Source organism: Larus michahellis, chromosome 7 (genome assembly GCF_964199755.1).
Source record: "Larus michahellis chromosome 7, bLarMic1.1, whole genome shotgun sequence".
Taxonomy (NCBI): Eukaryota; Metazoa; Chordata; class Aves; order Charadriiformes; family Laridae; genus Larus; species Larus michahellis.
Window position 1 is genome coordinate 9,572,967 of NC_133902.1, and position 71,830 is coordinate 9,644,796.

A 71,830-nucleotide genomic window follows, 5' to 3' on the forward strand; every position below is an offset into this window, starting at 1 on the left:
AAGGGAGCCCACCACCCCACAGGACAGCCGGGGCACGACGTGCTCTCTCACATCTCATCCCTGAAACAGTCCCCAAAGAGCCGAGGCAGCTCCGGGCACCTGAACCAGCTCACAGGTAGTCCTGGGCCATGAAGGATGCCCTTCAGGACCTGCTCGGTGCTCGGATTCAGAAGGCACAGAGACATCTCCGGTTCCAGCAGCGGGGTGAACTCCTGAAGGTAGGCATCCCCGCCTCCAGCACCACATTAATCTCGGTGCCCAGCTCGTTGCATTTGCCACGACACTACAGATTTGGGATATGGCTCAGAGGTGTGCGCTCTGCACGGTTAGACATTTCTTCTTTTGCAGCTGCGTGTGTTTCTAGGTGATGGGACAGCAGTGGTGAAATAAAAAGTGACAGTCCACGTCCAGTGCTGTTAAAACACTGTCATTTCAATTTTTAAACAGACGGAGTTGGCACAAATTGAATGCAGCTCTTCAGATGCACTAAATGGCGTTAGCACGATCGGTGGAACTGACCTCTGAGCCCAAGACGTAGCACTGTCGTTTAAAACACAAGGGATGACCCAACGTTTCCTACCACTGCCGCTGCCAGTCAGCCCCCGATCTGGGTCCTGCTGGAAAGGGGCTGTGCATCTGCACTGCCACTGGAACCACTGCTATGCGTACGGGTCCTGTGCCCAGGGAACGACCTTGGGCTCCTCCACCCGCCTCCTCAAGACCACCAGCCAGCCGGCAGTGAATCTGCGTGAAGAACCTGACCCGTCCCCATCCCGACACGGGCTCACTCACTGATGTTTGAGACTCTACAGCAACAGGGACCAAGAGAAAATTGTCTTGGTATCCTGCAGCATACGACTGCACGGCTCACACCTTCGTCACGGAGCCCTGCAGCAACTTGCCGGGTCACCAGGACGCTCACAACCTGCTTTGTCTCTCTTTCAATTTGCCAAGACAATTAGATGTTATACCGCTAGTGGCACAGAAAGACATCTCACCACTACTTTCTTTTGCTGGTAATGTGGCTGGCCTTCTCATCTGCTGCTCTGTGACATCCTGTTCTAAAGGCTGGACTGAAATTCAAAACAACAGCAACAGCGTTTGATGTTTTCAGAGGTAGGAAGAGTGCCATTTGGACAGCCAAGGAACATTAAAGCTTGTGGAATTATCATTAAAACCTGAAAAACCTGCCTTGGCATGAAAATACCAAGCAGACCTTCTCACCGCTCTGATGATAAAGGTTTATATTTCATTACACCAATGAACTCTTGATGATTTTGCAGAGCCACTTCCCCATCCCCAGCAATTTAATGGGTGTGAGAATTTGCGCCCTTTTGCGTACAATCTGGAAAGTTTCTAATTTGCTAATCAAGGGATGAGGATAGAGTGATCATCTTGCTGGTATTTATTACCAGCATTATAAAAGTAATTATATGAAAGATGTCCCGATATTGATGCCATACAAAAACTTAAGACTGGATAGAAACTAATTACTAACAACAGTTCCGTCCTGTATCTTTGGCAATAACTGCAACGTGAGTGCCATACAACAGCCGTTCGCCTTCCCACTAGATCACAGCACTCGCATCATCCACGACGGAGGTGCTACATGGGCAGAACATGAAGATTAAAGCCCAGGCAGCTGTGGAGGTGTACATGTGATGCTGCTGGCCTCGGTCGCTGCTGCAGGGACTGAGAGACACGTCCCGCAGAACCTTAGGCTGCCGGGGAACAGGAGGCTGCTGCTCAGCCAACAGCGGCGGTTCAGTTCCAGTGTCCAAGAGGGGGGACACCCAGCAAAACAGGGCGAGAGCCGAGAGCAGACGCTGAACACTCCGATGGCACCGCTCCTCCCTACCACACTAAGTCATCCTCCCTCAAGAGGGAGAAACATATCGCTCTCAGAAGAGGAAAGACTCGCTCAGCGAAGAGTAGAGGTAAGACAAATGCAGACGTTACGGGAAGCGCCTGCTTCCTTCCGCTCAGACTGAAATTCAGAAACGATAACAGCTAAACCCTCGGGAGAGGATGAAAGGGCTTCGCTCCTGGGCATGTGACGCGACTCCCTTTTGTGGGACCAGACGCGAGGAAAGAGAGTGGAGAAGAGAAGCAAAGCTGGAGCTGAAAGACTCTTTTTTTTTTTTTTTCTTTTTTTTTTTTTTGAGAAAGAACAAAATGAAAATGATCCTGAAAGAACAACTGTTCCTTTCAAAGCCATTAGTTTGGGAAGCTGGCTGTAAAAGGGTACATTTTTGAAATGTGGCTGTGGTTACCAAGCAACAGCTGAGCCCCGGCTCCGCTGCCAGCAGCGCCTCCGTATTTGGGAGGGGAGGGCAGAGGGTGAACCCCGCAGCCGTACCCCCCGATACCACAGCCGTACCCCCCTGCCACAGCTGTACCCCTCATACCGCAGCCATACCCCCGGTACCACAGCTGTACCCGCTTGCCACAGCTATACCCCCCTGTACCGCAGCCGTACCCCCCCTAGCACAGCCTTCCCCCCACCACCACAGCTTTATCCCCCGTACCACAGCCTTTCCCCCCCGCCACAGCTGTACCCCCCGTGCCGGACATGGGGTGTGTGCGGCCAAGCATCCTCCACAGCCCAGCCCCGGCTCCAGAAACAAACAGGAGCTGTGGAAGTAGTGAGGATGGAAAACCGAGTGATGCATTTCACTTGGCAGAGTCTGATGGAGGAACAGGGAGAAGAGGAAAATCTGAAATAAACCCAGAAACTGCAGCAGAAGAGCTCTGGTTTTATGTGGGTGTAACTATGAGCGTCATTTGATGTATATTACTAAAACTCAGGGAAACAGCAAACAAAACTCTAAATTAAAGTCAACAATTCTCACGTGCATTGGACGCACTGAAGTGTAACTCCAGACAAGGATATCATTACACTTAGCTAATCCACGAGCTGTTTTGTTACCTCCATTACTGTTCTAAATGAAAATTAGGCACAACATGTGCTTAATTCAGGCTATGAGCTGAGCTGGCAAAAATCTAAGCTCATATCCAAGCTGTACAAAGAGCTGAGGGGTTTTATTTCCATCCATTGGGTGAAGAGAACTGGCCCCGAAACTCCAAACACCTCCCTGGCAGCGTCCCCAGAGGCCCCGAGCTGCCTGGAGCAGAGGTCTGGGCTCAAACATCTCGCCTTGAAACATTAGCAGAAAGACAGTGTCGTACGAGACAGCTGAGGACGCCAATACCAAAATGTCCACCTACATCCGCTCTGCTCCTCACATAAAAAATCAGGAGTGGGGACATAAACCAGTTGTCCACACAATCCAGCATCCTGGCGCTGATGCTGACTACTCGCACAGACTTTGGGAGTGCACAGGAAAATTGTTTTGTGCATAACTGAGAAAAGAAACGTTTCGCTGTACTTCTGTGCTTCATTCTGTTAACTATCACTAATGGGGCTGTTACTATTTCCTTACATAAATGTATTCCACCTTCTTTGTGTGCCACCAGGCAACTGTGAAAACAGGTTTTCAAGTCCTGAAACTCACTTTGAGCATTTCTGAACACCTGTTTGTTCCGATCATAGAACCACAGAATCATTCAGGTTGGAAAAGACCCTTGGGATCATCGAGTCCAACCATCAACCCCACTCTACAAAGTTCTCCCCTATACCACGTCCCCTAACACCACATCTAAACGACTCTTAAACACATTCAGGGATGGTGACTCCACCACCTCCCTGGGCAGCCTATTCCAGGGTCTGACCACTCTTTCTGTGAGGAATTTTTTCCTAATGTCTGGTCTAAACCTACCCTGCTGCACCTTGAACCCATTCCCTCTTGTTCCGTCGCTAATTACCTGTGAGAAGAGACCAGCACCAATCTCTCGACAATGTCCTTTCAAGTAGTTGTAGAGAGTGATGAGGTCTCCCCTCAGCCCTCCAGGCCCTTCACCAGCTTCGTTGCCCTCCTCTGCACTTGCTCCAGCACCTCGATATTTCTCTCGTATTGAGGTGCCCAAAACTGGACACAATACTCAAGGTGTGGCCTCACCAGTGCTGAGTACAAGGGCACAATCACCTCCCTCCTTCTGCTGGTCACAATGTGACAAGATAAATTAACTTAGCACCTCCAGTTCATTATTTCTCTACCATTCCTCTTCCTACATTTCTCTGTGACGTTGCCCTTGTCCTCCCTTCGTGATCCCTGACTCTTTGGATTCCCCTCTGACCATTTGCCACCTTAGTTGCTTGTGATGCACTTAAAACTGGAGGGAGGGGGCAGCTTTTGCCACAGAACACCTAATTGGCCAACTCGATAGTGCCGCCAGACAATAACCTCATTCATGGGCACGGAAGAAAGCAGACTAATTGCCATGACTCAACTATTTCTCCTTTCAAAGCTGGGAAAGGTGGCGAGCGTTAACTGCAAGGCCAGCTCGCGGAGAGCACTGTACAGTACCCTGACTCTCATTTAAACTCTGAATCAGCGTGATCTTCGTTATGCTGGGTGTTCAGGGTTCACTAATTGTGGCTGTGGGTCCCTGATAATGACCGACTGAGCCAGCACGGGACAAACCCCCTGATCTAATGCTCCAACAACCTCACTTCTCTCTACAGAATGCAAGAGGCCACGAAGCTTCTCAAGGCGCTGGTGCTGCTATTTCATGAACTGGGCAGATATTGAAAACATTCAAATGTTTATGGCTCAGGTGACCTTCTATCTACTCAGGTTTATTATGGCCCACTAAAAATAAAGAACAAGACATTACTCACACTTGTCAAAAGACCAAGCCTTCAAGCAAAAAACAAAAGCAGACTTATTTGATGGAAGACTTTAGCTGGTGCTGCTCTGCGATTACGACAGTGTAAGGTCTTATCCACGTTACTCCTTCACACCATCTGGCCGAGCAGCTCCAGTAAAGCACCCCTTGAAATCCAGCTGTGGGTCTGACTGGGAGCGGGGAGGAACGTCTCAGGAGCCTGGGGTGGTGCAGGACACCCTCATTCCTGAGACAGCAGTGCTGCAAGGTGCTGGGGAAAGGGCAGGTACATTGCCCTTTCTTCTCTTCAACAAACAGCTGCGTTTAAAAGATAATACCAGTCAAGAACATCAAAAGGCACCACTCGGAAAAATACCAGTACTTTAAGCTAAATGTGTTTTCTGAGGCTGAAAAACACTCGAATAGGAAGGACAAAGATAGTAAGCTGATTTGGGCAAGGACTGTCCATCTCCTTGGAGCTCAGCACAAAGGGATACCACAGTTAGACACACAATACCAGGAAGGAATATACCTTCAGGTTACATCTGAAGGCACTTGAATAGCAGGAAGCTCCGCTTATGTGGGCGATTGCAAACACGCTCTTTTCTGCTACTCCGTGCACCTTCCCAAACCTCGGTGTTTGCGCCCGCAGATGGGACGCTCTGAGCGCAGCGGCGCGGTCGGGACCCGGCGCAGGGCAGCGGGGTCCTGCCGGACTCCAGCCCCGTGGAGAGACGCTGCAGAACAAAGCAGGGGCTGCAGCTTGTCTGCACTCCCAGCTCCCCCCACACGTGGCCCCCCCGGCAGGTTAAAGCACTTCTGCCAAGGCAAAGGGAGGTGGACACCACGAACAGACAGAAACGCGTGGGCACAACAGAGAGGGCTACAGGAGTCGTGACCAGAAGCACTAAACAGATCTGGAGGCCAAAAAAGAATGACGACTATTTAGTCCGGCTTCCTGCAGAATATAGACCATTAAACGCCCAGCAACGTGCATCACAGCTGTGTCCTGCGGTCGTGCTGTACCAGAGATCAGCTCTTATGATTAAGGTTGTTACCTCCCAAATCATAATCAAATCACCTCAAAGATTACGGGCATATAAAACCGGTTCTGCACATATGGCAATATGCTTCAATACATTACCGGCCAGAAGTGCTACGGTGTTCTTTGGGGCTGAATCTTTGAGTGATGCTTTTAGCAAATTTACCTTTAGCAGCAACTAGAACTTGGTTACTCAGTACTTAGAAACAATTCCTTTGCATCACCATCATCTCTTAACGATCGGGTCAAATGATACCCCCCATTTAGTTGCTTTTGCATGATGTTGGAAGCACAAAGACCAACAGAGATCAGAAAAATCTTTTTTTATTTTTTTTTTTACTGCAAAACTAACAATAAATTCTACCCCAGAACTCACGTTCGCATGCCTTATCTACTCTGCTCAATGCCTGCAGCTGATTCCCTGGAATCCCACCCTGTCCACTCACCACACCTGGCTGTCCTGCTCCTCCTCAACAGTACAGGAAAGCCACGTCATCTGATTTTGGTCCCACCAGTTGCATTTCTTTTCCCAGGGATGCAAACCACACCACCAATACTTTCTCGTGCGGCAGTATGTGCAATCGCCATCTGTGTAGCTGGCACTTCTTCAAAAAATACTTAAATATCTGTGGAACTTATAAGAGCGTAAATGAAACATGACAAAAAACCCTAACACAGCATAACGTACGCCTGAAGCAAGGGAACATGAGCGCGTTCCCAGTGTTTGACACGGGAAAACCCCGCAGGAGTGCTCCACGCTCCCCTCTCCCACCCGTGTGCCAGGGTCCCCCCCATGCCCACCCGGGGGCTGCCTCCCCGGCCCTGCTCCGTTGGCAGAGGAAGCGCAGCGGTGTCCCGCGCCCGCCGACGGTCACGGCAGCCAGGAGCTCACAGCTCAGTGACACACAGCGCAAAGAACCACCGCCGCTGCTTCTGTACTTCGGGGCTCCCTCTCGCCATTCCGTGTGACGCTGTGTTGAAGGGGAGAAGCAAAATCTTAACGAGCCTTAGGCCAGCAACATCCTGACCAAAACTCATCCGAGTCACCCGTTCCTTTTTCACAGCGTACTTCAGCCTTTAATGAACTGGAAGTTGAGCAACGGGAACAGCTTTAGTTACAGCAATCCTTGTTTATGCTGAAAGTTTACCTTCACCTTTCAAATCCCTCCTGAATTTGGAAATTAACTTGTCTTTTCTTTATTACATTTCTTGTATTTTTGAATGTTATTTCACCTCCACTTAGACACTAGGAACACGTTCAAGACCTTCTTCTATGTTATCCTTTTCGTTCATTTATCTTCTCTAAGGAGTTGTTTCTTCAAGCACTCGTTATTGGGAACTGCATCTGTCCTTACAGACCCCAAAAAAAGTGCCCAAGTGAAACCAGCTGCTCCCCAAACGAGGACCTGCCTCAGCAGCGATGAGCGTAGGGAAGAGGAAACTCCGGAGCTGGAGGCTCCAGAAGGCGATAGGCGGATCTATGCTGCGCCTTCCCCACCACTTGTAGCCATGCTCCGTCGTTACCTGAACCAGATGCAGAGCAGCGTCACTTGTTATAAAGCACCCAGGATTGCTACACAGATTAGCACCGTTTCCGCGCCTGCCTTTATTTTCACAGCTCAAGCAAACCTGAGAGATATCTTCAGAATGTAAGATTCTTCGCTGATCTGCACAATCTTCGATAAATGCTCTGTGCCTGGCATTTGACATATCGGGTGCTCCGAAATCATCGGGAGTTTTGCCAATAATTGTATTAGACCTGATAGTTTTCCCTACGTTATGCATAATAGGGCATTTATGTTATGAAACCAGTCGTTCTGAAAAAAGAATGACATTGTCAACCGCTGCACTAAACAGCCATTTTGCTCAGTCATTTCCTGAAATAACTGAAAATTGTAGGTAGGCATTACATGGAATGCCTAATCCCTGAGTATTTAGGATTGTTAAATAAAAAGGACAAGAAAACTATTTGCTATATTACAATCATTTATGAAACCACACAGTCTTTTAGATGTTTCTTCTTGAAACCACACTTGCAAAAACTGTCACTTTCCTGAACCGATCCTCACTTCTACAATTGAGCCTATTTTCTGAAGTGACTGAAAGTTTGAGTCATTTAGCACAAGAACTGCTCCCACAACGGGATTCAAAAAGTAATACCACTCATTTCAAAATTTCTGTGCTGTATTTTGTGCAACAACCAAGCAAAAAGAGAAAGAAAGTGCTTGGGATTTTACTGGGATGCAGAATGCCTCCAGCTGCCGCTCATTCCAGCAAATGACTGATTTTACAACATGACCATAATGCATACACGCTTTATTTTCCCCGTTTTGCCCCTTTTCTCTTACTGTTATTATATATAATTTTTCCACGTCTGCATCCCGCTCAGCTTTGTACCTAGTTTTCCTTCTCTTAGCTCATTCTTACACTACCTCGGCCATGTAAAACATCAGATCACCTTTGAATTTACCATCTGATCCAATTCCCTCTTAATTTAATAGGAGCTGCAACAGGCACTTACATGGGTCTTGTCAAGGTACAACTTCTCTGGAAACAACGGGATGACGCAGACGAGAAAAATAGCGCGAGTGAAACAAGAATAGCGTCCTGTAAGGCCTGAGTCTGAAAACACGTGAAACAAATCTCACACATCGTTGTTCTTCGTCACCACCCCCTCGTGCCTCTTCCCACACGGCGCATCGCCCGTTCGACCTCCCCGTCCGCGCGGCAGCTCCTCTCAGCGGCCCCTGCGAGGGAGAGGGAGCTGGTGGCACCACAGCCAACGCAGGAGGGTGCCGAAGGGCCGTTGTTCACCGTCACCCAAAAGCCTTTCGGCGCTCACCCTTTAGAGCAAAGACTTTGCTTTGCCGTACTGAAGGCTGTTAGCACTTCGAACACAGAGCAGATATTTCTCTTTAAGGCATTTAAACCACAACTGTGAACGCAACGTTAAACCAGGCATCCCCTCCCAGTCAGGCCGGATTAAATATAGCCGCTCACCCCGCAGCTTTGAGGCAGAACACGCGTCGCAAGATCAACCTCTGCTCCTGGCAAGGGACGCAAAAATTCCGCAGGGAAAACAATATTATTAACCAGGTGGGAAATTAGGGAGTGGAGGCATTATGGCCAGGATGTGAAAGGGTATTTAGGCTTCCATCGCTCTCCGAATTCTGTACAAGGCACCAGAAGTCTCCCTGTCAGGGCTTTCAGACCCCCCTTATCTTAAGATGACACGGTGAGAGCATGGCAAAGGCAGGAACGGAGCCCAGGTCCCTCGGTTTACTGGCCACTGACTTAGACAAGATGCCATGTTTCTTTTCCATCCAAGTTTGAGAGCAGAATTTGGCATAACCAACAGCAGAGACGGGCCCCCCTCAGTCAGCCACCTCATCAGAATTCAAATGCTCTTCCTGGTCCAGAGGGTTTCTACAGGTACTTTCTCCGGCCAGAGCTCTGCTCCCAGTCCTCTCTTACTCATAGCGAAGCCATGGGAAATAAAATCTTTGGCTAGATGCACGGGCAGGATAAGATGCTAAAACCAGTACTGCCTCTTAGGATTTGATTGAAATCCAGGTGTTGGTGAATGGGTATCCTGCATATTCTTGCATTAGAAAAACCAAAGCACCGTTGATGAGCAATTGCAAAAGACCTTCAGATTCCTACGACCACCCCTAGTTTTCACTCACAGTTCCCATACAGAGGTCAGGTATCTCAGCTGCCTTATCTACCAAAAAACGCGGCATTTTCACAGAAGCTTTCATTACGTTTAACCTTCTGATTTATTTATTTTTTTAACAGCATCATGTGTTTTGTCGTCCCCCTCCACGCTCCCAGGTTGAGCAGGCAGGGTCCTGCTCTGCTTTAGCAGAGGTGCAGACCGGGAGCGATTCCCAAAGCCTCTGTGGGAATCACTTCAGATTTCCCTCAGGGCACAGAAAAAGCAGAGTTTGGCCTCCTGTTTTCTCAACTGGAATGCTCAAATGATTCTTATTTTTTCCATGTAATACTAACAAAGCAGAGCTGACATAAGCACGGTGGAATGAAAGATAACCGCAATGCGCAGAAAAATGAAGTACCAGCAGACCAAAGGGTGGAGGAGACCTCGCAGACTCAATCTAGAGAGATTTTGGACAAGATGCAAAGCATACTTGCTAAAATGGACTCCCCAAAGCTACCACGGATTTAATCCCTATTTGTTACTCTTTGGCAAAACGAGAGCAAATTTAATGTCAGTTGCCAGATGGTACTACTAGAGATTTGTTAATTAGCTAATCACAGAAGAGTAACTCTTTTTTTAAAAAAAAAAAAAAGCAACTGTCCAATGTGACGCAGGTCTCGCCGGTGCTGGGTACGGTGACAGGAGAGCACTTTACCATGACATCTAACCTGGTGGCCTTGTAAACGTATACATCGATTTAATTCGCCCAGCTTAATTAAGGCTTTGCAAACCTTATGTGGACAACCTTGCTTCAATTTATGATCGCCTTGTTTTGTTTACTGAAGTTACATTATAATTCCCATTTTCACAGAGCTGAGATCTCATGGCTCCCCATGATTATTAACATCACCCAATCCAGAGGGTTTACCGACTTCTTAACTAGTCTCACTAGACAAGCGAAACTGAAATAATAAAGCAAGCTTTAACACAGTCATTCGCTTGCTTTAGCTACGTTAAACTAAGCCAACAAAGCTTTGTGTACAGAAGACCTCGGGAGGCCCGGCCACGCGGGAGCAGAGCCCTGCACACTGCCGGTGCCGGCTCTGAGGGGCTGGGGCAGCCACGGCACGCGCCCACCGCGGCTCTGCTGGAGCCACGCAGCCTCCACAGGGACACGGAGCCCCACTGCTCCTTCCCCGAAGGACTCCGCTGCCATCGTTTCAGGATGCGGTACACTCCCCTGCGATACAGCCCTACCCTTCCCTTATTGCCCTTGCCGATTCCCCCAGAACGGTGCTGGCTGGAGTCTGGAGCAGCGCCACGGCGCTGCCGTCTGTAACCCTCTCACTTGGGTCACCTCGTGGCAGCAGGGCTCTTGCCCATGGCTGCACCGAGTCTTGCAAGTCCCCGCGTGGCATTTCGTACACAAAACCCTGGAAACGAGCTGGCATTAACGAGGGCTTGGCGCAGCGGGGCTGAGGTTTTATAAAACCTGGCAGTTCGTCTGGGCTTTGCCCGAATTCAGAAATGAAGGCAGAGCAGCTGCCAGAGCCCCAAAGGATGGTGGCTGCCCCGAGATGCTGTGGCTGCCCCATCCCTGGAGGTGTCCAAGGCCAGGCTGGACGGGGCTTGGAGCAACCTGGGCTGGTGGGAGGTGTCCCTGCCCAGGGCAGGGGGTGGCACTGGATGGGCTCTGAGGTCCCTTCCAGCCCAAACCATTCTGTGCCTCATGGCCCCAGCACCAAACAACGCCGCGTCACGGGCGTCGCCCTGCTGATAACGCTGTAGTGCAAATTGGGAGTTTGGTACATTTTCAGCAACGTTTTTCTCACTGATAATGCTGAACTTCATTTCCTGCCACTGCTTCACCTGGGCAGATTCCTGTAATTCTATTGATTTAGGCCCCAACCCAGCATAACATTTAAAAATGTCATCGCATTAAACATTTGATCAATTTAATTTCAGTAAAATTAAATTAATTTCAGACTTTTGCAGCCTTAAAGCTGTACGCGCCCATAAAGGTTGGATGGGTTGCAATCTAACAGATGCACAACTTCTCAGGGTGAGACTACATCTCCAGACACTGGTATTTCAAAATCTAAATGTTACACTGACAAGCCTCAGGGTTCTCCGTTAATCCAAATTCACGAAATCAATTGCAGCCCTATCAATACATTAAGTCCCAGAAAATATTTGTTAAGAGCAAAAGCATTTTAGCTGTTCATTTTCACATCTTACCAGGTCTGAAAGATTGTCAGATTTATGTGAATGCTGTAACAGCTTGAAACCCTTCATGTTTCCTTCCTGGATTTCTGTATACGAACACTATTTGCAACTATTGCAAATTTGTTCGTAGAAGGATCTTTTGCCAGCAACTGCAATTTTTTCTCATAGAGAAAGACAGGCGTATCTTGTGGCTAGATGGATCTGCAGTTGTCATTATGACTTTATATTTTTAAATTCTACCAACCACAGAAGCCCCAGCGTGCACACTCACAGCCCTGCAGAGAGTAGCTGGGCACGACGAGGGACGCGCAGTGCTGGATGTCATGCAGCTTGCCCACGGCTGCCGGGCCCTTGGGGGCAGAGCGGGAAGAGACCCCCCATGTCCCAGCCGTCCCCCTGGTGCTGGTGCCCGCCTGGCCGGCGCCCCTTGGAAGCGCACAGAGACTGGAAGCAGCACAGGCAACGGGGCCGGGCACAAAGCGCAGCGGCGGCCGTCGGAAGAGGTGCTGCCGGGTGCTGGGTGCTGGCGCAGCGCCCACACAGGGAACCTGGGGTGTCGAGGATCTGGCCCTTGGAAGGCAATCAGCAGAAATGCAAAGTCCTTTTTGGTCTGCCATGACTGGAAATTATTTCCCACGTTCTGCAGCCAGGCACTGAAGATCCTGCATTTGTTTGCTTTTAAGACAAAACAGCCTTCAAAGAAGGAAAGAACAAGTAAACTGACAAACTGCAGGAGCCAGGAACAGCACAGTTTGCTTACGTAGGTCTAAGACAAGAAACACACCCGTAACTAACCCAATGCAAAACACAAAGGTGGTAAAATTCATCCCTCCATGCTGGCAAACTAAAGGTTGAACATTTCCAGCATCACTGTGCTATGTTTTGCAAAGTGGTGAACGAGTGAGATTAGTCTATGGCTCCCGCCTTCGTGTGCATTTCTAACCCAGGTCTGCTGCCCAACTCGAATATTCCAAAGTCAGCTAGCACGTGTGGAGATCTGAAATGACCCAGGGATCCAGGTCCCTCTGCTCTCAACTGCGGCGCCTGGAAAGGAGAGTGTCACTTGGGCAGCGCACGCCCGGCCTTGGCAGGCTCAGACCCCGCTCGCGGGGCTGTACGGAGAGGGATCCACACGCGCGGCGTCACTAACCCCCGCGGGGCCGGGCAGCACACAGAAGGGAAACAGGATCGGTCCCCACGTGGCATCCCAATTCCCTCCTTCCTCTCAGAGCCAAGAAAAGCCCCGAGTGCTGCATTCCCACAGCCAGGCGGGCGCTGGGTCTGACACGACCGACCCGCACTCTCAGCGCAGGGAGAACGGGGGTCCCATAACCGCACCCCGTTTTGGCTGCAAGAGACAAATCCCCACACGTCTGATTTCAATATGCAAAGACTGGGGGGTGCTTCAAAACCACACGCAGTTAGAAGTGTGCAGCCTGCTCCCATCTAAATGCAGATGGCTTTAAGAATAATTATAAATTGATCAATCTCCATGTGAACCAGTAGCAGAAAGGAGCCCGTACGTGCAGGGAAGACAGCAGAGCAGAGCAGCCAGTCCTGAGGACACCGAGCAAACTGCCTTTCAGCTCTCACATTTATAAATAATTTACTCCTATCCACCTGTGCCCAGAATAACAATTTGCTGCCTGAAATCTCCAAGCCGGTGCCGGGAGCTGCCGGGGACTCGCTTTCCCGGGACCCTCTGGACCTGTTGGGAAGGGGCCCGGGTCTCCAGAGGGATCTGCCCCTAGTGGGAAGAGGCACCGAGAAACAAACACAGGAGCATCCGTTCAGCTGATCGCATTAGTCTTCCCGCTGCTGCCGCCGCCGCTTCAAGATCTGCCTATGCAGCCATCCGTGCATTTAGACAAATATATAGAGAGAGACGGAGTGTATGGGCAGGTCTGGAAACGTCTGTAGCTGCGGAAGGCTGCAGAGCGGCAGACGTAAAGGAGCGGCTGTTTCCCGACCAGCGGGAGCGTTATGAAACACGAGTGTAGCGGCTGTGGCTGAGGATTTTGGCAGCGCAGCGCTGAGGCTGCTGCGATCCCGCCTGTTGGCGCAGGAGGCCATGGAGGGTTTCTCCGTCGCCAGCCCCTGCAGGGCGCAGGACCCCGGCCCCCCGGCCCGCTGAGCCGCAGGCACCCCGGCGAGGGACCGCGGCGGCCAGCAGGGAGCTGTGCGGGGCGGCGCGGGCGCGGGGTTAGTCGCTGGCACCAACATCTGGAGGGAGCGAGTGCCGCGCAGAGCACGGGGGGTGCTCGGGAGGATTAGGGCTCTGCGTGCCGGAGCGGGAGGCAGAGGAGGATTAGCGGGGAAGGGCAGAGGGAGCAGGATTTATCAGCTTTTCAGATATGCGTTACAGCTTTTTATAATATTTCACTGGATTGTCTAGGACTTTGCCTGGCTACAACAGCAGTTCCTCGACCATAAAAGAAAGGTGAGTTTTTTCCTCTTTTTCTTATACGGTTGCTTTATCTGCTTCTGCAAGCTGTTTGTCAGCTGGCCTTGACACAAGTAATAACCAGAGAACTTTTTGCAGAGGCTGAGGTATTAACATTCATTGCAGCCTGAACGGCTGCTTGATTTATTAAATTTATCCATGGCATCTAAGCGCACGAGGCTTAGCTGCATTATTTATAAAGATTGCAGTTTGCTCTCGAGATGCCCTTCTCTGAGCATCCACAAAACATTATACTTGAAAAGTAGGCACGGCTACCGCGAGTGTGTGTCTGTGTCACAGCCTGCTGAGGCAGCCTGGAATGCTCTGCTTCTCCAAACAGTTTCTGAAGCATCATCATGCTAAATAAATAGACTCTAACAATTTTTAGTAGGTGGGTGTTGAAGGAATTTGGATAGTGAGGGGTTTATGAAAAGCACTTTTTAAATACCTATGATTTAGTTGCAGATCTGCGTGTTATTTTAATTCCAGTAGATTTCCTTGCACCCAGGAAAAGATCTCATCTCTAGCTACTATGGGATGAGGCAAAAATCAATACATGGTACATTTTTTTACAACAATCTCTTGCAGAACTTCAGCCTATAGCCACAGAACCATATTGTTTTTTTTTTTTTGAAATTGCAGATAAAGTATCATTTGCTGGGTGCTTGAGTTCTTAACATCAAAGGGATGTACATTATGCATGAATGGTTTATTATTGATCTCAGTACTTTCTAGGTTCAAGACTAGTGTTTGCTGATAGGTCTCAGTTTATCAGTGAGTGCTGACAGCAGATTGTACGTTGTCTTTTGAGCACACGTCCCTCCGTACAGAATGTATACACATACATACATCGTGTGTATCTGTATACATATCAAACGTAGGTATCTATGTGTCTGCATCTTTTCCACACTGGCATGGAATCAGTCCTCCTGATTATTACTTTATCACTGAGCTAGGCAAAAAGTATTGGATTAATGGACGAAACACCCTATTGCCATGGTACGCTGTCTGTTACAAGCTGCCACTGGAACACTTCCCAAGTCAGCACTTGTCTCACAACAAGCCTTCCTGGGCCAGCCGCCTCCTGCAGGCTCTGCTGCATCCCTCACCACGGGCTACCGCGCTCCCCAGCAAAATTCCTGCCTACGCTTACACCTACCTGTGCTAGAAAATTGGGCTCCGAATATCTAGTGAAGGAGCCGCTGTGACCACATTTGCACAAGTTAGCGCCGACTCTCCAGCCTGCGCAGGCTGCAGCTCTGCTCTGTGACATTGCCTCTCACTCCCAGAGCTGAGTTATCTGTCAACTGCAAAACACCTCCCATATCGTACACAGTGGACGCCGCGTATATTTTTAACGTGCATTTTCAACTTGATTTGACTAGTTTACGGACTATAGAGTTTTCCTCCACCTTTCTGCTATCTTTGCGTAAAGATTTTTTTCAGCCTTATCACAGTTCATCATTATTTAACAGTTTTAACGCAATATCAACGTCAAAGATAACTCTGCAATCTGTACATCTTGTAGCAAGCGCACTTTCAACAGCGTGGGGAGGGAGGACAGGGGAGGGAGGAAATGGTAAACTTGCCCGAAAGCCTTCCCAAGCTGCAACGTTTGCCACTACAGCGTGTGGAGAAATTGTGGTGCTTCTGCCTCATTTCTAGTTTGTTGACAGACCTTACGTTGTGCTTAAAGTAACCCTCAAAGCAGCGCTGTGTCAGACAGAGTTGCTCACAAGCCAGGCGTGTGTGTAGTGTCAGCACAGATCCATCCTCCAGCAAGAAAAACTTTGTCAGTTGAAAGGAGCAGTGATTGCTTCTGGAAGCCCCAGGAGCAAGGCCAGATCCTTTGGGAGGGAAGCTGGATGACACATTGGAGCTTCAGGGGCCAGGACAGGCTGAAGGTCCGTTCACTTATGTCTCACTGGGCACCTCATTACTGAAACCCCCTAGATGAAAAGCTTCATTTTAGTGAGAAAGGGGTGGAAGAGTTAGTTTCTAGAAATATTTAAAAGCCAAATGATTCTCTAAATCAAAAAATTGGAGGTGGCCTGGAGAGAGATGAGGAAGAAACGCTTTTATTGTATTTAAATACAAGCCCTGAGCAAGTTCTGCAGCAGCAGAACTGAATGACGTGCTTTTCACACGGAGGGAGACGCAGGATGTGCCCGAGCAGAGGACGGGCACTAACACACCACCAGCCTCACCTGCCTGGGCTAGACATCCTCCTTGGAGCAAAGAGGAAAAGCAACTTGAGTTTTCCACTTGCCTTGCAGGAAGGGCAGAGATGAGAAAACAGGAGAGCAAAGAGGTGACGCGGGCTGCAGTGGCCGCGGAGCTGTGCGGCACGTGGCCGCGCCAGGCTTGAGCCGCGCCAGGGCTGTCCCCTGTCCTGCTCGCGCTGCAGGGACGGGGCTGCCCTGACAGCCTGGTGGGCTTTGGGTGGGATATAACCTGGTCAGCTGTTGGCGCAGCACGGGGGGAATGCCTGCCAGGGCCAGAGCTGGAGGGTGCTCCTGCCTCTCCATCGGATGGCAAACGCCCTGGGAAGGGCGAGTAATTGGGTTCCAGCTGGGTCCCGTCCGAGCACCGCACTGTAACTGCCAGGAAAGTCAACCATCAGCTTATATTCCATAGACCTTATCTCATGGAAAGGTGCGCATTTAAGTCGGTGAAGGAAGTGAATAGTATAGTAACTCCTCATCGAAAATTTCCTTTCTTTTTGGTGAAAGAATATCTTAGGAAAGGTGATAGAATGACAAAATCATCTCTTTTCCCGTCCTTTGCATGAATTCCTAAATTACATTGTTAAGTTAGTGAGACGAGTCCACATGACACTTTCTTAGGGAGCTAGAAAAAGTAACAATGGACCTGAGCCAAAATCCATCAGCATCAACCTATATCTTGATTTGAGTGGATTTTGGCTTAAGACAGTAGAGTACCAGATTTCCTCTAAGCTTTACTTTTAGCACGTGCTGCTTTCCACACAAATGCAATCCACGGTTCCTTTTTTTCCCCTCTTATCCCATGATTTGGAAATTGGGAAAGCGTGGAATGTCAAACTCCTGGCCACGTGTGACAACTCCGGCCATGTGTGAAAGTTCGGCTGCGAGAAGCACTCGCTGTTGGCCAGCTCGCGACCGACGCTAGCAGACACTCAGGGTTACTCAGGGCGCTTTTAGCTATCGGAATAAAGGGAACTGCAAATATTTGACAGGATCCCAACATTACATTTGTGGCTTCTCAAGAGTTTTCCTTCCTGCGTGCATACACGCAGTATGATGTTGGCCTTGATTTTCCAGACAGCCTCAAGAAAATGGCAGTGGACACCTAAAAGAAGGGCTGCGAGCCAGAACCCTTCAGCTATGTCCTAACTGGCTACATTTGTCCTCAAAGAAACTGTCGAAAGAAAGGAGAAATGTGGAAGAGGGATGGATTTTTCTAAAAATAGCGTTCATGAGTCCAATTCCCTTCAGTTTACAACAGAAAACATAGTCTTGCTTCCGAGCCAAGAACTCTGAATTTGCAAAATCCTGCTGGTCTTTAGAGGAGATCAGCTATCGATGAGCTGCAGCCGTCACTGTTGAATTGACCCAAGTTTCTGCATTGAGCAACCTATTAAGGGACAGCCCTCAAGTGAGCAACTCTTCACCTGCAAGTCCAGGGCTGTTCTTTAGTGTCTTGGCCTTTACCATCATTCATAGCATCACTGAAAGCATTCAGTCTTCCCTTAAAAATTCTGTAACTACTCCTTTAGCTGGGAGAGTAGAATTGCCAAAAACTTTACCATTTTTCTCCCGTTTCTCTTTACGAATATGTTAACGCAGCTGCCTAGCGTGACATCTTCTGTCACACTTTGCGAGGTCATTTTGAAAGCATGGTACTGACCCACTTTTCCTTATAGTGACTTTTTAATGTCAGTTACAAATCTGCTATTATGTATGTAATGAAAGAAAAAGAAGAATTAAAAGAAAACCAGCACTTTGACTTGGAAATGCCTCAGGTCTGGTGCTTAGTCCCGTCAGTGCCGCTCTGAGACACAACGTGCTGAGCTCGCAATCTGTGCCGTGGCATTTCTCACCTGAGAGCACTGCAAGGACACCGAGGAGGGGGTACATTTCCAGGGTGGTCTGAAATGAGCGGCAGACAGACAACTCCCTTCCTTGCCTCCTTCCGAAAGAGCTCCCTAGAGTCACGCCAGTGGTGCAGGTGTTCCCCTATCTGCTAACCACACCGGGTTTACGAAATATTGATAGAGCTCTACAAAGATACGATACCCTTGACCACTCGGAGCGGCTGCTCCGGCGTCTGCCGTGAGTTGGGCTGGGGGCTCACACCCCTCGGTGCCGGCCGCCGACGGGCACGGCCGCAGGAGCTGGGCACTGCCAGCCAGAGCAGCCTTCAGAGCACAGCACTAACGTCCCCTTGGGGACTGCCGCCTCTGCCACCCGGCTCCGCCAGGCAACGGCCAGACCCTGCGGGCCAGGCTCTGAGCAACGTGGCCTGCAGGAAAGTTGCTGGAAAGCAAAGCTGCTTCTCTGTGGGTGCCGGTAGGACCATGCCCTGTCTGAGCACCGCAGGTTCATCAAAACCCCTGGGAGGGCATCGCTGACAGCCGGCACTCAGCACCGCGCACTGAAGCCTGAGGGCACCTTGATTAACAAATGACCCACCCGCTCGACGCGCTCGAGAGGATTCCCCAGCACTGGGACCGTGTCTGAAACGTGGCAACCAGCCGGCAAAGCCACTGGTGGCCAAGGCATGCCAGATCTAGAGGGACCTTTCTTTTAAGACATTGGCTTTCCCAGAGACAGTGACAAGAATCGCAGCATTGCCCAGTTTAGGAAATAGACCGAAACAGATTCAGATTTTGAGATTCTGGGATTTCGGGTAAGATGCGTTTTTTTAGCTCTGCGTTCAGGCCTGCTGGTATGTATAGAGGTCTTACAGAAAACATACCTCAAACTATTTTTTCTAATGACGCTTCCAGACAAAAAAATTCAGGCACAAACAGCTAAAAATGCTGTTCAAACAACTAAACAGTTATCTGAGTTCTAAACAGGTAAAGATTCACCCGTCACTACTACAGTGACTAAATCCACGTTTTATAAAATAAGATCACTCAATGCTTTTCTGAACCCCATCAAATTCTTGCCCTCAGTAACCAGATAATTGGCCATTTTACAACACCACAGGCACCAGAGGCACCACCTGTTCCATGGTGCAAGGGACCCTTTCCTGGCTGAAGGCACAGCGCCCAGCAGATCACCACCGCTCACCACTCCAGAGCTGATCCTCGCCAATGCTAATTATTTCCCTTTTTTTTTTTTTGTTGCAGCATTAACCCTTTCACTGTTCTCGTCACCTAGAGGTCTTCTCCGCTGTTTAACAGTTCTCATTGCCCATCTCAAAGTCATTTCAATTACCATTTTATGATTTTACTGACTAATTCAGCTCTCAATTAATATGGTCCTAAAACCCCTTTGGCTGTGAGAACTGATAAATAGGAACAGAAGACTGTATTTTTCTTCCATTTAACTTCATTCATTTTAAGTGAAACGTGTATGAAAAAGACAAATGATACATTTTCTATTACCAGATACTAGTTCATATCCTCCTTACTCTTTCCTTTTTAATACCATCATCAAAAGTGATGCGCTTCAATTCTTTTAGGCATACTTTGATGATATTGCAATATGCAGTTTATGGAAAAATCAAATGACTTTTTTTTATGTCAGCAGCACTCTCCGCTATTTCCCCACTAAAAAGCAACATTTAATTTTTGAGTTGCACATTTGCAGCAGTTGCTGTGGGCGGAGAGTCTGCTTATTTATTTGGTTGGTTTTTACTACAATGCACTGTCATGGCAACTGTACTGAGGGCGAATGCATCTGGAGGTAATTTATATATGTCATATTGACTGCAGTAAAACTGGCTTGTACCATTTAAACTTTTTCAACCAGCGGGCAAAGGCAAAGTTAGCCTTTTGAGACCCAGAAGCAGCTTCTCCTTACTGAATAAATAAACAAACAAACAAACAAACTAGGCAGAGCAACAGGAGCTATGCCAAACGTTTCTTGGTGTTTGGGTGCAGAGCTTGCTGGATACTTAAATTAGGTCCGATACCTCGGGCAGTTGCCCTGGTTCTGCTGGTGCACAGCAGGTTGTTCATCCTGCTGATGGGGAGGCAGCGATTGTCCCCCGTTGGGGCGTTGTTTGGGCCGGCGTGGCCAGACCCGTCTCCCTGGCACCAGGAGCATCTCCGGGTGCTGCCCAGGCGAGCAGCAGGTGCTTTCGCCATGGGGATGGTGCAGCCTCCGCCTGCTCCCCTTCACAGCACTGCGATCGTGGAGAAACTCCACTGAAATCCGCTGAAAGACTCAAGCACGCAGTGGCATTAAAAGGGGCTAAATTGGGCCACTGATGGAGTTCAAGCACAACATGCCCGACCTCCGCTCCACAGTCCCTCTCCAGCCGAGCTGCCACCTCGGCATTGCTCGTTAGCAGCGGCCAAAGGCTGCCGGCTGCCGCGGCACTGCTGTCCCAACGCAAAGGGCTTGGACACACTTGAGAACTTTGGCCCAAAGCATTTCTTGATACTCTAACTCGATCACTTTGTGAGTAAACCAAGAGAGCTCTGAAACCCTGAATTACAGTTGGGCAAAAATGACTGCAAGCCTGATAAGTTTATCTAGCCTCATCGTCCGCTAGGGGCGCAAAAAAAAAAACAAACCCAAAAAAACCCAAACTTAAGCCTTTTGAATACCCGTGTGATTGCAGCCATTACCACCTCACTGATGAGGCTTCCCAGCAGCCTTTTATTAAGAAGGGCCATCCCTTTGCATTACAGATGGCACCTCCAACCCTGTGCTGTCTGCTCTACCACGGCGTTCAGCTGCCTCCTGCGTTGGCCAAGCCTTACCTCAAAATACTGTACGCCACACGTATACAGTACAAAATACTGTATGTAAGGAGCACGGTAAATTCCCAGTCAGAATCTCAAATGGCTAATACACACATGCATCTTTCTTTTAGATTAGACAGCCCTTTTTGGGAATAGCTCAAGTTTCCAGCAGCCCCACGTTAGGAACAACTAGTGAATCACATCATACCTATGCTGATAGACGGTATTTTTTCAGATAAATTAGCGCAGTAACAATCTGCAGTATCTAATTATGGCTAATTTCCTGTTCATCTGCCTAGGTACTCCTGACCCTTTTACTGTAATTCTTGAGCACTCACAATGTTGATCAGAGATTTTCAATAATTTAACTTTAAGGGTCAGCTCTTCAGCTGGTGTAAATCAATGCATTTTCTTTGGCTTTGGAGCTGATGAGAAGGGAGTTGCGGTAACTCACAGTGGAGAAAGTGGTCTTAATTGACTACAGCATGCTCCTGCCTCCTCGCCCTCCGCAGCCGCTCGCTGGATCTCCCTGGCTGCCAAGGGATCCACAGGTACTGTGGGAAGGGAGCAGTAAGTCCGCCTCAGGCTGAGCTCTTGGAGAAAGTGTAGAGATAAACACGTAAAATATTTTTTGATATTATTCAGCCTGATACAATTGAGACCAGCATGCACAAACTTTTAAAAAAAATAAAAAAAAAAATCAAAAGAGCGCATCTAAATCAGGCCCCCAAGACCACCCAATGTACGATTAGAAGACACAGATTCCTGCCTTGTGCCAACCCTGTTTAGCAACCGAGGCTGAAAGGTCACACAAAAGGAATTCAGGCTCAATTGACAAAAGATTCAGCTGAGCTTTAATATACTTCTGGCCTAGAAGCTTTTGAGCTTTGGTTTTGGTTGCTGCTTAAGACAGAAAGAAGTTGCACAACTAAATGAAAAAGGGAATGGGTAGAGGCTTAATTGGTAGCAGCTATTTAAGAAAGACACATAAATGAATATCCACAAAACTTTAAATCACACACTGAAACAACAAATGCAGTGAACGGATGTTTCTTTGCCGCGACTGTGGATTTCAAGAGAGTGCCCCAAATGCAAGTTAAGCAAAAGCCATAATATTTTCTTTTCTGGAAAACACTGCATCTTTTCTCAGCACTTGCCTGGCTCCACAGAGAAGTGATAGACTGGGAAAACAGGAACTTATAGGGAGATGCCAGCTCTTATTTGCTCCAGGAGGTTAAAGGTTCCCCAGAGCACAAAGGAGCTTTTCTTGCCCAGACAATCCCATCATGGTATACATCAGCGCCACTAAAGCCTGCAAAGCTCAGAAGCAGTCAAGACATATCTGGTGAAACTTGAAACGAATTTTTATTTTTTTTTTTTTCCAAACATTCACTAGTTTTTGTCCATGCATCCCCACGTCAATATTTGGCAATAGAAATCTACTAAAAAAATAGCAGGATCTCTGGTTTCTTTTAAAGTGACATGCATAGCAACTCACATAGCTCTGTGTGTAACTACAGAACCCCCAGGTATCCTTCCAGCTTAAAGCCTGGCTTTGTTGTGCTGCAAAGAGATTAATAATTATCTTATCTTTTGTGAGTTGATGCAACCTTTGGGGTTTTTTTTCCGCCCAACACCCCTACACTGCTGTTTCCTTCTGATCTGCATTTGTAGCTTAGCTACTGTTCTGCTGAAAGGAAGGAATTTGGTAACACCTTCCTAAGAAGATGCCGATACTGTGGCTGTTCCAGCCAGTGACAAAGAACGGAGGTGTTGGCTATTGACAAAAGAAAACGCAGAACTTTTTTTTCCAAACATCCCAAGAGAAATAACGTCATCATAAAGGCATTTCTTGTTCATTCCAAGTTAAAGTAAGGAAAAAAAACCCATAAGGCTGAAGATCTGAAGCTAGCTTCTGCTTAATCAATCCTTCTCATTGGATTATAGTTTTTATAGTGCATAATTATAAACAACAAATGGAGAAATGCTCAGCTGGGGAAAGAGAAAAAAAAAGGGTGGGTGGGGGTAAGTCACCCTGATGACAGGTAATTTCTATTTGGATGGGAACCAATCGTCCCCCCTTGGTATTTCAGGTTTCAGCATCGGCTGTTGGGCGGCTTGGCCGAGCAGGACGATGGCATCGCCCCGGGTGCGTGCGGAGCCCCGGGGCCAGCTGGGTGCCTGAGGACAGTGGCTGTGCCCCCCCAGGCTGCTCCCTCTGCTGTGGCCGTCCAAGGAGAAGGCTTGTCGTCAGGAGAAGGCACCGAAGTGATGGGCTGAACTTATGGGAGGAACCAGCGCCCGGCCAGGCGCAGATTCAGGGGCCCGTCGGGAGGCGTGAAGGGCCCAGTTTCAGTAAGGGCATGGCCAAAGCTTTCTTCAGGCTACAGAAGTTCCTCCGTCGGACCCAGTTTCTGCTCTTCTTCCTCACAGCAGCTTACCTGATGGCTGGCAGCCTCCTGCTGCTACAGCGGACCCGCTTGGTTATCCAGCAAGGTTCGCGTGGGACCTCTGCTAATCAGGCCCTGCCGGTGCCGGAGGGGATGGCTGGGGTCGGTATCGCAGACCCCCGGACGCTGCAAAACCCCCGCCCCAGTCCCAGGCTGCTGGTGGGCATGGACGCCATGCAGGAGCCAGCCCTGGACCAGCGGCACGGCCCGCGGTGGCTTGTGTCCCGCAACTCGGAGCTCAGGCAGCTGAGAAGAAGGTGGTTTCACAGGTTCATCAGCGACCAGGAGCCCATGCAAACAGCGGGATTTAAAGCGATGAAGCACACTGCTGAGCACCAAGGTAAGGGATGCACCCCGGCCCCGTTTTCTGGCACACACACACACCGCACCTCCTCCTAGGGCTGCACCAGGCAGAGAGGGGCGAGCACCACACAGCCTCCCTGCAGCAACACCTTCCTCCTGGCTCATCACCACTTTCAAACCATTTCTTGAGCATACGCACAGACCAAAGTATGATCCTGACGTCCCTGGTCATGCTGAGCTGCAACTTCCTCCAAAAATGCATTTTCATTGATTGAATGGAAGCCCAGACAGTGAAATATTCTTCCATAATGTAAATTCTTTTCAAGCAGGCAGAGATGAACACTGTTTAATTGATTTTCTTTCTCAGAACAGGAAACACTTTAAAAACGGGGTTTATTAAATTAATTATCCAAAACCACACAATACCTTAAGTCTAGAAATGCCTCCTTGCTACTAGCATATACTAAATTCTGCTATTGCAAACACTTTCGCTGTTCCTGACCTGCCCTCTGCGACCATCCCTGCAAACACACTGTTCTTAGGGGGACAAGATCCAGGCCACACAACCCTTTTTCCCTTCCTGAGTGACCAAGCAGCATCACAACGAAACGAGAACTCCTAGATGTCAGACAGACTCCTGGTGTTTGTCAAGTTTGCTGGAAATTTGCACCAGCCCAAAGGGAATGCAAGGGGAGTTCACAGCGCTGCAGCGTGTCAGCGGCCAGAGCACAAGGTATAAAACTGGAAGTTTTCCAGTCCAAATGAAAAGCTGTTCAGGTTTGACAGAAATCGAGTTCACGCCACTGTGAGCCTGATTCTGCTGCCCTAACCGCTGCTAATAAGTACATGCATGGATTGCTTTGGTTTGTTCAGCAGGAAAACTCTTAAGAAACCAGAGCAAGCAAGGAAACAAAACAGGAATCTGTAGGCGTTCATGTTTCCCGCAGGGCTTTATACCCTGAGGACCCCCAGAGCGCTGCACCATCCCAGGCAGGGTGGGGATGGGGGGGCTCAGGGCTGGGTGCCAGCGTGGGGTTGTCCCACCGCGGAGCTGCTGGCCGTGCAGCGAGGGCTGTAGCCCCGACAAGGCAGTCACCCCCAACAGCCAAGTGTCCCCAGGCAGCAGAGAAGCCCCTCGAGGAGCCCAACACGGAAAGCACGCGAGGTGACTGACCGTGCTCTCAAGGCTGCATCATCGAAGTATGACTTTGTGATCTTTGACCCATTGCCTTTTAGAAGAACTAGTTGTTCTTGGAGATGTTTCACTGATAATAATAATAATAAAAAAGGAACAGGATCTGGATGACTAGACACCACATTACTAAACCACTCTTTAGTTTGTTGAATAAATTTACCCAAACAAAGGGGCACCTTCTGCAAAAATCCCAGAAAACGAGCGACTCCTCGTGACTCCTCCCGAGTGAATTGTTAGAAGTGGGAACAAGAAGGTGCTGGTGATGGTGTATGGGAGATGAGTCACACAGCGTGAGTCAGGCAAAGTGTAACCACTGGAGCTACCTGCAGCACCAAGCTGGAGCTCCCAAGTGTGCTGCACAGGCGCTTCACAACATGCCCTCGCTAGCAGTTTCAGTGGCAGAGCAGAGAGGCTGCAAAGCGCAGACATCTCCCAGAGAACCCCACTGCATTTCGTGACGTGCCCTGAGCACGCAGCCCAGGTGCTCGGCGCCTGATGACAGCCCCTGGACTACCGTGGGACACGAGGTCGCACTGCTCCATCCTGCGCAGCAGTGACCAAGCCTGGCGCAGGGCAACAGAAGCTGTCCCCATCCTGGTCCCTATCCCTGGCGGGAAGGGCTGGAGGCAGACACTTCCAGCTCTCTATGGGAGGCAGACACACCTTCACCAAATACGTCTTTTGCTGACAGTGGTGGCCCCTGACTTTAATAAGTTCTTCATGGACAGTTGCAGAAATGAATCACACGAACGCTCCAGGCTACCACTTTTGTACCTGTACCTCATAAACCCAGTAGTTCGTATCACAAAGTATTACTTTTTTACTTTTGCAAGCGGCAGACATCCCGGTCTCAGCTGCCCCGCAGAGGCTGACGATTTCAGCAGGAGGGGCTCAGGCTGGGTGCTGCTTGGGCTGCTCTAGTCCCCTTTGCGCTTGGGGATTTTTTGATGAACGATGACTAGATAAAAAGCGAGAGAACAATGAACAAAAGAACAGATAAAAAGTAGAGAAATGTGATGAGTCTTTATGAGCTACTCTAATATTAGGCAGAGTATGAACCTGTTTTTAAAAACTTGAAACCAAATTAAAACCAAGAAGATAAGTTTTGGAAACGATCCATAAAGTTAGTTAAGGCTAGTGCCTTGCTCAAGTTCAGACTGTGGACTAAGGAAGTCCTAAGAAGGACTATTTATTGCTACCTCCCACTGAATTTTGTTGATTCAAATATGCATCATTTGAATATCTGAATATGAAGTGACGTTATTAATAATTACTAATAACAATATTGTCAACAAGCATTGGAATGCCTTTGGAAATTATCAATTAAAAATTTAACTACCTACATAGAGCATGTTATCTTCCCCCCTCCACTTCTCCTAGTAAACTTACAGGCTTGTTATTTCATTATGGATCCCTTCCCAGATGTCATGAACTCCTGCGTGGTTATCATGCCTGTTAAAGTTTCAGCGCTGCCCTGCGGTTCCTGCTCAGCAAAGCAGCGCATTGCCTTACCGCGGAGCCTGTATTCCTGCGTTCCTCACCAGTGCCATCCCAGTAACGCCCGGTGCTTCCTGACGCTGCACGGCCGCTCTGCCCCTGCCCTGGGATCGCAGGCCATCCTCAGTGGGCTTCTCAGGCAGACGCTTAACCTGAGACTAAACCAATGGCATCTGCTCCAGCAGATTGGGAACACCTCCCAGCTCGCTTGGCTTTGCTCTGTGTCCACCAGAAAGTGAGGAAATTCAAGTCTCCCTCCCGCCTCCCCCTCCACATCAAGCTCTCTCACCTGCTTACACTGCAGGTGGCTCAGGGCAGGGACCCCATGTTAACCCGCCAGGGAGACTAGCAAATACTATTAGTGAAACAAATAACAACAGGAACTTGTTAGGTAAAAAAAAAAAAATAAAAAAAATATTAAAAAGAAAAAATCAAAATTTTCTGTTATGGACACTTCCAGCAGATGGGGTGTTTCATAGTGTTTCCCCCAGCGTGGTTATGCCATCGCACAGGGTGCAGAGGTGACGGGGACTGGATCGCTGCCGTGCCCTTCGGCTCTAAGACGGCGGAGCGAATGGGATGTTGGTGCCAGGCGGGCGGCAGCCTGGGCGGGCTGTGGGGAGGAGGGCACACGCCGCCCCTGCCTCCCGACTCGCCCCATCTGCTGCTACTGCCTTGAACCAAAGTGCCCAAATCAAAAGTCCCCAGTAAAATGTAGAACATCGTCACTGCAGGTGTGTGACTCCCATCTTGTTAACAGCGTGCTGGGGGTGTATATTCACAGCTTGTGAATTTTCTAATTGCATATTTGCAAATTACCGATGTGCAAGTCTTTGAATCTGCTGTTGTGTTTGTAATGTTTAAATGTCGATTTATTATTCCTAGCTCCAAAATCTGTTAGAGTAGCCGGAACTTTCTTTTTCTTGGGGAATATTTTATTGTTAGTATAATCCTTTTTAGTTCTGTTTTTCACAATATATTCTTTTCCTATCCACAGCTCATGTTATTTAATTTCCCTGTGTTATCACCTCAATACGGCTACTACTAAAATCAAATTTCCTTTTTTCCTTCATATTTTAACGATAAAATGTAGTTCTGTACACACAATTGTTGTATAAACAGTGAAAATCTACATCATCCTTCCAATCATATATTAAAACATGGGCTAGATTTTTATAATATTTTGTTCGTGACAACAAAAAGAGAGGCCTAACATAGGATGCAGTCTAAGAGAAATATTTATCTTTCATATGCTAAGTAAAGCAAGATGTATTTTAAAAGATTAAATTTGCACTGGCGAAAAAGAGATAGTCCAATGCAATAGCTAGACAGTGCTGCCTAGTTAAGACTGAAGTTATCTTTCCATTATAGCTTTAATATAACTCTACGTACCCAAAGAAAATTGATTTTCTTAATATTTCTCTTGCAACATCTTATTCTCAACTAGAGATATTCAAGAAAGCTTGGGAGAAATCCAACAAGATTTCTCGAGGTTTTTACCGTTTTGAAGACTACTTTCTTCTTTAGAAATTCACCATGCTTTGTCACCGACGGCAAGGAGTTGAGCCGGTGGCAGCCGCCTGCGGGAAGCGGGGTGGTGGCAGCCTCTGGGTCTGCCAAGGCAGGCTGCTTAAATAACGCCCATAAGGGAAAACTCAGATTTCCCTTCGGTCCATTTCCATTCCAGCCTAGCCCTTCAAACAGCACCTACAAAGGTTCGGTGCCAGGGGACAGGTCTGCAAGAGCAGGCAGGGCCCCAGACAGGCTGGGACTTGCTTGAACACAGCCCTGCCCGCAACAGACGGCGCTGCATCGCCACTGGGTGGATCTTCCCCTCTCCCCCATCTCCATCCCCTACACGCCGCCTAACTCTGGTCTTGCACGCACACAGGCACCTACGTGGGATGCTTCAGCGATGATTCAAGGGAGAGGACGCTGAAGGGAGCTGTGTTTTATGACTTAAGAAAGATGACAGTATCTCACTGTCAGGAAGCTTGTGCTGAGAGGTGAGTGGCATTTTTGCACTGCAAGTTTTCTCTATTCTGACAATAAGTGGAACTGAACTTGAAATGGGAAAAGCACGCATATGTTAAATATATAGCATCTGTGAAAACTGTGATTATCTCATACCTTCAGGGATGGCGTAGCTCTGCTACCTTGCTTAAAGTAGACTATTTCACTGCTGCCTATCTGCTTTATTGTAGCATGGCTACTCACGATATATTTTCTGTTGTCCTGGTGAAAAAAAATACTGTTTCGTTAGATAATCTTTGTTAGATATTTGCCCTCTAGCCCAAGGCTTTGATCTAAAATATTAAAAAAATAAAAAAACAACTATGGACAAACTAGCCCTCCCAGAACCCGCAGAGAGCATGACGATGGGGCGAACGGCAGGGAGCTGGGTCGCTCCCAGCGCAGCCCGGGGAGCCGGCGGTGGTCAGGGAAAGGCAGGCACCGCTCCCGCACCGCTCGGCTGCCCTGGTCAGCAAAGGCGCGTGTGGGCCGGGGGCGATCATTAGTACCTGGGGCAGGACGCGTGTTTGCCTTTGCTGTCAGAGGCCTGAGGCAGCGCTTCGCCCTGCAAAGGGGACCCAAGCGTCTGTGCACCGCGACCGCAGGCTGCCGCCTCCATGCAAGTGCCAGCTCCCGCGCCAGGACCCAACAGTGGTTTCATGCAGCGTCAGAGGTGTTGGTGGCCAGCAGTGGCGTCTCCTGGGCCAGCGCGGTGGTGGGAAGCAGGCCACGGCTCGGGCACCGCGGGAGAGGCAGCGAGCCCTCGGCCTGCTGTCCAAGCGCAGCCTCGCCTCGCTGTGAGCTCTTGAGAATTGCCTGACTGCATCCAAAATGCCCAATTTTGGATGCTGGTTAACAGAACCTCCGGAAGGGGCTTGTCTTCTCTGTCACCCTAAACCATCTTAAACATTTCTGACCAAAACCTGAAGTGGTAGCTCTGGGTCAGGGTGGCGTCACCCCCAGGCCATCATGTCCGTGGTGCCGGGAGGACGAAGGCAAGCTGTGCTCCTGCGGGAACGGCACGAGCACATTGGCGCAGCCGCAGACGGGGCTGTCGCTCAGACACACGCATCAGGAGGCAAAGCGCACCTCGCCCTCCCGAGGACTGCCCCGAGCCCAGGCAGGCCACGCCAGGCAGACTGTGACCATTGCCGCTCCCTGCCATCGCCTGCGGTACAAGGTAGCCGCCCGCCTCGAAGAGGCCATGCTGGTCCCCGGGGCCGGCTGCGTCTCTGGAGCCAGGAAACAGAAGCAAACATTGCGCACGGGGACAGGCTCCCACTTTCGCTAGGGATAAACTCAGGGGGGTGCCGGTACCAACAGTGCCTGGTTTTGTTCCCCGCAGGGCTTACACCTACGCGGGCCTGGCGTACGGAGCAGAGTGCTACTGCGGGAACACGCTCCCGGCGACCACCTCGAAGCCCGAGGAGTGCAACAGCGAGTGCAAGGGGGAAAAGGGCTCCGTCTGCGGCGGGGTGAACCGTCTCTCCGTCTACAGGGTGGAGGAGCTGCGGGCAGGAGCGAGACGACGTAAGTGGGTGTGCGACTGAACAGAGGCGGCCGCTCACCCCGCGGGGGAGACGCCGCAGCCAGGCTGAGCGCAGGGACTGTCCCCGCTGCTCGTCTCGCTCCATTTGTCACCAGAGTCTGAAATAAGCAAAGGACAAAAGTGCCCGCGGGGCACAGTGTCCCTTTGCTGCTGGTCCGGTCCCTGGCTCCCTCCCTGAAATATAGCAGCGCTGCTCGCTGCCTCGGAGCGGCAAGGTGTGCCTGGTGCGCTGCCTCAGGGCCGCACATAGAACGTTAGCGTCACCGCGGAAGAAACAAAATACAGTGCAGAGCGACTGCAACAGCAGCAGAATTTCACCTGAGGAAAAACTACTCCCTTTCACATCCATTGCGGAGGGACAAACCCACATGTGTTTAAGAAACAGCCCTGAAAGTGGGTGCTCTAAAACAGAAGGGCAGAAAAGCACTCATATCAATGCCACCCTAAGCTCAGAAATGATCCTGAACAAATAGAAGAACAAGTAGAGGCCAGAGAGAGGGACACACCAACCCCTCTCCTAAGCAAGAGAAATGAGACCACAGAGTTTTGCTCTTACAGGTTCTTCTGTTTTAGCGGTGGTTGGGATTGTTGTTTCATCTTCGGATGACAACACTTACTCTACTGGTCATTCAATTAGCTACCACAGGAGATACAACAGGCAAACCTTTGGGCCAACACAAAGCGCATAAAATATCTAAACAGCTGAGCAGTGTTTAGGTTTGGCAAGCTCACAAGACCTTAAGGGATGTTATTTGCTGAGAAGCAGCACCAAGACCTTACGCTGTGCCAGTATTGATGGTACTTCATTTCTTCTTAAAGACAAGTCAAGGTTTGTACAATAATCACCCAGCTACATATAAATTATATATCAAAGGTACAGAGACCTAAATTGCTAGTGTCAGGCTGACAGGCACATTGGCAGGTTTCCCGGGACATGCATCACTGTTTGAATCTTCAGCATAAAATATATATACATATTTCACAGGAATGGGCGGCATCTATTTTTTTTTCCTTAGGTATTAATGAATTAGTCATCAAATTAGTCTAGCCTGGAGCTAGATTTGTATTTTGTTTGCCCTTAGTAATACCTGATATTTGACTGTTTGAAGAATCCCACAGACACAAGGTAGCTGAGGGGCCAACAGAAGTATTAATCACAATGAACAAGTATATTGGAAAGTAACTCAAACTGTAATGGCATCCGTGATTTACACTATGCAATACAGAGAACAGATCTTGCATAAGGCTTCTCCTTATGCAGAGCAGATCCAGTGGTGTCTCCATTTAAACCTTCCCAGACACGGGGCTTGCTGGCTGCCCTCTCTGCCCCTCGCCTCCCCCATCCCACCCCGCTCCCGGGGCACCACGAGCTGCGCAGCCCCTGCGCTGCGGGACTCCTGCCCCCGCATCACCTTAAACGCAACGAAGCTCAAAGTTTGCAGCTACTGCAGCCTGGGGATCGCTGGCACAGAGTGCCGTTCTCCTCGGGGCAGGACTCAGCCATCCTTCCTGGGGAAGCAGGCAGACGATGTAAATACAGCACATTTCCAGTGCGATCCGTGGGCTCCCTGCAAACCCCGTTCCCTCCCGAGTGCCGGTGTGGGCAGTTCAAGCTTTCTTCCTGACCCACTGAGACAACACTAAACATGCTCATAACCATTTTGTTTCAGGAATTAAATATTAGCATGAGATACAGTAGGAAGTCTTTCAAGAGCATCCTGAAAAGCCAAAAAACTTCTGTTCCTTTATTCTTTGGTGCCATGGTTGCAGTGATCTGGTCCCAGGCAGACTGCTCTTTCCCCCCAACTTGCATGGAGTTATTTTATTTTCACATCTCCTGGGTGATCCCAAAGATATAACACTGCTTCTAGTAACCAGTTTCAACAGTTACTAGAACAACATTTAAGCAGCTTCTCCTTAGATTGCTCTTGGCTCGTGCTGGAGAATCTGGGCCCTTCTGCCAGGAAATTCACGCAGAACCAAATTTTTCTTTCAAAACCGCGCTGCATCTCTCCTGTCATCCAGCCCATTTCCCACATCAGTTCCAGGGAGTATGGTTTAAGGTAGCCAGTGGGTGTGAACCAGGACTCAGAACACCTAAATTCATTCCCGAGCCTACCTTTTCCCTATGGAGTCACGCTAGGCAAATTCTGTCAATAGAGCAGTAGCACAGAGCGATGAAGTAAATGCATTTTCCGCCTTAGCAAAGCCCACAAAATCCTAAGAATTTCAGAAGTCTTGTACAACATGCAGGTTTGTTTCTTTTTGTAACCAGCCACACAATGTTATTTTCTTCATTACCATGAGCTCATCTGTGCAAACGCACTGCCTCACCCGGGGCAGAGAGTTTCCACCACAGCTTTGGGTTTTTGTTTGGCAAAGTCAGGGGACTTTTCTCTCTTAAGCAGGGGGGAAAATGGTATTGCTGCTTCTAACAAGTATTTGGGCCAAATCCTGACTTCAATCACAGTGATGCAAAAAATGGAGCAATTCTGCCAGGCTCTGTGACATTTATAGAGGAGCAGGTGAGATCAGAGGCTGATGCTCACGCCTTGAAGAGAGCTGCTCTCCCCGAACAGCTTACAAAAGCCTAGTTGGGATTTGGAAGGCTGCAGCAAACTCCCTGGCCCTGAAAAGAGAGAGCGAGGAGAGGAGAGGGAAAGCTCAGCCACTGAGCAGATATGTAGGAAGGTGGGTCCCCGTGGGGGTTTTCAGGATTCATTTAAATTCCTTTCTTTTCTGGTGCAGATCATGGGAAGCTTTGTAGATTTTTATCGGGGCTTTTAAGTCTTTCAGGGGAAGGCAGCCTTCAAAAGAAAACTGGGACTTGCAAACAATAGCAATGCCCTCCACTGGTGGAATTTAATTTAAACTCTTTGCTGCAGCCCTACTTTCAGTGGTTAGTACAAAGCTAAAGGCGTGCGCTCCTTTCAATACCACAGGATTTGCAACACATTTTTCTAGTGTATATCATGGTTTCTCTTATTTCTACAGCATTTGGAATATAAAATTTATTATATTACTTTTAGCTTCTGAACCTAATATTGTTCTTTGTGAAAGAGGCAGGATACTACGGACATTGTTTTCTCAAGAGAAACCTATTTCATATCCCTGCAGGGAGGAATGTTATCTATCGAGGATGTTTTAGAGCTCCAGAAAATTTAACAGACACCTTTCCAGCCTCTTTGATACAGCCCAATTTGACGGTGGAGATGTGCTCTGAATTTTGCTCCAAGAAAGTAAGAACAGATCTCATTTCACATCCTTTCTTTTTTTTTGTTATTTTAAATTTTAATCTACTAAAGGTATAGCAGAGATTAGCGCCTTAGAGCTTTGAATTTGTAAATGAGTTTCTAAAGGACAAAACTCATTAGAGTAAATGCCCAGTGATGCATCTGGTCCAACCGCTCTCTGGAGTGGGGAAGGCGGGAGGGAAAGCCATCAGGGATGCCACTAAACATGAGGCACAGAAAAGCTGTTCTAAGTGACGAGTATCGACCAGGAGAAAACCAAGAGCATTTCCGTGTCACATTCGAACCAAGCCCAGAGCCAGGTCTGACCTGGGGGAGGTCTCGGTGGCCGCAGCTCATGGGGAGAGACGCTGCCGGAGGGTGGACGCAGGCCGAGCAGCACCCAAGAGGTGGCTGCGGTGCCCTCCAGGGAGCTGGTCCCCCCTGGGCCCTCGGGGAGCAGAGCCATCCCCAGCGCCCTCCACTATGTGCAGCCCCCTCTGCTCCCTTCCAGGGTGGCCCTTTATGTCCCAGGGTCCCTGACAGTGCAGCAGCAGGCACTGCCATAGCGAACGAGAGGATTAAACACTGAAGTACCTACACGCAATTTTTACACCAGTGTGTAACTGTGTTGGCTGGGAACGTGATACTAAAAAAAAAAAAAAGCTGCCAGAGAAAGATTTTAGCAGATATGCACACTGAAAGCAAGTCGACTTTCCTGGTACTTTTATACAAATGTGTCTCTTTCCACATTAGAAGAATTTGTCCCGCTTTCACTATAACCTGTGTAATTTATATCTCATCTATTTTAATTTAAAATGGAATCATTGTAGAACTTCATGCCGATATATAAGACTACAAGAAAGCAAGGAATAAGGTCGGTTGTGTGCTTATTGGCTTTGGGACAGAAGGTGAAGGGACATGCTAACATCCGCTGTCCTTGTGCATACTCTGGGCCTGAAGCGTCACCTTCACTCATCCTCCACACCTATCACAGAGTAGGACCGTGGGTTGAAGAACCGAAGGAATCTGTCAATGATGGACTTGGGTATCCTCATGGGAGGGACCGTTTGGCCCGGGGCACCCTCTGTTTAGCGGCTGTTGCTGGGGTTGGTTCCCTTCCCTTCCTCCCCACTCTGATGGGGCTTAGTTTTTCATACAGAGGAGGGTTCACGGTGTGGTCAGATTTAGCCTGCAGCCACATTCAGCCTCATGCACTAAACTGAACATTCAATTACTTTGTCTTCAAGCATCACAAAATTGATTAAAACTATTAAGGCATGAACAACAAATCTCCTTAATTACTAGGTAGAGTGAGAAAGCTTTTCCCAGTCAACATATCGTCTATAGCAGCTCATCAGTGTTTTAAGAACGCATCATGGAATTAACTCTGTGCAGCGAATTGCAGTGAATCACCCATATACCCCCTGTACAGTAGCTTACAAACATGCATACAAACACGCTCTCACATCCTCTATGCATATAAATGTTCAGTAAAGCAGGACTTCACGAGCAATTCTTTACAAGCTCTGCCATTAATCTACTCCTATTTTTTTTTTTAGTAGATTGAAAGAAAAAAAATTTAACTGCCTCAGATGGGAAAGTTAGCATAGGAAGTTGGAAAAGAAAGCAATTTACCAGAGTAGAACCATGAAGTGTATTTTTAATCTATTCATAACTCTTAATTCTAATACAATCTAATAAAAAACAATTAGTGATTGAGCCATCGCATCATCTATGTTGCTATTGGAAAATGATTGCTTTCCTTACAGCACATAAGGCTACCCGTTGAGGCTTCATCTAACAAATTCTTACGTAAATAGTCCCATTGACATTAACTCTCACTGAACTGCAGCTTGCGGGATGGACGCCTGAGCCTGTGAACGCACGCTCTAAAGCTCCATGCAGAAAAATGCTAATTCACAGACCCGCAGATTTCTCCGGCGATACACCGGTGTTTGACTGAAGTGAAGCATCGCAGATGAGTAAGCTTGAGGACTAGTCCTGCACTTAAATTACACGATTGCTTAAAGCCATGACCACAGCTTGGGGCATAGGTAAATACACAGGTGAGCGAAGTGGATGGCTTGCAGCTTTGACAAAGTCACAGGAAGTCAAGATTGAAGGCGTTACTTCGCAATCGCGTTGCGCGCTGCATCAGGTAGACGCACAGTCCAAATAATCAGACGATTGATTACAGCACTTTGCACGGACACTGTGGATCCTGGTGCCATGCCCAGAACTAGTGCCGTGCTTCTTCCAGCGTCTGCACTGCCATCCCTGGAACTCTGGGAGCTCTCCCTTGGGAAGCCCCCTGCCTCCAACCCCTTGCTGCCCCCACAGCGGGGCGGCTGCGGAACAGCACCGCATCCACCAGCGCTTCTGCACACAGAGCATGGAGAAGAGTTTGCTCAGGTCTCTTCACAAAACTCCAGCCTTCCAGAAAAGTCAGTCCCTTGCAGGTGCCCCTTGGCATGAGGTACAAGGTACATTTTTATTCTAGGCTCTGTTTGAGGGCTGGGACACTTATTAATTTCTCAAACTGAGAAACAGTGCTCTATTGTAAAGGAAAAATTCCTGTTTGCAGGCAGAAACAGAACTATTTTGCCCTTGAATCAAATCTGTAAATAGTTTTTGACAATGTCATATCTCATTCGCTAAGCAAATGTTGGCTGTTTGGGCACAGATGGCACATGTGTTGTATTTGACTCCTTATCAGAGGATGAACACGTGGGGAAGTGCGAGAGATAAGCTGCTCAGCAGTCCCGTCACACACTCCCAGACTCCAAAAGACTTTTAAAAGGCAAGAAGTGTTGATATGGAATAGGTGGAATTGAATGCCCTGCACTCAAATAACCCCTGGGCTTTCCTTCAGCCATTCTGTGGCTGCGCCAAGCCCATCCCCACTCGCCAATGCCCCAGTGCCGCTGAGCGAGCCGTCCGGGGACTTTGGAAACCCGAGGGAAAACGACCCCTGACAAAGAGGAGAAAGACTGAAGTTTAGGGTTGGTTTCAGCAAAGTACTAAGTGTGCTATTCCTATTGAACACATAAGCAACAGCTAATTTCTTCAGCAATTAGTTAGCACACGTTTTGCTCAAATTTCTCTTAATTCTCATCAATGCTAGCCCAGCAACCCAGCCCCACTGCTTTGCCAGCACACAGCAACACTGCTTTGCAGCCTGTTGCCCGTTTTAGGTAAGGCTGGTACACCAAAACCTGAATTACTTTTCATCAAATCCATTGAACAGAAATGTCTTACAGCCAGAAGTTTTCCTTGGGAATTGTTTCCTTGGAATGAACACTACCTGTAACTTCCTTGTAGCGGCACACGTTACACTCCACTGAGGTATCATTTGCAGCGGTCAGTCTGGATTTCACGCAAGGTTTCCCCTATCTAGAAGCAAGGTAACGTAAACCAAGAGGCATCCACGCCTGAGGGTGGGCTTGGGCGCCCGCCGAGCTCACCCCGCGTGCCCTGGCAGGCAGAGCTCACTCCTGGCACCAGCTACGGCTGCGCTCGGGCACCGCACGTCCCCTCTGTCTCTTCTGGTGCAGCCCCAGGTGCCCCACCAGCGCAGGCCCTCTGAAGAGATGTACCAAAAATTACATCACATCATATTTCTAAGTAGTTTTTTTAAAAAAATACACGCAGTAGCTCTCAAACGCTATAGCAGCCCCCCGTGCACGTTCATTTTTTGCAAACTGTGAAGAAGTCAGACTAAGATGCATGCTTTTTTATGGCTTGACTTTTTTCTTTCTATTTTTGAACGTGATTGCAGCAGTTAGTGGGTCTAAATTTCCTTCTTCACTTGAATTCTTTAAGTTTAAGGGCAAGTCTCCTCCACACAAACTCTGGTAAAAATCAAGTGAATAAGTCAAACCTTGTAACAGCCGACTCTTCAGTTTGGGGGGAATATAAATGGAAGTTTAAAAGGTGACCCAATTCAAAATGCTCACTTTGGGGGTAAATAAGAACAACTTTTCCCACGCTGATGTTTTTTTTTTTTTGCAGGTGGAATTACATACTAGGTGCTGCAGGAATATTATAAAATTTTCAAGCTTTACAAGGCTTGGGTCTGAAAACCAATTTTTAAGAAATTGCCATACGAAAGACAGAGGTAGCATAAGAAGCATGAGCTTTACAATGATGTATCAAACACTGCTTTGATCTTGACAGTAGCCTTGTGAAGATTTATTTTTCTTTGTATAGCAGCAGCATTCCCCACAGGCTGTTGATGCCGTGGCATTTAGGCACTGATCTATTTTCTCTCTTTCGTAGGAGTTTCCCTTGGCAGTCATCCGAGGGCGGGAGTGCTACTGCGGCTTCCCCACCGGGCACTTCTCGCTGCACGACGGCGCAGACGGGCAGCTCTGCAGCGGGACGCACAATGCCAGCAGCGCCGCCCAGGGAAAATACTGCCTGGTCTATCAGACTCCGGTGCAAGGTACGAGCTTCAGCCTCCTCGGGCAGGGCCAGACCCACCACTGCTGGAACAGCCCCTGCGCCCCTTCTGCAGTGGGGAAGAGGGAGCCAGGCCGCAGCAGTCTTAGCCTCAACGGTTGGTATCACAATAAAGGCAGGAATTTAGGAAATGCCCATTATCTAAAACCCCCCTTGCAATCCCGATCATAACTACACATCTTTCCATTCTCTCATTAAGCAGCACAGCCTCCTCCCCTCCCCACCAGGAAAATACAATTATTTTGCAGATGTCAAGAACAAGGCAGAACCTGGGAAGGCAGACGCTGAGCCATGGTGCGCCCCATGCAGCCAGGGACGAGGACCCCGTACTCCGGTTCCAGGCCTGCTCCTTAAACGCACACCCAGCCCCCATGTTATGCAGCCACCAAGGCAGCTCTGCAGACCCTAATTTTTCTCTAGCCATCTCCCTCTAAAATATTCGTCTGCATACATGTTTCAAAGATGGAAAATAAAGCAGAGTAAGGCTCCAAGCCAGTAAACCATTTAGGTGGCACCAGCAACTTTATCCATGCAATGATTTGCACTGAGTTCAGTGAAACTTCTCACAAGCTTAAAATCAAACAAATTGAAGTGCTTTTCTGTATTGGTGCTGGGCTTTTTTTAACCCGACACCCCTTTTTCCTCCATCTCCCAGTTCAGAGGTAGACTGCAGACTCCAGCACATGGAAAGATCATGCAAGAAGAATGCTTGCTTTCATGAAACTGCTAGTACTTCCCCCGTCTGTGTAGATGAGTAGCAGCAGGAGACAGTCGCCTCTGGACTGTGCTGGCACCGTCCAGCCATGGCTTCATCTAGAGGCTGCTTTGAAGAATGAAGAGATTAATTTCTAATTTATTTCCTGGCTTCTTGTTGAATCATCACAGAGGGTCAAGATCGGTTCACATCCTATCCTTGCTTTCATTGTCACACTAAGAAGTAAGGTTAGGATTTATATCTTAATATATTTAAGAAATAAGGTTAGGATTTGGAAACCAGGTGTCCAGCCCCCATGGGAGATTAATGCAATACAGGCTTGTCACTGCCACAGGCCCTTCAGAGAGGAATTGCAGGCTAGAGGGAGGTTTAACTGAACGCCAGCTCCTTTCAGCAGGAGGGGTTTCTCCTGCCTTATAAAACTCGCAATTTCCAGGTATAATGGCACATATAGGGTTTCACTGAAAAGCCAACCTGCCAGGCAAATAGCCGCTCACAAACAGGCATCAAGGGGCTTTTATCACAACTTGCTGGCAAGTACAATGATTTGCCGCAGCTCTATCAAAAAAGCATTGCCTAACACAAAACCAGCAAAAACCTCTTCTGAGGATAATGCCTTTGGCCTCTTATGGCTGAATTAATTTTGGGAAATAGCTGACTCACAACTGGGCTCAAACTGATATCCTATATTCATAGGAGAGAGAAAAAGAAGCAATAAACCCTGTAATCAAGAGCTGTCACTGGAATTATTAAAAAGCCACAATGCTAACAATGAAGTGTCTTCTGTACTCGCAGACACCCGCTGTACGGACAGGAAATTCTTAACCACCAAATCCAAAGTGTTCGTTGCTTTGTCCAGCTTTCCTGGGGCTGGGAATACATGGGCTCGCCACCTGATAGAGCACGCCACGGGATACTACACGGGAAGCTATTACTTCGATGGAGCCCTCTACAACAAAGGTACCACATCCGGAGGGATGGGAGACGCAAAGCCCTTCTGAGGCACAAAGCTCTACTTACTCGCTCTAGCATCCTTCTGCTTGGAGCCAGCAGAGGCTGGCACTGTCAGCACGTATGGTAAAATTTAAACGCGTGCCTGGAACACACGGTGCAGGCAGCAGCAGGGGCTGCTCCAGCAGTGTCCGGAGCCCTTTCGCAGACAAGCTACTTTCACAGACGAGAGCCAGGCTCTCGATTTACAAAATTTGCATGTCACCTGCATCAGTGTTGCCGTGCATATGCACGCGTGCACCTCCCATCTAAGACTGGTCCAAAAGACCAATTGACTTAAAAAAATTGACTAAACCCTGAGGGTAAGACGCATTAGTAGCACGTGAACCACATGGGTTAAATTTTTAAATGTTACTAAATATTCTGGGAGGACACTATCCTGAGCAGGGATGGTATTTAGCAAGCGCCAAGCATTGTCCCTGTGGAAAACATCCCATTTACAACGAGGTGCTGAGGAAGCTCTGCCTAGCCGGGGAGGGCCTGGCCCCCAGTGCACGCCCTGCGGCTCCAGACAGGGACAGGGTCCTCTGCGGCAGCGTGGAGATGCACACCAGGAGATGGCTCCCAACCAAATAAAGTCAACGAGCAGGTCAGTGGCAGGCCAAGAATAAAATTCAGCCCTCGACCCAGGTCCTGGGTTGATGGGTTTAATTGACTGGTACTTTCACATCAGTTTTACACCACTGTAGGGAATGATTTAGAGTGTGAAAAGGCACAGACATATAATCAAGTGGAAAAGCCAACAATCCTGTCTTGTCAAACAGGTTTTAAAGGAGAAAAAGACCACTGGAGAAGTAGAAGGACCATCTGTGTGAAAACACATGAAAGCGGCAAGACAGAGATTGAAATGTTCGACTCGGCGATCCTGTTGATAAGGAACCCGTTCAAGTCCCTGATGGCGGAGTTCAACAGGAAATATGCCGGGCACCTGGGCTACGCCACTGACCGCAACTGGAAGAGCAAAGGTAAGGTGCCACCCCGGCACGGCTGGGTGCCCGCCGCCGCTTCGGACGGAGTCCCTGCTCGGTGTGCTGGGAAGGGGTAACGCACCGGGACCTGCAAACAAAGCCAGCGGGACTTGAGTCCCGCCACTGCCAAGATCAGTCCTAAAAGCACTCGGACCTGCTCTCTGGAGTGGCTGTGGTCTTGCCGTGCATCCACCACCACGGAGAGGAGGGTAACGCAGCTCCAATGCTGTGGCCACAGGCCTGCAGCAGCGTTGTTGCCATCGTACTGTTCGGCAGAGAAGACACGTCCAGGTACAACACCCCTGTGTACAGCCCATTTGACAAGCTATGTGAGGTGAAGAAAATTTGCCCCCACAGCGTGTAACAACCGTGAGAAATCTAATTTAAGATTTGGAGGATTCAATGGAGCATGACATTTCCTGAAGGAAATTTTACAGCCCTGCACAGGTGCTGCTGCACTGCAGATAAATAAGGATAATAGCAATAAGGGGACTTGAGATTCAGTGTTCCTTGAACACATGAAAAGACTTCAGAATATGCCTGCCACGCTTCATGCATTTGACTGGCAACCTGGATAGTGTGACTACAATTTCCCCGCCGAATACACTGCTGCATTCAGACTGCAGCAGAGAGGAGATTTGGTTTGCATTTCTCCTCGTGCATAGTCTAGCATTCCCCCATTACGGCTCTGGGCTGGGGGAAAGCGTCCTCTGTCACAGCATGTTTCTTACCCAAATTCGTGTATCACCTTTTATCAGTCACAACTCAAGAACACATTTATCAAAAAACAGACAAAATAGCCCTTAGAAAAGAGACAGAGTCTGGCTTTCCTGTACTGCAAACGAAAAATTATTACATTTCAGCCACATACGCTCTTCGTCTAGCCCAAAAGCTTTAGCTAGGTCTATCTTGACCCTCAGGAAATTAAGTTATCAGAGACAACAAATAGAGACTGAGGTGTCATTAACGCCCAAGGCAAAGGTGGGGAAAATAATTCAGTAAATTTTGTCCCAGTGACCCAGGCAGGTGACTCTAAATCCCTCCCATGTGCCAGGAACAGAAGAATCTTCCCCATTAATCCTATTTCCTTATCCAGTCTCCTCGTAAGCAGGCTGTTAAGTGTGCAGAACGGTACGTTACTCAGATTTGGAAATCAAGAACACCTTGGGCCCAGCCAAGATCAGTGTCTTGATGTTGCATTTACACAATAAAGAAGTTAATATATTATTATATATTATTTGTGTACATATATATTTAGAAAAACCCTGTCCCTTTCTCAGTCTTCAGTTGAAATAGAGGTAAAAGAGTAGGAAAGCCACGGAAGTAAAAGTATCTGCTTGAAGTTACATGGCAAAGCTTTGCTTAAGCCACCATCCCAGCAGGACGTGCTGCCTTCCCTGTTCATACCCCTCCACAGGCCTTCAGTCAGACTCTCCCCGGGGCGTCCCATCCCCCCCCGCCCCGGTGCACACGCTGCTGGCTGCCACCGATCAGTGCCAGCAGAGATGCGGAGGTGCAGCTCTGCCCACTGGGCCCTGCCATGCCCAGTCCCTCCCTGGGGTCTCCCTCCCAACGCTCCCAGCCCTGCTAATCCCCAGGAAGCTCGGCAGTCCCGGTACCTGGGGACAGCAGGGTTGAGCATCGTCTGTCCCCGTGCCAGGAGCTGCAAAGCCGAGCTACCATACCCCAGACGCGCTGCGCTTCTCCAGCGCGCACCTATCCAGCGTCATCAGACCATGCCCAGCAACTCCAGTCTTGTTGCACAGGGTAACATTTGGAAAACTGCTGAAACACAGCGTGGCTAACATTGTCTCATTTTCTGGTTCTCTGGTCCTCTAGAGTGGCCGGATTTCGTAAACAGCTATGCCTCCTGGTGGGCCTCCCACGTCCTGGACTGGCTGAGGTATGGGAAGCACCTGCTCGTCGTCCACTACGAGGACCTAAAGCAGAACCTCATCCCCAAGCTGAGGGAAATGGTGGAGTTTCTGAATATGACAGTGACAGAGGATCGACTGCTCTGTGTCGAGAACAACAGGGATGGGAATTTCAAGCGGTCTGGTGCTAAGCAAAAGGATTTTGAGCCATTCACCCAGGAAATGAAAGATCTTATCAACAGATACATCCTGACAGTGGACGAAGCCCTGAGGGGAAGAAACTTCACAGGGCTGCCCAGAGAGTATGTGCCAAGATGATAGCCTGGTAGCACTCTGCTGTGTTTAAAAATAAAATAATTTTTTCTTAAAAAAAAAAGAAAAAAGACCAGAGCTTTATAGCAGCTAAGGCAAAGATACTTGTGGAGTCTGCTGAGCAATGCAAATTCTCTCCACTCTTGGATGTTCTTCAGGGCACTAAGTGCTCCAGAAGGCAAGCAACAAAGGATGGAAATTGGGTTATAAACCAAGGCAAAAAGCTATTAGCGTCTACCTGTGCGTGCCCCTCCCTGCACAAACAGCTCAGAACTTCCCAGCAGAGCATCCCCGCTTCTGCAGCGCCTTCTTGCCTGCGCTGCTGTCACAGACCTGCCAGGGGCTGCTTGGGCTTTCACAGCAACTGCGCTGGACATACATAAAGGGGGCTGGTGCGGGGGGTGAAGTCTTAATACTGATAAACAATTTTCATCTAAGCATTTAAGAAAATCAGTTGCTTTCTTCTTTGTATAGCACACTAGCTTCCTTCTCCCAGGTTTGCTAGGCAGGTCACCTGCCACAGCAGTGTCAGAGGTTTTCTTGGGGCTGAAAAGCCCTGGTGGGCAAAGGTACCCCGGGTGCTGGGCAGAGAGATGCTTCAGGACCAACCCCAGGCTTCCCTGCAGGAACAGCATGGCCCAGGGCCGCGTGAGCTCCACAGCGCAGTGGGTGGCTGCAGCATCTCCCCATGGTGAGGTGCACAGCTGGGGATCCATAGGAGAAAACAGAAATTCAGCATGGTCAGGGATAGAAATCCCTGGGTGTCACCAGTCCCAAGACCTGGCCCGAGAGCCATGGAGGAGGCCCCAGAGGGGTGGGAGAGGAGGAGCTGCCGCCCCCGCCAGGACCTCGGCAAGAGTTTCTGTGCCTCCATCCCTGCGCCTGTAGAGTCACAGTAGGGCTGGGGAGACACTGGGGCCAAATGTCACCGTGCTTGGTGCTGGAAGCGGTCACAGCCAGGGAGCACTGACACGAGCCCCGAGCACCTGGGGAGCAGGAGGAATGAGCCCCAGCCCTGGCAGGATCCTGCCTTCCCTCCACCCGTGGAGGGAGGCTGAGGCAGTCCAACCTCAAAAACGTTAAGCTACTTATTGCTGCTCTCTGGAGCCACCCCCGGCAGCGACGGTGCTTTATTTCTAACTCACCGCAGTTCCCTGCGGTTTGTTTCATCCCGCGCTGGGCCATGTGTGTGGTGCGGAGGGAGTGCCCTGCTGCGAGATGCTTTTGTTCATGTGAAATAAAGGATTCCTTAAAAATTTGAGTGAAAATACTACTTTTAATAAAACAAAAAGTTTATCCAACCCAAGCCATTCCATGAGTCTATGATATAAAGGGAGCTGGACTTCCTCTGCATGTGTATTATTGACACTTTAAAAGAAAACAGAGGACATGGAGCACACTTTGGCCCAAGTCTTTCCCTGCTTGTGCTCCACACGTGGCTTGTCTTTGTGCTACGGTCCTCCCGGCTGGTGAGGGGCTCTCCTGGCCCCATCGCTGCTCCCCAGTTCCTCCTCGGCACCAAAGCCCCAGGGAAGTGGTGCGGGATTGCGGTTGACGGAGCTGGTTCACAAGGAAAGCCAAAAATCTCCTTTTGTTTACGCAAGCGGCACAGCTTGAAGAAAAGCAACTGAGTTGGGATGCTGCAAGTCCACATAAAGGCAAGTGGGAAGAATTTTAAAAACAGGCTTTCTTTCAATAGCAAAAAATGGTCATATTTCTAAAACAATACACACACTGGCCTTCAAATCAGCAAATCCTGACCTGCTTATCCTTCCTTCTCTTCATGGGGTTCTCTCTAAGTAGAGGATATCCCAAAATAACATAACATTTTAGACCCTCACAGATTGCAAGCTGCCAGGTGAACCTCTCCATGTACCCGGACGGGTGAAGCAACAGTCAGAGGATCGAGAGGACAGAAGATTCTGAAGCAACAGACTGTTACATCCAATACAGATTTTGGACCAAGTTTTACTGGGACTCCTCTGCTTCATGCCAGGTCAGGGAATAACACTAGAAATAAATCTACTAAAAACCAGCCAAATTAAGTTGTATTTGGGACTGTCACGCAGTAGAAGCCTATTAGCGAATGTTAGGTTTTATTGAATTATTTCTCCCCCTGCATCCATTTTAATGAAATATAGGGGCGGATGAAGAAAACTGCTAAAAAAAACCCAGGCAATTTCCCCTGCAGGGAAGGTTTCCTACACTCAACAAACTCTAAGCTTCATGGTTATCACACTGAGCTTTAATTAACCAGGATGTTTTAGTCAAAAAAAAAAGCTATCGTGCCATTAAAAGCCATGTTGATGTTCATTCCACGTATATTTCCCTTCTTATTTTGTATTCGATAGTAGCATATTAGACATGGAAACATGCATGCAATTCCCTCAAGCTTTCAGTTTTCTTCAGGAAGTTAAGGCTATGATGAGTCATAAGCAGACAACTAGAACAAAACAGAGATGCTGCATTTGAAAAAGGGGAAGAGTTTAACACTTGAATGTTTTGAAGTGAACAACTGTCACAATAAACAAGTTGGAAACAAGATTCTCCATTGAACTGCAGTTACATTTTGTCCTGCTGCACATCTGGATTCAGGTTGCTCCGACCGCTCTCCTGTGGCCTCAAGAGCTCAAAGCCACCTCCAGCCACACCACCACGTTTAACCAGCTTTTCTCTTAAAGGCAGAACTTGCTCACACTTTGTACTTCTCCCCTCCTGCCAGAATAGCCACTGCTGAGATCCACATTTGCAGACACCGTCCCCACCACCCTGCAACCTCTGTGAGGTCCATCATATCAATGACCAATGTTCCCCAGGTGCTCCAGTACCCAAGGGCCAGTTGCCTGAAGGTGATATCCCCAAAGATGACAGGCAGTGACAATGCAGGTGGCCACATTCCCTACAAAGCAGGCCAGATACAAAACCGCTGCATGCGCCTAAGCTTACTACAGACACCGACTGCAACAGCACAAAACCTCAAACAAGTTTTGCCAGACTTGGCTTGAAGAGGGGAACCGTGAGCCTCTCTCCCCGTGTAAAGCTGGGGTCCTGGAAAGCATTTACATGCAGGTGGGAGACAACCTCTCTGTAGAGAGAGACTGGGTCGGTATCTGTAAGGGACGGACTGTAAATTCCCTGCCAAGGGGCAGAGGGCCCTCGAAGCCTTCAATGGAAGGCCTCAAACACTTGCAAGGAAATAAATAATGCAGGCCTGGCCTTCAAAGAACTGATAAGGCTCACACTTCTGGCGCCTGAAAGTGTGGGAGAACTGTCTTGTGAAGACAGGATAGTTCTGCCACTCGTGTGGTGAGCGTGCTAGTTCTCAGTTCTCAAGGCCATTGTGTCCCATGAGTGACCTTTGCTTCATTATTCGCAAAATGCATGTGAAAGCGCACACCCCTGCATATGCTCACGAAGATTATAGAGATCATGCTAAACATGTATGACTATGGCACTCGTCTCTCCACTCAAATCATGCTACACATCACCTGGGAGAAGGGAGACACCTGAGACAAGGCTGTCCTCAGCAAGGGGGGTGGACTGTGCTAATTCAGCAAACACAAAAGGGGAAAATAAGTGCCCCTAGGGGGGAACAAAGAAGAAACAGTAGAAGAAGATAGTGCCTGGGAAGATTCTTCCCAAGAAAGAAGAAGATTATGCCTGGGAAGATCCCCTGAAAAAGACGCTGGAACCAGGACCAGTGGTCTCTTTATCTCTGTCTTTTTCTCCATCTCTCAGTTTCTCTTTTCTCTTCAAATTGTTAAGTAACAGTTAGAGTTGTTAAGTATCGAGCTTAAGTACGACCTTAATTACCGTTTGCTGTTAGTTGTCCTATACCCGTTAAGTAACACAATACATACCTCACCACTTGCCGTAATTTGTTATACACCTAACCAATTATCATGGACTTGTTAAGACCCATACTAACCATTTTGGTAAGCTAATAAATGTTTCTATATGGACCTTGAGATTTATCTCACCTTAGTCCACACCGTTGAGAATTTACGAATCTGAAGTCACTTACCCCCACTCTTTACTGAGAGCGGGACGCAACAGTATCTCAATTAGAGATCTGCTTACTCCTCAAATGCACTTGCACTCTTCTATTTGTGGGAGGAAAAAAAACAAGAGGAGGTAAACCTTACCAGGAACAGAGGACATAATAGGAGAGAAAATGGGTTTGCTTCCTGGAAACCAACTGCAAAATAGAGCCTTTAAAGCAATACTAAAAAAAGCATGAACGTCATCACCAGCCTTCATATGCTATTCAGCCATTCTGCACTGCTTTATTAATTTTCCATTAAACTCATTTCTACTAAAACCTATTATTCACTGCAAAGACCAAGCTACTCCTCTACTACAGCAACATTAACCTCCATAAAATAATTAAAGGATGGATTATCAGCATGAGACCTTATGTGTCACCTCTCTGGAACCTAATGTGTCTTTCAATGGCCTAGAATATAATGAGATGTTCAAATATAGAAAGTTGAGTTACTGCTTTTCTCAGTTGTGACATTTATTCAGCCAGAAAGATCCAACTTCTCAACTGTATTACTTATAATTTACTTTTGACCCTGGTAGTGGAGAGTAATCTTTAAGGAAGCGATCCCTTTGAATCTCCTTTTTATATTAGCATTTAATTACTCTAACAAATTTCCAGATGTACAAATTATAATGGACTGTAAATCAGCTCTTGCCCTTTGAACCACAATGTCTCTTAGGACAGCATTTTTTAATCCTTCTTCATACTCAGACCAGCAAACATATCTATCGCTCAGCATTTGTTCTTATTCCTTACAGCTTCTATTTATTTTCAATTAATTGTTCTCAGGTCAGAAGTTTTTCCTATTGCAGTACTCAGCCTACCACCCGAACGCCATGGTCCAGTTCCAATCTGCACCCATCTGTTCTCAAGAGGCACCATAACGCTATTTTTCCTACAAATACAGCAACTCACGTGCGTGTCCAAGGAAATGCAAGAAACATATCAGAAAGCGTATCACTGCTGCAGATGGGGCATGGGCATCGTTAACAGATGCATATTTTTGACCAAGCTATCTGTAAGAGCAGCAACGAGAGAATGGCTGCTCTTAGACATGTGAAACGGTGTCAAGCTCTCCCATAAATGAGAAGAGATACGATTAAAGTGCATTATTAAAATGAAATGTTTTATGCAATAGTCAAGATGATGCGATAAACCCAAAGATTTTCACATGAAATCAATTCTAATTAAGGCTATCTCATGTCATCAAGCCAGTTTCCCCTCTGCCCCCCCATTCACCACAGAGCTGTGTCTCTCCCCTATTTTGGAGCCCACCGGTCCCCTCCCTGCCCAGGGGAGGCTGGTCTGGAGCTTCCGATCTGCTCCTGCCTTCTGCTCACCCTGGGGACACCGGGCGGGATTTTTCCCCGAGGTCCAAGGCTCACCAAAGCCTTGGCTGGGGCTACTCCAGGTCCTGCCCCAGTGCAGTAACATCTGGCTGCACACCTGGTTATTGCTGCTGCCTTTCAGCAGCGTCAAAGGTAAAACACTGAGGTTTGCAGACAGGAGATGCAACGTAACTGCGAGCTCTTGCAATTATTGAAGAGGAGAATAATTTTCTCTGGTGGACCATAGTGGAGAGATCTTTCAAGGTCAGTTCAGCATCAGTGGGGTGGGCCAGAAGAAATACCACGTAGCTGGAGCACTTCTTGCAAATACGCATTGACTGGATTACAAGCAATTATCATAAAACCACGGCAGAGGCAGAACAAATGATCACAGCCTTTGGTTTAAGCAATGTCGAAAGTCTGCATTAACCTATAATGCCTCTAAAATAAAGCACTTAGTACTGCCTTAGCAAAATTATACAGCTCATTTCATAGAAGAAAATTCATGTCACAATGGATAAAAAAATACAGATAGGGAAATGATTTAAAGGAAACACCTTGCTAATGACAAGAACATTTCTTTGACGAGTAGGGTTATAAAGGAGCGGTCTGAAGTAAAACTACATCCTTCATGAAGCATCAAATACGCTGGAAAATAAACCAAATCTTCCATGCTGACTTACTCTATTAAAATGATGTTCTGGAAAATTGTCTAACAGACGCAAGTACGCGCACGTGTGACCGCACGGGCAGTTGGTCCCGTGTCCTTTGCGAAGGGACTGGGAGGTTTGTCCCTGCCTCGAGTCCCTGAGAGCCGCCCAGGGGTGCCGTGGCTGGGACCCCCAGCCCGGGCAGCGCCATGCACGGCCCCCACCACCGCGGAGGACGGGGGCACGCCTGCGGTTTGGCCACCGTGCTCCGATGGGGTAGTTTTTGTTAAAAGACTGTGCAGAACATTTGTTTTCTTAGAAACTGTATTTCTTTCGCAGTCACTCATTTAAATGGATTCCACTGTGCCTGCTTTATGCCTCTCTTCATTCCAGCGGAGACTAAATTAAGCTTTGAAGTTCAGTGAGAAATCCCAATGGCATAAGACTTCAATGCTATTTCCTGAGTCCTGGGGAATTAAAGAAAGAGGGAGAGCAAGAGAAGAGAAACCACTCTTCTCTTTTATTGTTTTCTACAGCTTGATCCTTGAAATGACTGACTTTGAAAATAACCTTAGCGCCTAACTTTATGCATAATTCATATATACTAAAACATGTAAATAGTTTTCAAAGGTTAAAATAAAAACTCCTTCCCTGCACAGGTTACAATTATTTAATATTTTTGACATACCAACTTACGTCATTAATATTAAACAGCAGATAGGGGAAAAAGTGACCCAAAACGAGCATGTACTTTTCTCCTCAGTATGGAACATCTACACATTGCTCAGAAACTGGCAGACTACAAATGTGCATAACGTTTTCCAAAAAGGAGGAAAGAATTAAGCATTTTAATTTTGCATAAAACTGTGTAGCTGCCAGTTTGCCATTGACTAAATATGTAGCCTGTCAAAATGCCTATTTGCAAGGATTTTCCTGGCATAGTAATAGTCTTAGGGGATCAAGTAGTAGTATTATTTCAGTTTTCAGGAATAATAATGACAATTTAGTCCCAATTAGAAGATAAATTAAGTATTTGTATTCAATTAGTACAACCATAAATAGGATGTACCTAGTATACGCTAACCTGGACTAATTCAAGCCTGTGTCCTCCTGTGTGGCAGAACTCGCAGAGGGCTACAGACCACAGGAACACCTGGAAATGCTGTGAAGTTTAGACAAAATACTTGTCTCAAGGAGCAGATCAGCGGATGGGGTAGTCTTTCTTAATTATTATTGGCTCTTATCATAAAAGACGCACACATTTTGGGTCTTTTTTCCCCCCCTCCCGGAAAACTCTTCTGGTGTAAGCGATCCCAGCTCAGTTCCCCCACAGCCCCAGCACAGCGCCAGGAGGGGAAGGAGGACCAGGGGGATCTCCCTGGCCCACGCACCCATGGTGCTGGGCTGGAAGCGGGGAGCAGCAGTGACAGGCAGGGCTGGTGGGACACCGGCCTGTCCACACACCCGTGGGGGTCACGGCTCTGCAGACCACTGGCCCAGCAGCCCAAAGCCACAGCCCCCTGCTTTCCAGGGCCGCCGGGAGCAGCGGTGCAGAGCGCAGTGACGCTGCATGTCACGCCGCTGGCGGGTACCCCGACACCGCGCTGATGGACAGCTGCTGCATGACAAGCAACGCAGCCGAGGGCACGGCCCTTATTACCTGAAACGCCACGTGTCGCTGGGTACAGCGCGGGAAGCCGTGCTCCAGCCGTGGCGGCTGGAGACACAGGAACCACGCTGGCATCCTCACTCTTTGCAGCAAGGAGTGAGTGATAGAGCAGCAACATGCATTACTTATTTGAAATAGATTACGCTACGAGCGGAGAGATGGGGCAAGCACAAACATTTCCTCTATATAAAGGACCTTTTTCAAAAAAGGGACGGTCTTCATTATTCACTTTAGCAGCTGTTGGATCATGGCGACTTCTCTGGTTTGTGAGGAGTCTTAAAAGCCAGGACCTGATTCTCTGCCTGCTTGTGCAAATCAGAATAGCTGCAGAAGTCAGCTGAGGAACAATGTCAAAGATATAATTTCACCCTCCACTGTCACGATTAAATTCCCTTGCTGAAGGGTGAAACAGGCCCGAGCTTTAAGCACGCATTCATTTCTCCCAATGTTCATGCAGAAAAGGGAGAGACAGAGAGTTCTGCCTTTGACGACTCTTTCCCATCTGTGAACAGGATTATCCCTAATTGCCAGGGACAGAAAGCCTGTTAGGCTATCCACTCCAGCCATTTGATAGCACACAATATTCCCCTGGGCTCCCAGGTTATTATCTAGTGCTTTGTTTAGTCTGTCTTTGAGTTTTGTGTTGATGCCTATGTAACTAGTACCTAAGCGCCTCTCGAGTTAATTACATTGCTAAGAAAGATCAATAAGTTTCATGGACTCCTCAGTTCTCCGATTCAGGTCTCTCAGGCACACCAGGGGAGTGGCAGGGCACCAAATATCGGATGCCAACAAGAACATCCTGCATCCTCGTCCCGCACTGGCAAAAAAGCCACGTTCAAAGTGTCCCAAATTATGAAAAATGACTTGGGGAAAAAAAATGGCAACTGCCAAAGCAGCATTCATTGAAAAAGACTTGTTTTAGTTCAGAGTACAGTAGCTTTACAATTTCAGATTATGGTTGGTGGTTTTTAAGGCATTGAAGGTGAAGCAACATCCTGCCTGGGCTTGTTTTCTTCCTCAGCCTAATTACATTCATGCACACACAAATTGTCTTTCCTCTCTCATTTAAAGTGGTAGCAATATGAGAGAGTAAAGAGGGTAAATAAATTGAAATCTCAAATTTCTTCTGGGACAGGAAACAAAATCTTCCGCCCATATCTACAGCAGCATTAAAATTAAGTTCTGAGCTTTTTTAAACATCGAGGTTTATCACAAATGCTTACACAGCCTCTATAGACTCTCCATGTGCAGCAGGCACAACAAAATTATTTTCAATGTACTTTCTGTATTATTTGACCAAGGACCATCAATGATGTTTTATTTGCTATTGCTGTAAATATATGGGCAGTCATAATTAGAACAGAAGATGCAAACCACGCGCTGACGTGCTCTGGAGCTGCATGAGAAATATTCTTGGTTTATAGGACAACCATCAGCCCACTTCTTTCAAGTTAGGAAAGCTAAAATGCTTCATTTTGTCACACCCCGCGAGATACATGCTAAATGTAAATATAGCCAAGTTGGAAATTGCTGGAGCATTAGCATATATGCAAAATACCTTTAATCAGAACCACGCAGAGTGGAACTTCCAAAACAACTTGTTTCCACAGCATTTTATAAAACCTGATATCACTATTTGTACTCAACTAACTTCCAAAAATAAAAATAGGCCTGTATCAACAGTGTTGAGAAATAAAAGTTACATAATATCAGAACATAAAATTCTGGTCAATCCTACCAATTTTATCTGTACAAGGAGCACAACAAAGTTTAAAAAAAAACAAAGAGCTGAATGAAAAATGCGAATGGCTTTTATTTAACTAATCTAAGAATTAATTAAAATAAAGATTTGCTGTTGGTTGTGAGCATCAACAAGCAAACACAACATTATTAGAATAACGGCTTACTACATTATTTTTCTGCTAGAATGCAATATTGATTGGAAATCCTTGGGATGGAACAAATTGAATATTTGAGCAAATTTAACAACTGTTTACTTACAAAGGCAGATGCTTATTCTTTAATTTGAAATGAGTCCGTAGCAAGTTCCAGACGCCGGCAGAGAGGACCCAGGGAGCCCCGGGTCCCAGCAGTCAGACCTGCCATTACTGAACCCCGGGGGCAGCTTTTCACTGAGCAAAGCTGTGACTTGGCCCGGCCTTTCCCAAAACGCGCCGTCCGAGCCCCTGCGCTGCCGGGCGGTGGTTCAGCCTGCTATTGAGCCCCGCAGAGCCAAGGCGCCGAAGCGCAGAGCTGGCACCCCGGGCACGGTGTCACCTCCCCGGGGCACCCGGCCACGCTCCTCCCCGGGACATCTTCACCTCACGGCCAGGCACGGCAGCCGAAGCAGACCCCAACCTTGTGTTTGCTGCAACACCACCCCGAGCGTCGTGTGTTTAGCGAGAGAGTCACAACTTGCTACGCACAAATCCTGGTCCACCGAGACCTGCCATGATGCCAAGCTGACCGCAGAGAAACACACAGAAATAACGACAATATCCAGAGATCAGTTACCCTCCATTTCTGGCTACTGGATCCACTGCACCTTGGACTTAAATGTCTGGATTCCACAGCTACAACTTAATAGGTGCCAAGGTCTCAGGGCTATAAGCTTTTGATTATCCTAAGCCATTAAAACACTTTTCAACCAGCTTGCTGGGGGGAAATCACATCCAGCAGGAGAAAAAAATTCCATTTTCTCCTTAGCAGGCGACATGAAACATTTCAGTCCTGACCCCAAAGAACTGTCCTTTGCCACAACAGCACGATTTGGTCTGCATGTCCGTTTTGATCAGTATCACTAACAGCACAGAACGGCCTTCCTGCTTCCAGCAGGGCTGCCTCCGGGTCTTAAAACAGTCAGTGCACATATTTAAACTAGAAACAATAGCACGCACACTCTCTATAAATAATTTTCAATGTGTCAGCAACATGCAGAAAGCTCAGGAGGCAGCTAAAGCCTCCGACAGTATCCATATTCAAATTATTCCTGCTTTCTTAGCTTTTAATTTCTGTATTATTTATGCTGATTTAAAAGTTACTAATATTACCAAACCTGATTACAGATCTTTTAAATTAAGCAAGTGCAAGACAGAAAGGGATGGAAATTAATAGAACACCACCACAAAATACCAAATTGGCTTATTCTACATGAACCACGCATAAAATACATGTTTTGTTTCAAACACACCATAAAGACTTTAAGACCAACTCGACCCACAGTGGACAAAAGTCTTTCTCCTGATTTTACCCTGGCTGTTAAATCTGGACACCCCAGCCCTGCTGTGTGGCACAGGCAGCGAGAGGACAGTCCCTGCAGCAGCCACCAAGGCTGGCCGGGACAGGCAGAGAGCCCCAGCCGCGGTCCTGCCACCCTCCACGCTATCAGGTCTCGGTTTGCAGAAGATAACATGGCAAAGAAGGAATTTGAGGAAAGGTGTTGAGAAGAGACAGCGGAAAGGTGCCACAGCATCCACTTTCAAGTCATGGAAAAAAAACTCACATTAACGCGATCCCATCCACAAAGCTTAAATTCCCTTTTGCGCCTGCCATGGCCAGGTTTACAAACAGCAGGTCTGTTGTATTAGTGAGTACTTGGTCTTAGAAGAAGTCAAGAAAAAAGAGCGAGCAGGTTTTTAGTAGTAATTTGTCTCAACACAGGCTTTAAACCCTCAATTTATCTCTGTCATTGCCAACATTTAGCTTAATCTGTTGCTCTGTCTCTTTCTTACTGCTCAGAATCCCAGAAGGATAAGGAACTGATATACATAAAGAATGGAATTTTAATTAATGCAGGCTCTTGCTAATTTTTCCAACACATAACTAAAACATTTTAGCTCACTGTTTTCTCATTGCTGAGCCTCTAGAGAAATGCTTCTATGTACTTAGTTTTTCCGTGAGTTGGTATTTATCACCCACCATGGCTGTGTCAACGCCATGAAGTTTTGCGAGTAACGCCTCTATCTTCCACCTTCCCAGAAGTAAATATTTCAATTAAAATGAGAAGCAATTTAAATATTAGCATGAGGTTTCCAAACAGATTTAAATAACGCCCCAGCTGCACACAGTGCCTCGTTCTTCCTTGGTTCACCACTTCAAAGGAGAACATACAACATTAACCAAACAAATACATTCCATGTCCTTTCAACACAACATCACGAACAGGGCTAGCACCAAAACACACAGGAAAAGCACAAATTCTTCTGTGGAAGCAACATCTTTAAGTTCTCACATGAAGACAGGGCGAGCCGGTAACACCAGAGCAGCTCCCGGGGAAGGGGCTGTGCAGGAGGGGCTGCCGGGACCCAGCTCCGAGGGACCCCTCTGCTTCCCCGGAGCCAGCAACACCACGAGCAAGGACCAGCAGCTACACTCAACAACCAAGAAATCACCTGACATATCACGTGCACTAGCAGTTGCCCGCCAAGACAGCTGGATTTCTAAGCACTGATTATATTTTGACAAAGTCATTGATTGCCCTAGTAAATCTGAGCCTTTGCTCTGGCTGAAAGCTTCCCTGGAGCTGAGCACCAAAGAAATGAAAATGTTTTACTTACAGAGCCAAGCGGAGTCCCAACAAACCCACGTGAACCAGCAGTCCTGCAGTTCTTCAGCATTTCCCACTTCACCAGGGGTTTCCTTCACCAAAGCGCCCACTCTCTGTCTCAGTCCAGGGGGGCAGCGCCTCAGGGAACAGCAAAACCACCACAGCCCCTGCTGGCAGAGAGGCAAGGACCAGCAGCTGCCACAACAGCACTGCCACACCACAGCACAACCCACCAACAGCGGTGAAATGACCCACTCAGCCACAGGATCCCAGCTCCCCTGGGAACAAGAGCCAAGGGTCTGTGCCACGGCCGGTCTCACCATCATCTCTCCCCTTCCACCCCACCAGCACCTGGGGACCAGCCCAGCCCCTCAGCAGCAGGACAGAGTTAACACCTCATTTAGAAGAAGAGGACCTGCCCTAACTGTGAAGGCCACCAGTCCCTCACCAGACCCAAGCACCTTATTCTCACCTCTGAAAAACACCTGGTGTACCAGAAGACAGGTGAAGCATCTCAAAAGTGATTAAATCAGTTAATCCTGATAGGGAAGAGAAAGGGAAAGACTCCTGCCCTGTGGTGACTGATTAAAGGCAGGAGTGGGAACTTTTTGGCATGGTGTTAGTGGGATTAACTCTTGCCGATGCTGTGCTTTGTTAAGGCTGTGTGTCCCTTTTCAGGAGGGTCTAACGCCAGCCTGGTCCTGAGGACTGTGAGCCCTGGGGCTGAAGGTGAACCCATGGCTACCGCGAGCTGCCCCGATCAAAGCTCAGCGACCCAGTCTGTCAGCGTTTGTGTGGAAAACCAAACCCTGGCACGGGGGTGACTCCACGATCGCTCGTGGTGGCTGTAGCTCAAGCACTTTGATCGCTCCACGTTATTTTCTCAGTCTGCCTCCATAGCCGTGATGTGTCCTGACAAGGAACAGAGAGGCTCTGGGACCTGATGGCACCCATGGGCTAGGCACAGCAGGTGCCGGCCGCGGGGGAGGAGAGGGATGAACGGCTCCATGCGCATGCATGCGGTCACCGTGACCACGCTGACCTGGGCACTACACCCAAAATACAACTTTCAGCCTGGTTTCAACAGCAATGTACGCAAAACAGAGCCTCAGCCTCAGCAAAGAAAACATGCCGATTTAGTAAATTCAGCCAAACAAAGCTTTCTCGTATTGCCTCATTTTCTCACAAATTAAAAACAGCCTTGTGAATTTTTTTGTCACTGAACAATGTTTTCTTTCTAAGAAGTCGGTCTAGAAATAACTGCTCTGCTATCTGACAAGCTTAAAGATAAGGGACTGTTCAGTCTCTTTCCGGCATTGGTACATGCTTTGCATCTCTCCTTTGTGCCACTAGTTCATTAATCCCCTATATCTGCGCTCCCTTCAGATTTCTTCCCTACTGTTTTCCACAAAAAGTAGTGCTCTGTATCTTCCAAGTGTCTGTTTATTGACTAAAATAAAGAAAACAAGACTGTACAGAAAAGGCTATGCTTGTCCTCCTCAGCTTCAAAAATAATCATGTTTCTTTTTACCTTGAAACCATAATTTACCACATAGTTGAGAAAGCCACTTCAAAGGAATTATATTTCTCCTTTGTGAATTCTTTAGTTTTATACCTCTTAATTTTTATGTCAATGTGAAAAGGGGTACAAATTATTCTCCGCATCAGTTAGCAGTTTTAGGACAATTTAGGATTTTCTTTTGGTAAGAATTGGGAAGAAAACCTGTGCAGGCGCTGGCTGCAGGGAGGGCTGTCACCACCGCTGTCACCACCACAAGCTGCTGCCAGTGCGAGCTGTACCTGGTAGTGCTGGTGGGGGAGAGAGGGGACTTCCTCTCCTGGAGATTTTTATCTCCTTCACTTTCATGCTAAATAGCACGCTAAAGAAGCGCATGGACTGTTAGTGTGTTACACACACGTAAACCTTTGCAGGATGCTTTCCATTACCAACGTGCCCATTATTCCCTCTCTGTACAGTCTGCTTAGACTTGGGGAACGCTGCCAGGAGCCATCCTGTCAACACCTGAATTAAATAACTTTTAACAAAAGCCATAAATGGTTTTTAAAAGTCATGAGCATGTCTCCAGCGATCGATAAAACAAGGTTGTTGTAGCCATGGAAAGACTCCAGACAGAGGAGATGATCAGGCTGGATTCCCTACCAGTCAGGCACGTGCCCTTTCAGCATCCTGTGCTCCGCAAATAGACTTTGGGAAGGAGCCAGAAAGCTTACAAAAGGATGACTCCATTAGTCCAAAGGTAACACGAAGGTGCTGAATACTCCATATTCACCGGTGGTACTGAAAGGGTGCAGGCAACAATCGTTAAAAGGTAAATGGGGCACTTGGAAAAACATTTGAAGAATACTCCTGAGAAAAAAGCGTCCAGCTCAAAAGGTGCACCCAGACATTAATGGAACTAAACTAACCTAACAGACATTAAGAGGCAACATTAAAGAAGCAACGATGCAGCCTGACCTTCCTGGGACCGAAAATGGTCTCTTTAGTTTCCTCTGAATTTGACTTTAAACTAAAAGGCCATTGTTAGCTCCCCTTCAGCTTCTATGGGCTTTCTGTTCTCCACATTCTGCATCTGGCAATTTTAAACTTTACTTGGCTTTCACCTTACATCTTAGCGCACTCTTCACAATGAATCCTATCAGCAGCTTCTGCAAAGGAACAGTGTGATACAGGAGTTGAAAGACTGCAGAAGCTGGGCTGGAGTCTTGCCCTGTGGGTCTATGGGCAAGAGGGACAAAACCTTCCTCGGGATGCTACACTTTTAAAGGATGATATACTTTTAAAGGTTGCCATGCTTTTAAAGGATGCTGCACAGGCTGGAATCACTGGGGTCGCTGTCTCCAACCCGCCCCCCCGCCCCATCTGCCCGGCAGCGAGAGGCTCCAGGATGGGACCAGGAGCAACCAGAGGTGCTGGGATTCTGCAAAGCAGGAAACTTGTGCCAGGCATCCCGGCACAGCATGGCTGGGATTTGCCAAGCTGGCAGGGGTTTAGAAAACCGGCCCCTTAACTTCACAATCAATGAAATAAGGGCAGTCTTTTCACCTACAAAATAATGTTTTACAATGGCCCTGACTGCTCTGTGGATGCTGGATGCTCGCCACACCATCCCTGGGACTGCAGGGCTGTCACTGCTCCCTTCTTGCCCATTTCTGCCCTCTCCCAGCAGTGCCGCCAGGAGCTCGGTTCCCAACAGGTGAGCACCCATGAAGGGCACCACACGGGACAGAGGACGAGGGGTAACAGAGAGGGACCGCTGCCCCCCTGTTGCCTTCGAGGACGCCAGCCCCCAGGGGCTGCAGTCCCTGCATGGAGCAGAGGACTGACTGCAGGGTCCAGGGCACAGGGCCACCGCGGCACCTCTCGGGTGCCCACCCTCAGCTCTGCTGGCTCTCCTTCGGGAAACTCGCGCCAAATTGCCAGTGACAAGCAGGATGGTTACCATCATTGTCAATGACAAGCAACCCTTGGGGCAGAAGTGCTCCGCAAGCATTTCACTCCCAGCCCCGATCGGGCAGGGACCGAGGAGAGTGGTGGAGAGGAATCCCATCCCGTACCACGGAGTCATTGCTTTGGCAGCACTTTGCTTGCACCGCAAGGAGGGCTGTCATCTTTGCGACACACAGGGGATCCCTGAAGGAGCAGACAGCATTAGGGCTTAATCAAAACTCTCTGCAGGCCAAAAAGATTATTCTTTTTTTTTTTTTTACATCTGTCTCTAGGCACAAATCTCACAAACCACAGTCCAGTATCACCTACTAGAGATGCAAATTGTACAGCAACTTTCTTAACCTTTGAAATGGGACCGTTTGGTTTGGGTTTCCGTCCTTTTATTGTACTTTTACTTTATGGGCTTTGTAGGAAAAGGAAGTGAAAGGGGAGGGGGGAGGAAGCAGCAGCTACTGAGAACATCTCCTTAGAAACCAGTAGTTTCCCCTCACGGTGCAGGGAGGGCTGTTATCCACACACAGTCATACCCACCACTAAAGGTGCTACTAAAGACAAAACTACATTTGTTACAGCAAAGATCAGTCACGTTAAAAGACAAAACTTCTGCTCCATTTCTGTTGGGAGAATGAGTAAGTCTGTGCCACAGAGCCCTCAAAGACCCCTTCTCCTAGAAACTCCTCCTGTCATCCAGGGTATTAAATCTAAACCCCAAAAGGGGCAGCAAAGCAACCTTTCAATCTGGGACAAGACTAAAAAAAAGGGTACTTAAATTATCAGTAAATGGCGCTCAAAGAAGCCAGATTCTAAAGAAAAAGCATGCCAATAAGTTTGGAGAGCTTTTGTTGCTTTCAAGACCAGATAAAAAGCGTCTCATTCTCTGCTCTCACCCCCACTGAATTCACCTGAGCTCTGCCATAAAGTTATATGGCTCAGGAGTCAGGCATCCTGCTGTTCTAGTGCTGTCAAGGACCATTTCTTGAGCTGGTAAAAGTTAGCATCATTCTGTAGACTTCAAACAGATTATTTTTTTTGGTTTATCAACTGCTGAGGATCATCTCCTTCAGCCATTTCAGGGTAATAAAAAGGTTGTTTAAAAAACCCATTACGACTGATAAACAGCCCATGCAAGGAAACATTAAAAAAAGATTTCTAAGTGCAAGTTGTAAGTCTGAAGACATACCTCAATGATATTTTTATATTGCTATCCGTGCAATAAAACAGACAAGGGAGTCATGAAGTGACTTGGGTTTGGATACACAAAAGGGCAAATAGAGGGGAAAGTGCTGCACTTAAGTAGCGCAGATTTCAAAAGATTTTCATGCTAATGAGATTAGCAAGAGAAACAAGTATCACAGCCATTACAGTCACTGCCTCCTCCAGGAGGGTCAAGCAGAAGGAGTTGGAGGACCTACATGTTGGCTCTGTGTGAAATAGAAATGAGAATTAAAAGGGCTGTGTTAAATTATGACATAAGCCAGATATCATCTATAATAATGTTATGGAGGAACACAAACCAAATATTCATGGAAACGGCATGTGTTCATGTACTTTGTCCAATACCCCGTCCTTCCCGTCCTGAGGCAAGCCACGTGCCGGCTGGACTCAGCCAAACGTGACCACGGATCTGGCAGGAGCACGTTGGGTTTGGGAACCTCCTTGAACAGACGACGCCAGAGAGGCCAAGAACATCGCCACTGGGCCACAAGCCCGTTCTGGCCGGACCAGGCCGGCCCGCACGGCGCAGAGGGCTGTCGCGGGTGCTCCCGGGCAGGGCCCCTGTCCCGTCCCTCGCGCCCTCCGCCCCAGCACACCACGTTACCCCCCCGGCCCTGCTGCCTTCCCCGCGCTCGGCACCGCCATGGCGGAGGGTGGACTCCCCCACAGGCCCCCCGGGGCCGCCGGTTCCCCTGTCAGCAGCTGCCTGGGCGAGGATCCGCTGGCCGCGGGGTGTGTGCTGCGGCCCGACCGCGGGCAGGTAAAGGACGAGCTGATAGAGCGCACTTACTTCCATCTGCTAAATCTGAAATTAGTTGGCAGCTGATGTCAGCGGCTGAGGAGACCTGGGCGGGGACAGGACCGCCGGCGGGAGATCCGAACGCGGAGTAACCAACACCAGCCCCAGTGTTGCCGGCGAGCCGCCCCGGCGCCGGCCCCATCCGTGGCGCAGCGCCGGTGGCGGCGGGTCCCGAACCCGCGACCTCCGGGAGCGGAGGCCCCGCGGCTGCGGAGGGGCGGGCGGGGCCGGCAGCCGCGAGGGCGAGCCCCGGCGGTGGGGGAGCGCGGGGCGGGAGCGGCGGCGGGGCCGCGGCCTTGGAGCGGCTGGTGAGGGGATCGGGAGCGCGGGGCGCGACCCCCCCGCTCCTCCCGGTTGCGGGGAGCGACCAGGAGGACCCCGCAGATCAATAGCTGGCTCCGAGCACGGCCTCAGCAGCAGAACTTTGGGGTTTCTCGATCGCCAAGTCGGCCCGCACCCAGCAGGCCCGCTGGTGACAGGGGCGGTGCGCCCTTCTCAAAGCGGGGAAGGGATCTCTGCACAGGAGCTGGCAGGGCTCATCAAAAGAGCTTTAAACTGGATTTGGAAGAAGAAAGGGATAAAACCAGGCTCGCTAGAGACGTGCCTGGGGGCAGCATGCCAACGTCTGAGGGACAGTGTGCTAGCAAGGTCCTTCAGTCTGCGTGCTGAGGACGCTGGAGCACGTCTGAAATAATACCTTTATATTAACACGTGCGCCATGGCAAGGTGCTGGCCCGGGTCACCAATGCCCCGTGCCTGGAAACATCCCAGGCCAGGTCGGACAGGGCTCTGGGCAACCTGGTTTGGATGAAGATGCCCCTGCTTATGGCAGGGGCTTGGACTAGGTGGCCTTTAAAGGTCCCTTCAACCCAAACCGTTCTATGAGGAATAAACAAGAGGAACAAGAAGCATTGGCCCAGCCCTGCAGCTACAACAGCATTGGCATAAACAATGAGATTTCACCCATTAGTCACGTAAAGTAGCCATTCTATAAATTAACTGAGACATTCAGCGGAAATACAGTTAGGATGTGAGCTGGCCTCCACTAAAAATTATTTACTCACCTTGGGTAAAAGACCAGAGTAATATTTTTAAGTTTGTTTCAATTTAGTTTTCAGCTACAACAGATTTATCAACAGTTTTCCATTTTCTAAGACTCCAGAGTTCTTGCATTATTCAGAGGCAATCCTTCCTGTAACCATTCTTTACAATGAATAGGTACCATATAAGATTACTCTTAACAGGAAAACACAGTATAGGTTCAACAGTTGATGTACTGGTAGAGCGTGTGCCCCATTAGGGCCGTGGAATACTTGCAATCGCTGGAGATGCAGCCAAGTAGGCTTACCCTATACGCATTATCTCTGTAATATCTGTATCAGATCAATTTAAGGCAAGAGAAAAATTAGCAAACATAATAAGGAATCACAGCCAGAGTTAACAGCCCCCGGGAAATCTCTTTCCGAATGGCTCCTAGTGGGAGGCGAGACTGGCGAGATAACGGGCAAATAACCAAGACTGTCTTGGATGAAATGATTTTAAAGGAGGGGCTCCGGGAACAGCGAGTTAGCTTCCTTATGGCCTGGTTTCTATTCTCACATTTCCTAAGGTGAGAAGAAAGCAGGGAGGAGGTTTCCCCGGGTGCTCCTTGAGCAGCTTTAACAGGTCTTTGTCCTCCCCAGAGGAGAACACATCTCTCTCCAGTGTCTCTCTCCAGTCCTGTGCGGTTATTTCCTCTCTTCTTTTCAGAAGATCTCGAAGTTAAAATTATTGCTAGGAAGCATATGTAAATAAAAACCAAGTTTAGCTGTTACGGCCTGAAGAGTTGCAGGGCCAGATGAGAAGACCCCCAGGTCCCAGCACGGGGCTTTGAGCCGTTCCTCTCTCTTGGAGGAGGCACGATCCACGAGTCACATCTCTGTCGGGGTGCTCTGCAATGCACCATCCACATGCCAGCTGTTACAATACAGATGCTGTTGTTACAGGCGGAGTTCAATCTCATCCTGGAAGAGAAACACATGAATAAGGGTTCCACGTGCTGTGTTTAACAAGAATTTAATTATATTAGTGTTTTTCACAAATTATAAATATGATCTGTAAAACCCTTGTGCTATATATAATTGGTGCATCTGATGAAAGGCAACAATGTAAATAATTTTTTACTATTTAAAAGTTTATTTCACTTTTCATTTTTCCAAGAGGATAAGATAATTCACTTCATAGGAAAAAATATTACTTGATACTGACACAGTAAAACACAAATTGAATTTTTACACAGAGCACACTGGAAGAAAAATACATAGATCAGACATAGCAATGAATAAAGTATATACTTATTGAGCCACACTGATCTCTTGTAATCACTTTGGTCTTCTTGCAGACATGGCAAGAGTCATTTTCACCTGGGGAATTTGCTTTCTTGTCTGTGACAAAGGAAATCTGAACAAAGCAAGATAGAGGAAATTACTTTTAGGAAACTGAACTAGCAGGGATTTTCTGTATCTTTCATTTGTTCATCAGCCAGAGTTATTTGTCTTTTAATTCACCTTTGTATTGTGCTGGCATTAAAGTCGTGGGACAAAAGGGTGGCATCTGCCCCAAAAGCCCCTGAGCCAGAAGAGGTTTCCCTGCCTGGTGCATCCCAAGACCTGCCGACGTACCATCGGATAACGGAGAGCAGTGGCCAGTTCACCAGGACGAGCCGGTCAGCCAGTGGAGATTTGAACTTAAATCTTTTTCTGAGTTAGTCTGCAGAATATCAGGAGATCACTCAAAGGGCTTGGATGCATTTGCTTGCAATCTGGAGCATCCACAGAAGCGATGTCTGGGGAGGAGCAGGGGCTGGGCCAGTCGCCATCCCCGGGGGGACAGAAGGTGACCCCTCCTTGTCGCCCTCGAGAGCCACAGCCTGAGGGCTCACTTACACTGAGGCAACCTGAGTCACCCTGACTGCAAGGAGGGGCCTTAAAGAGCACGGAAGTGACATTCGCAAACTCCCCAGTGGCCCTTTGTGATTCCCAAACAGTCAAAGGCAACTGCAGGATAAATAAGAACAAAATCTTTGAGGTAAAGGCCAAGAGAAGTTATTTTACCCAAAACAATGAAACTCCTCTTAAATTCCGTCCTTTCTCAGGTCTGTAAATTACAATAATTGGAAGGAGAAAAAAGGTCAAAGCTATTAGACGGTTTATTTCGGTGAGTAACAGCTTCTGACTTCTCGCAGCCTGATAAAAAGAAAAAAAACCAAAAGGGGCCTATTTATACATTGCCCTCCATAGACATAATTCCTGTGCATGTTCTCCATTAACATTTCACATGACTACAACTCTCAGCTTATCTCCCTCAATGAAAAATGACATATTTTTGCTTTAGCAGAGAAGAATCCGAGCTGTTGTCCCTCAGTCAGTCCGAAATCCCTTGTGCCCTGTAAGGACACACATACCAGAGGGATGCTCGATCAGGCCAAGCGGCAGCGACCCTTTCCAAAGGAGTCAGGAATACCACCGGCACTAGAAGAGCAACCCAGTAGCTATCCTTGTACTCTTCGAAAATATTTTGCCTTCCCCTTCTTCCATACAATTAAATTTACTATGGTGAATTGGCATGCAAAATTGCCCTCTTCATATACATTGTTGTTAAATTACTCTATAATTAGTACTAACATATTGTACTTACAACATTTACTATGCTTGATGGTTCCATCAGCATAACCTTATTGTGATCTATAGCAGTAAGGATAACAATTAAAGTGGTATTACTCACTTTTAAAGAGCCACTGTCAAGTTGTAGCCACATTTACAAGCATCATTTCAATCATGTTTAGCCACATCCATAAACTCTATTATTAATTCTGCACAGCCTTTTTGCACTGTTTTCCCTGTGTATAGAGAGAAACTGTAAAAGCCTTCCCACGCTTTCGGGGAGGACTGGGAAGGAGACGGTCCGGGGCCATGATGGGGTACCTGCCTCCCACGGAGCAAAGACCGGGGTTGTCGGGAGCCCAGGAAAACTTCTGCCAAGAGTTTCATCAGCGCTGGAATTCCCTCATATAACTCAGCAGGATTCAGGATCCTAAGTCCATTAGGCCCTTCTGCAAATCTGGGTTTATCCAGAGCGTTGCCAGAGGGCACGACTGACAGCACCCAAACCTCGGCATTCGGGAGGGGAACAGGCTGCTGTCACACCACCCTCCTCCGCTGCGGCCCAGGACAGCTACAGGGACCTGAAAACTGAGGGCAAACACCAACCGCAGCGTTCGTTCTTCTTTAATGAAAACACACAGACTGCACCCTATTTGCCACTTTTGGCAAGCTGAATTTGACCACCGAGGATTTGAAGGGAGCTGTTACGCTTGTTAAACCTGTCAGCGTTTAAAGCCCATCCCACCAAAAAAAATTGTAATATTAGCGTTTCCCAAGCTGTTGGAAGCAGCAGCACAGACCATGCTTGTGCAGTGGTGAAGAGCTGGCAAATATGAGCTTTGATCTTGTGCCTGGCCAGATTTATGTCTTAGGAGGGTGGAATAAGTGACAGGTTCTGATGAATGATAAAAACAAGGGCTAAGGTTTACAAAAGCGTTTCTTCCCTGGCATTCCTGCCTTTCCAATAAAACTAAGGGTGGTGTTGAAACTTTGCAGGGAGAAACCAAAGCCTCCTTTGGCCAGAAGGGAGCTGGGAGAGATGCCTTAGAGGTCACTGGAAGGACCACGCTGTGCAACAAAACTTGGACCAGAGCGCAGGCCAGAGATGCAGAGCTCCAAGTGTTGCCAGCAGCTACCACAGGCAAAGAGGGATTTGTCCACTAGGTTCAAGCTTCTAAATGAATTATTTTATGGCCTATGTTGTCTAAAATGAGGTGCAATTTCAAATCCCTTGGCTTTTGGGTGCCCAGCTGGAGACACTGTACCAGGGCTTGCTTGGTACTGCTCCACCCCTCAGTTCCCAAAGTCGTCAGAAGTTTGGTATCCCCTGGGAGCCAACAAACCAGAGAAGCCATTCCTCTGATGGAATTATACCCAGTCACATGGGTTTATTCCCTGTGCACATCTTAGAGCCAGGGCCAAGATTTAGCCTTTGGTTAGAAAGAATATTTACAAATCAACTGCATACAACCTGAGTGCAGAACCCGCCATAAATAGGTAGCTTAACACTAAAATTACTTTTAGAAATAAAGTCTTCCATTTTTCATACGGAAAAGGAAATCCATTTGAATACTAATGGCATTCGTCTTTCCCTTACCAGCAGCGTTTCAGATTTGCAGTCTGGTGGAAAAGAGCAGGGGGAGGAGGAGGGGTAGAAGTGACCTCATTTCTGACAGTCACATAATTTTGCAGTTCAAAAGTTATTGGAACGTTTCAGAGCATAATGCCCAACAATTTGCATTCCAGATACCTTCCATACAAACTGAAGGATTGCTAAAGGTTGCATATCTCAGCTTTAATGCTCGTGCCCTTTCCTCAAATTAGCGATACAGTCAAGCTCTGATGAGATCATATCTTTGACAGAGCAAAATTATGGTAATATTCATGTGTGATCTTATCCAGTACAACTCCTATTTCCATGGGATTAGAAAAGGAAAGAAAGTCCCATTAAACTATATTAAAGAAGGTGATATTCACCCTGCAGCTACAGGAATATATTTGAGCACTACATATCACATCCTGTGAAAAGAAAGCAGAAAATGAAAATTCAAGAGCAGCAAAAAGGATCTAAGCAATCGTGTAATACAATCCCAGTTACAATTTGGCGTTGATTATAATTTTAGGTTTCTAGATGTAAGTGAAGGAAACCAGATGAAGTTTGGGGGACTGTTTCCACATACATAATTTAAAAAGGTGCCTACAGCAGCTGAGGATGCGGCCTTACTTGTGAGAGGCAGGGTTTGAACAGTGTATTTTGCCTGTAATTTGGCAGTGTCCAGAACACATTCGAATATCCTCCCACTTCCTTAAGGGGAAGAATGATGAATGACAAGAGAGGGATGCTCTGCACCGGTAGATCTCTTTCTGGGGAGGATGCAGTGGTACAGGGCTGCTGCACCTCGGCACACGGGAGGCGCGGGTGAGGCGAGCCCCCGGCCAGCGTCCCCCAGCCCTGCTGGGTCTCTAAACACTGAATTCATAGACGGGAAGACACACACATGATCTGTGCCCTTCACAGCACAGTCATTACACAAGTCTGGCTTCCCCACCCCTTTCATTTGGTTGCTTTCACAACAATGGTCCCGTCCGTGTGAAAACAATGGGATTTCTCAGGACTCACAGGTTCCTCCCAGCACATGTTCTGGCTGAGCAAGCAGCAGAGGTCCCAAGAGCTTCTACAACTCTGTGCAACCAGTAAGAGACTGAGAAACCACCTACAGGCTGGTGGGAAGCCGCACATAACACAACCAGCCCTTACTAGTGTTTATCTGGACCTACCAGGCCAGCACCCACTCACACGGAGCACGTCCTTGCTAGCAGACTCCTGTTTCAGACACTTAAAAACCCGCAGTAAATAAAAAGCAGGATGATACCCCAGCCAGAAGACCTTCAAGAGTATGCGACTGTAATCACTGATAGCATAAAACCAGAGGTGACTTACCAAGCTGATCCTCGCCTTGAAAGGGAGGGTGCCAGGCCAGACCCCATGCCAGCTCTCAGGCTTTTCACAGCTCTGCAAACCAGCAGAGGTTGGCTCCTGCTGGTTTGTTTAACAGCCAGGTGCTGCTCAGGCCAATCATTGATCTCTAATAGGGCCTGAGATCCCTCTGCGAATAGCCATGCAGCTAAAAAAAAGTATTGCTTTTAATCCTAGTTTTTGTAAAATGGGTCTGGAATATTTTTTTACCTACTTCTGTGCTTGTTTCAAAGAATTATCAACAAACGTCTACACATAGTTTTGAGAAACTCAAATGAGAGACTAGCAAATGTGAACTTATAAAGTGGCCCAGGATGCAGCTAGGCCTGATGAACAAGCTGAAAGCCTATTGAAAGTCTTGGGGTGCCTGCAGGCAGCAGGAAAACTAAGAAAAAAATTCTCATTTGATATTGTAGGGCAAATTTCCCCACAATTTGTGTGGGCAAATCCAGAGCACAAGCGCTTGGAGTAAATGCGGTACGTTCTTCCTGAAAAAGTTTCTCTGTCATGAACTTTAAAGGCGCTGAAGGTACTTTGGTGCCTTCTCCCAAGACAAACACCTAGCTCCAGAAAACTTCTCTGTGTCCGAAAGAGAATATGGGGAAGCGCCGGGGTGTTTCTCGTGGACAGTCCTCTACAATGGGGACCTGAGTGACCAGCGCAAGGCCAGCGTTTCAAGTTCAGCATTCGGCAAGCAGCGCGGTGCCACCGAAACCGAGGGGGCTCTGCCAGGTCACACCAGCTGGGATCCGGCTGCTGCTGCCTTCCCAGGAGGCAGACGAGCAGCCCTGCGGAGCTGCTGAGACTTGGCCGTCTGGTGGGCACTGGGCACCTGCTCCCCGGCTCCTCTGGAAATCCCCAGCCATGGTGAATGCTGGAGAGAGAAAACCTTTGAGTGATGGAAAGCTTTCCTCAACACCTCCCAGTGAAACCCGCTTGCCATTCAAAATTTTTGCAGTCAGAAAGCATGTAATTTCCCACTTCTTGTGCATAAAACTGGGAGGCAGGCTCTCCCAATCCCCTGCATCTTTGCTATTAGCCTGCTGCGTTCACGCAGCCCCTCTATGTGCCGGATGATTCAGGCTGTGCATTCCCCATGCCCAGATCTGAACTGCCACACTGTAATTGCAGGGCTGGGAATGAAAACGTTACTCAGCCCACCATGACCGATGCCCCTCGGCGGAGGGAGAAAACGCAAGCCGAGCACCCTCAACTCGTACACGCAGACACGCGTATGGATTTGATAAACAAGGTGATGTTCTCTTTGAAGAGCCTCACTGTTGGCTAAGGTTAGCTGGTGGCCGGGGTGCTCAGAAGAATTCTGGTGGCCTGGGCAGAGTCCGTGATCAGCTTTGCTGAAAACAGGTACCCTGACATCGGCATAAGAATAGTTGGGAAGGGAAAAAATGAGCAAAGTGAAACGGAATTTGAACATACTTGCACAAAAGGAAAGACAGCATTATATTTCCTTATTTCAAACCCCTACCAAAATCTGAGGGTGAGAAATTCATGTTCTTCTTGTGCAAGACCATGGAAAAGGAAAAGAGAATGTAAACAAAAGAAAACAAAGGGTTACAAAGAAAGGCAGAAAAATTTTAGAGAGGAAAAAGTAATCACAATATCCAACATTTTCAAAACTCCAATCGAGAATGGATCAAGTCTTTTTTCGCTGGTGCCCATAACATGCCAGAGCGTCCTTGTTCTCCAAGCCAAGGCTCTGTAGCGCCCGCTGTGGCAGAGGACCCAGAGCCTGAGTTCGGTGCCCCAGGACGGAGCCGGGGGGAGCCAGGCAGCCCCGCAGGTGGCTGCACATCCCTCTGCTCGCAGCCAGGAGGCTGGGCAGGGCAGGGGGTGCCAGGAAGGTATTAGAAGCAGGTATGCCCCACTGGGGGTTAGGAAATAAAAGTTAGGGTTTGATTTATACCATTAATAAAGAGTAGTTTCCGGAATTTCACGGCATGCACAGTGCCAGGTGGGTTTAGAAAGGTAGGCCTACAGCTACGATAAGTTTGCAGGTAGTGGAAAAGAGAACAAACTCATGACTCAAACCTAAATATTAGATTACAACTTAATGCTACCTCAGAAAAACGGATGGATGCAGGGAAGAGGTTTTCCACATCGTGCACATCCCGCTGGCAAAGCCGGGCTGGCCTGAGGCTGCAGGAGCGGGGCGTGAGCCTCCCGACTCCTGAAATCCCAGACTTTGAGGGCTCCAGTTGTTGCGGGGCCAGGAATGGAGAGGGACTCGCCTGCTCGCCCGTCCTGGCCAAACGTCCCGCCGTGGCGAGCCGGGCTTTGGGGGCCCACTGGCCTCTCGCTGGCGCAGCACTGACCTCGGGGCTGGGGCAGCTCAGACTTGGTGTGAGGTGCTGGGTTAAATCCTTCTCCTGGCGGCAGCGCGGCCACGGGGCCCTGGGAGCGAGCAGGTACAGCCCACACGCCTCTGCTGCTTTCTGTTCATCCCTTTCCCCCCCAAATACTGGACTTCGTTAAATATACGTCTTGGTGAGGCCCTGATTCAGCAAACTCTGTTAAGTCAGGCACACAAACCATCCCAACGGCCAAAGTTAAAGCCGAGTTCATCTTGCTGGGGACGGGGACAGATTTACACGTAGGGTGCCAGAGAGGGGAGGACCGGGCCCCTGTCACGAGGTGTTAAATGGGCTCGATAAAAGTGGAGCCATTAGCCCATATATTTGCTGTGCTCAACGTCAGCCCTCATTGATCCCTTGCTGCTCGCAAGGTTGGAGTTTTACATATTCAACTATCAGGGGAGAACATTTAAACAAAAGCCAGAAATAGAGTAAGGACAAGGAAACTGCTGATATAACAAACCAGGGCAGATCTGAAAGCCACTCACTATGGATATTCCTAGAAGTTTACTATGCATCTGTAGAAATAGCACTTAAATATGAAAATTTGCGCTCCATTTAGAAAACACCCACCAAAACCTTCTAAGTTTCATAACCTGTCACGTTGAGAAAAGGATAGATACATCTTCAGTCTGGAGGAAGACAGACCAGGTGAGAGCTGTATCTAGACACCGAGAGCAATAATTTTCCTTCATTACTTACTAGTGCAAATGCGCGCCCTTTCTTGGAGGGAGGGCGGGGTAATTTAAGCCTCGTTCTTTCACTGTTCGCCTATATCATCGGAAATTATCGTGCCCAATATTAAGGACCGAAGATTCCTTTCCAAACCATACCCAGTGGGCAAAAATGTTTTAAACGTGTACATTTAAAAATGGGAAGAAAGGACGACAGAAAAAAACCTGGGTGTGCTTTGCTGTAAGAAGTAACTGCAAAGAGCATCACAGACAGACTCTTTTTTTTCCTCTGGACAGACAGCCCTGGAGCAATAAAGAGGAGAAACACTCCCATTAATTTCTGCTCGGAGAGATCAATACCACAGCACCAGCCAAACCAGACCCTTTTCTCTGCTGATCCGCTGCAGGGCACAAAGCCACTCCGTGCCCCAGCCCCCTTGGGTGATCCGTGCCTTTTGTCAGAGAAGGGACATCGCTGCTATCGCAGGACGTGGCAACTGTCCCTGTCACGACAGTGTCCTGACGCAGGAGCGCCATCAGTTGTGCCGCACCGCTGCCCTTCCCGCGGGCTGCTTGCCTCTGTCTCTCACTGACATCTGGTTCGCTTCCTTCTTAGCTCGCCGCTTCAGAGCTTTGCTCTTTCGGAGACGGTGCAGGAATATAAAATAAATAAAAAGGCCATTAAAGTGTACGTAAGGAAGAGTTGCAGTCCCACCTGCAGCCCGGCCAGCAGGAGGGGAGGGCGGCGCAGGAGCAGTACCCTGGGCCGTGCCTCCCCGGGAGGAGGAAGCGCGTACTCTGCCGGTGTGGAAAGAAACGGAGGGTGCATTTCTGTGACAGGAGTACTTCAGCCCTGGTCGTGCAAAAGATCACTGTGGGTTTTTTTGTCAGAACACAGAAAAAAAAAATTTCCCTTTTTGAACTCATCCCCTGCAAATTGCAATTTTGCTCGTTCCACATAGAAAATTATATTTGCGTGCTGAACATGGCTCGCAGTCATTTGCCATATTAAGCTCTGTCCCGGTTCAGCTGGTCACGGGAGCCTCCCCCAGCCCAGGCAGAGACACTTGCACATGTCCGGCTCTTTGTCTTGCTTATTACGTTAATTAAAAGTGATGTGGTGGAAGTTGCAGGGGGTGAATTCATCACACTCTGTATGAAGGCTGCTGCTCAAATGGGAACCGATCTGCTTTCAAAATGTCTTGCTGTAACGTGTCTAGTGATATTTTGTTAAAGAAAGAGACAGCTAGTATTTAATGTTCTTCATCTTTCAAAAGTGAGCAAATACTTGTAATTAAATTAATTATGATAATCGTGCAGGTGTCTCGTGTGCTGTACATTGGGGTTTTGATTTCCAAGACATTGCCTCCTAAAAGGAAATAGTTTATTCCTTTGTTCTGCACTGCTTTTGATTGGAAGAGCAGTGAATAATTAATTACAGCAATATTACAGTCTTGTAAATTACGAGAAGGAAAGGAGAGGTTCTCCCTCTGCCCCCCAGCCCTGTGAAGGGGCTCATCCATAAGATGGGACAGGCTCTGGCGACCCCCGAGGCGGGCGGCTCCCTGCTGTTTTGAGAGATGAAAGAAGTAGGAATGGTTTCGTCAGGAAAGCGCTCTTAAATCATGCGAGAAATACCAAGCAGTTCTCAGTGCACCTTTACCTCAGGGGCGGGAACTGCACTTTCCATTTCAAAAGCATTTCCGCAATTTTAAAGTAGGTTCTCCCAATTAAGAACAAAACATTACCTTTCCCTTTGAATTTAAATCAGACAAATTCAGGCCATTCTTAACAGCTAAGACTTACTGAGCAGTGGCAAGCACATGTCCATCTCCTGTTCAAGTATCCCGTGTACATCCG

The 71,830-nt window shown here is 48.1% G+C and overlaps 1 protein-coding gene across 1 annotated transcript; it reads left to right on the plus strand.

Moving 5' to 3' along the window:
- The first annotated feature begins 13,406 nt into the window (after nucleotides 1–13,406).
- WSCD1 (WSC domain containing 1) lies at nucleotides 13,407–45,112 on the plus strand. The gene is made up of 10 exons (XM_074594566.1): nucleotides 13,407–13,856; nucleotides 14,050–14,094; nucleotides 23,095–23,791; nucleotides 28,338–28,452; nucleotides 29,805–29,989; nucleotides 33,126–33,247; nucleotides 37,520–37,685; nucleotides 39,213–39,377; nucleotides 40,193–40,393; nucleotides 42,236–45,112. The coding sequence occupies exons 3-10, from the start codon at nucleotides 23,365–23,367 to the stop codon at nucleotides 42,586–42,588; spliced, it is 1,734 nt and encodes a 577-aa protein (XP_074450667.1). The 5' UTR covers nucleotides 13,407–13,856; nucleotides 14,050–14,094; nucleotides 23,095–23,364; the 3' UTR covers nucleotides 42,589–45,112.
- The last annotated feature ends 26,718 nt before the right edge of the window (nucleotides 45,113–71,830 follow it).

Bases quoted from the DNA above. Each gene is read 5' to 3' on its own strand.
- WSCD1 (XM_074594566.1), top strand. From the start codon at position 23,365: ATGGCCAAAGCTTTCTTCAGGCTACAGAAGTTCCTCCGTCGGACCCAG. The intron at 33,248-37,519 runs GTAAGAACAGAT...TCTCTTTCGTAG, and splicing joins CTGAATTTTGCTCCAAGAAA to GAGTTTCCCTTGGCAGTCAT. The intron at 39,378-40,192 runs GTACCACATCCG...CTTGTCAAACAG, and splicing joins TGGAGCCCTCTACAACAAAG to GTTTTAAAGGAGAAAAAGAC.